General features: G+C 40.5%; 4 protein-coding genes across 19 annotated transcripts; 2 read left to right on the top strand and 2 right to left on the bottom strand.

Moving 5' to 3' along the window:
* Positions 1-2,240: 2,240 nt before the first annotated feature.
* On the bottom strand, positions 2,241-10,990 carry plcxd2 (phosphatidylinositol-specific phospholipase C, X domain containing 2). 2 transcript variants are annotated; one of them, XM_076888078.1, is made up of 8 exons: positions 10,503-10,990; positions 10,119-10,255; positions 9,816-9,935; positions 9,083-9,136; positions 8,827-8,982; positions 6,608-6,718; positions 6,308-6,486; positions 2,241-4,530 (listed from the first exon to the last, which is right to left on the bottom strand). In XM_076888078.1, exons 1-8 carry the CDS (start codon positions 10,603-10,605, stop codon positions 4,371-4,373), a joined length of 1,020 nt encoding a protein of 339 aa, XP_076744193.1. In that variant the 5' UTR covers positions 10,606-10,990; the 3' UTR covers positions 2,241-4,370. The 2 variants fall into 2 exon arrangements, with proteins under 2 accessions (XP_076744193.1, XP_004546548.1); XM_004546491.4 differs by having other exon boundaries at positions 6,356-6,486.
* Positions 10,991-11,425: 435 nt separating this feature from the next.
* mak (male germ cell-associated kinase) lies at positions 11,426-24,080 on the top strand. Of its 9 annotated transcripts, none has more exons than XM_012917914.4 (16): positions 11,426-11,751; positions 13,476-13,863; positions 14,909-14,963; positions 15,801-15,922; positions 16,963-17,045; positions 17,803-17,935; positions 18,117-18,288; positions 18,833-19,000; positions 19,742-19,984; positions 20,167-20,369; positions 20,565-20,704; positions 20,911-21,057; positions 21,874-21,957; positions 22,651-22,770; positions 23,058-23,153; positions 23,253-24,080. In XM_012917914.4, the coding sequence occupies exons 2-16, from the start codon at positions 13,760-13,762 to the stop codon at positions 23,414-23,416; spliced, it is 2,034 nt and encodes a 677-aa protein (XP_012773368.1). In that variant the 5' UTR covers positions 11,426-11,751; positions 13,476-13,759; the 3' UTR covers positions 23,417-24,080. The 9 variants fall into 9 exon arrangements, with proteins under 9 accessions (XP_012773368.1, XP_004546542.1, XP_012773367.1 ...); XM_004546485.5 differs by having other exon boundaries at positions 21,871-21,957; XM_012917913.5 differs by lacking the exon at positions 16,963-17,045 and adding an exon at positions 16,376-16,455 and having other exon boundaries at positions 21,871-21,957.
* On the bottom strand, positions 24,027-26,620 carry tmem14ca (transmembrane protein 14Ca). Of its 4 annotated transcripts, none has more exons than XM_023155489.3 (5): positions 26,497-26,620; positions 25,911-25,995; positions 25,680-25,781; positions 25,296-25,383; positions 24,027-24,247 (listed from the first exon to the last, which is right to left on the bottom strand). In XM_023155489.3, the coding sequence occupies exons 2-5, from the start codon at positions 25,984-25,986 to the stop codon at positions 24,190-24,192; spliced, it is 324 nt and encodes a 107-aa protein (XP_023011257.1). In that variant the 5' UTR covers positions 25,987-25,995; positions 26,497-26,620; the 3' UTR covers positions 24,027-24,189. The 4 variants fall into 4 exon arrangements, with proteins under 4 accessions (XP_023011257.1, XP_004546541.1, XP_076744195.1 ...); XM_004546484.4 differs by having other exon boundaries at positions 26,500-26,576; XM_076888080.1 differs by having other exon boundaries at positions 26,556-26,576.
* Positions 26,621-29,579: 2,959 nt separating this feature from the next.
* tfap2a (transcription factor AP-2 alpha) lies at positions 29,580-43,612 on the top strand. Of its 4 annotated transcripts, none has more exons than XM_004546480.4 (7): positions 29,580-29,725; positions 34,208-34,627; positions 35,824-35,875; positions 37,529-37,754; positions 38,568-38,686; positions 40,382-40,523; positions 41,875-43,612. In XM_004546480.4, the coding sequence occupies exons 1-7, from the start codon at positions 29,693-29,695 to the stop codon at positions 42,161-42,163; spliced, it is 1,281 nt and encodes a 426-aa protein (XP_004546537.1). In that variant the 5' UTR covers positions 29,580-29,692; the 3' UTR covers positions 42,164-43,612. The 4 variants fall into 4 exon arrangements, with proteins under 4 accessions (XP_004546537.1, XP_004546536.1, XP_076744191.1 ...); XM_004546479.2 differs by lacking the exon at positions 29,580-29,725 and adding an exon at positions 31,372-31,566; XM_076888076.1 differs by lacking the exon at positions 29,580-29,725 and adding an exon at positions 32,224-32,802.
* Positions 43,613-62,826: the final 19,214 nt, after the last annotated feature.

Raw genomic sequence — 62,826 nt, 5'->3', positions numbered from 1 at the left:
ATAACCATAAAAAAGCCCATGGCATACCTCATGGATGCAGGTGTAGTAAAGAAAGAAATGTGAACGCCTCTTGTGTGCGCTTAATGGCAAAGAGTCCTTCTTTCCTCTCTGACAAAATATTGCTCATAGTTCTCTGTGTAAATCCACTTCTAGATAATCTTTATTATTTGATCTACATATCTGGAACTGCAAATGTCTTATAGGCTGCTGTTTGCATAAGCTGTGTGCACCACTTGTAAACTTCAGCTACATGTCCAGTCATGCAGCTCTCTGAAGACATCACGAGGCACAAGAAGATGCCATCAGTTCTCGATCACACAAAAACAGTTTTACTTGGCAGGATTCTCTGCATTCGTTACAGTTCATAACAATGATTGCATGAAGCAACAACAGGAATGATCCAGAGCCATAATAAAACCTAAGTCATGCAGAATTTTGCTGAGGACAGAATGCACGAGGTATTCTTTTGGTTAGAAAATGATAAATATAGAAGTGAAAATGGTCCTCTGGTTTAGACTAAGGTCAAGGAAAGTTTTCTGACACACACACGCACGCACACACAAAAAGTCCATGCTGACATAGGACATTCATGGATCCTAGATTATCTTATCTCTCAGGCACTGAGTGGACCCCTTAATGGATAAACAGGAAGAGAACTTGTGCAACCAGCGTGCTCCACTTTCTCCACTGCTTCCTAGCATTCCACAACACCTGGTATGTATGACACTCTAACTGGCCAAAAGCACACTAAAGAATCTAAAATATCAGGTTTACTTTACATTAAATTAAGTTCATGGACTTTTTAAAACTTTTGTTGGTACCAGCTAATGCATCCATCAGTCCTGAATGAGAAAGAATTTAAAAAGGGAACAGCTAAGACCTTATCTGGGTAATACTGCCTAAAAATTGCTATTCCTTTTAGCTTTCTTTCTTCTCAAGTATTTCCAGAAGCTCTTAAGTGATTATGTTTGCATGGTTGCCTAGAAGCAATGAAAGCTTCTAAGCTTTCCCAGTGATATCATCCCAGAGCATGTGGGTTTCAGAAGGCCACCAAATGTTAGACGGCATTCCCGAATGGATTCCACAATTCTCATGTGACCCGAGGAGGTGTACCAGGAGCACTGGAGCTCTTTGGAAAGTGATCACACTCTCCAAATTTTGACAAAACCTGAATCTGACTTTTTTTTTAAAAGTCCGAGCTGTCAGCTGTCATTCAACCCGAACTTCTATAGGCATTAGATACAGTGTCAGATGCATTTTACGTGTGTTTTAGCACTCTAGTCCAGGGGTGTCCAGAGGCCTGAATCCACCTGGCAAAGACTCTGATCCGGCTTACTGGATGTCTTTGGAAAACGCAAAAGAGGGCCTAAACTTTTGGATTTGTAACTGTATATTTAGGAGTAACACCAAGGTAAAAGATAAGCAATTAAATGACAGAAAAGTACCAGGTTTTTCACCATTTACTATAGAAATGTCAGTTTGGGGATTTGGTTTTTAACAGTGGTTTCACAATTAAAAAAACAAAAAAAACAATCTGTGAATTAATAAGAACTTTCTTTGTTATAATTACAGGACAGGATGGGCAATGAAATACCAGAATTTCTTTGGTAATATTTCTCACAGTTAAGCCCAAAGAGTGATGCTGACAGATTTCTTTATCTTTAGCTGTCTTAATTGAAGCAATTTATGTTATATTAAGATATGTCAGAGATTAAATTTGTAGTTGAACCTCTGTGCACTGACAGAAAGGGGGTGTTTCACTGGTCTGGCCCACTGGAGATCAAAGTTGGCTGTAAGTGTCCTACGATGTGAAATTAGTTTGACATCCCTGCACTAGTCATAGCGGTTTTAAGGAGAAAATTAGCAAACAGGAGTGTATAAGGCTGGTTTTGGTTAAAACACTTCACACCACAGATGTACCAGAGATTTAATGAATGGAAACCCTGATTACTCATATGTGAAACCACTGCCTTGCACCAGTTTAACACACGTGCCTTGTAACCAGAGAAAATATTTTGGCAACTGAGGTAGATGAAGGAAGTTCTGAACCTGGTAAGAGAGAAATGACATGAGAACATGTGAAGTGGCACAAATACCACTGCTTAAAGTGGCACAGTTGTAGAACTATCTCAGCTATGGTGCCCAACCAGTTTAGGGGAGCTCTGTGTCAGTATTGTCACCTTACTGGGTAGAGAGCAGCTTCAGAACAGCAGTCTTTATAAACGGCTGGACAGAAAAAGTTAATACTGCAGGATTTTATTAACATCTGAGTGATTACGCTTAGATCGTCTTCTCCTTTGAAACCTGGGAAGCCAACAGGGATACAGTTAAGTGAGAGACTAAGGGGAGAGCAAAAGACAGAACCAATCTAAACAACAGAGGAATGCTCTCAGCTCGAGCTGCTGCTCGAACTGCTGCTCCCTGCTCTCCCACTTGCCTACAATGGTATGTGTAATTACTCCACAATTAAAGTGCCTTTGCTCGTCTGTGTGTGGACCTCGCAGTGCCTGGTGACCACACTCAACCTTGTCAACAATGTGGCCTGGACACACCAGGCTATTTGACATAAGTGAGTCGGTGAGTGACAAAATGAGGACAGGGTTAAAAAGTAAAACAACATTTCCCTTTTAGATGATGATGCCGCTGCAGGAAAAGGCAGCTGTTCTGATCGCTCTCTTGCAACAGGTCCACCTGCTACAATTTTACAACTTCAGCTCTATTTGAACTAAATTCTTCCCTTTTGTTTCAGATCTTTCATGTCATCTACCTTCATTTAAAAGTCTATTTTTGTTACTCCTTCCTTTCTCTTTATATGACATTTCCTGTGCTGTCTCATTTTCTTCGCTTACTCTAGTCTGACCACAAGAATGCAGGGTGACTGTCGTTGCTCTAGTCCACGCATGCATAATAATCACTGGCCCTGACAGGCACACACACAGACTGTAAATCACACTGATGCACATGCACACTATCAAACAAGCAAAAACATTTAAGACCTCAACAGTTGGCATTTGGTTTCATTTTAAGCATAACAGTTTTTAAATGAACCCTCATCCACATGTTTGCATATACTGTACACAACCATATACTCTTCACTTCCTTTCCAACATACATTTATTGGGAGACTAGTTCTATTTCTGCACATTTAAGCACTGTAAGAGGAAACAGACCAAGGGGGAAAAATACGATAAACATAAAGATATATATAGCTATTTGTGTGTATTTGTATGTGTTTTGTGGGAACTGCGGCGCAATTTCCACCCATACTGGGCTTTTCCTATGCAGTCCTCCTAAAGGTGCCATAGTCCGCATTGCTTGTTAAATTCAGTAAGTAATGAGAGAGCAGCTGGCTTCTCTTTCATTAAAAAAAAAAAAAAAAAAAAAAAAAAAAGGCATTGCTTAACATATAAATAAAAATACCAAGAAAAAAATTTAAGTATGTCTTTTTTTCCCTCAAGTTCATTTAATTACTGGAAAAAGACCAAGTCTACATTTAACAAGCCAACCCTAACTCACTGGTCCAGTTTCAACAATCATTAGTATGTTGGAAATACAAATGAGTTCCATTGCAATCATATCAAGAATTTCTTTTCACACAGAGTTTATCTTGTAAACAAACAAAGAAGCTATCCTAATCCCTTGCGTGCAGTTCATACAATAGTGGCTAAAATGCCTACAGACAGCATTTTAACATGCAATTCTGTCTCTTATCTTAACTTACAAAGTCAGTAATTTCATAAGACCATTTAAAAATACAAATAAACCAAATTCACATCTGTAATATTGATAAACCATCCAAATGAACTTCCACATAAGCACCTGAGAGGTTAAAAGTCATATAATCATGCAAGGGAAAATGTACAGCAGCTACCAATCTGGTGACCTGCCTGGCAGTCCCATTTAGTAGCAAATATGAGATGTATTTCTAGCTTTCCCTCAAAAGGGAAAGCAGAAAAAGGAATCTGCAGATGCAGCCAGAACTCCAGCATGACACGACTCAGTCTGCCTTATGAAGATGGTAAAAAAATGCAGCTGGGCATGCCTGGTTTTCTCTCATCTGAGCTCTCACTTCTTTCCCTCTTTTGGACTGTCTTCATAGAACTGAGGCTAAGAAAGTCATCTACAACTTAAAATCAGACTGAAAGTTAGCTGACGAGCTCCTTAAAAATGGAAAGGCTTTATTTTAAAGGACCCAAGCTCATACAGAGTCCATCCCTGCACATCTTAATGCTGAGTGTCCTTAAGCAAATACACTGAAGCTCTACCAGCAGCACCAGAGCCGTTTGTGAACAATATAAAAAGAGAGGCAGGGAAAATTTGCCACTAGACTCAAAGCCACCATGTCAGTCTTCCTGGTATGAAAACGTGTGTCATCTTGGTTTGCGGTTCTGTTCAGACAACAGCAGGTTATTTAGCTTGATTACAATGTTGGCAAAATCAGTGAGGTCCACAAAGTCCGAGGTGATGATGTTGACTCCGTCCACCCCTGGCTTCTGAGCCTCAACCCAGGACATGATGGTTGGCAGGTTTCTAGAGCCAAAAAGGAAGAAAGTCTGTATCAGCAAGCAAAGCATTACGGCAATTATTGTTGCACCGAACATCCTGCTATTTAAATTTGAATCAAAACCAAAATCATGACCTTGCAAATACACACAAAAAATATCCACTGCCAAGGTTTTGTCTTTTAGTTTTATAGTTATGTCTACATCACTGTCAAAAATCTAATCAGTAGTTCCTTACTTAACTGTTTCTCTTTCTGCCAGATTTCATTAAGAGCTGTTGACTGACTTTTGAGATATGTCACAATGTGGGAGAAAGTGGACATATTGGAGAAAGAAAATTAAAGGGACGGACATTTTTGTCCATCTGTCAGGGAGACAGTGCTTTGCCCCCATTCAGAATCAATGCTTTATATATTTTAGTTCCTGGCATAGACACATACACAGCGATGCTGTAGCCGTATCACTTCTAACACCCTCTGATTCTTCACTATGTTTCAGTCACCAGCAGAACAAAACCAGGAAGTCACATTGTTTATCCAGCAGTGATAAACAATCCCATTTCCTCGGAAGTGCAAAATTAGGCTACCTCCTGTCTCGCCGTAGTGTCTGTTCAGAAGTTTTATACCCTGATATTGGTGCCCAGTGGCAGATGTAAGGGCATAGAGAGTATAATACCCGTACATCAAGTCAAGACTTCCACTGATGATAAAAAAGCCAGATGACAGCAAACAAATAGTGAAAATCATATGCCTTTGCTTACGAAGAATACAATCTCTTAAGAGTTATGAAAAGTTTTGATTTATGCTTTGTGCACTGTTTTTTCCCCCGATTCAGTCAATATAATGATAGATGCAAAACATGTTCTTATAACTTACTGTGTTACAGGATGTGCTCTAAGATCTGCAGTGTTTCTTGCAATGTAGTTTTTCAATATTTTTAGAATTTCTTCTTTTTCTGGCCTTTTAAGGCATGTGCAAAGCCAGCGTTTGACTTTGTTCCATGCATTTCATTAGCACCATTAACTCTATGCTGTGGTGTGCTGGGGGAGCAGCACAGCAAAGAAGGACTCATGCAGGCTGGAGAAACTGATCAGGAAGGCTAGCTCTGTGGTCGGCATGAAGCTGGACACTCTGGTGACAGTGGCAGAGAAAAGGACATTAAAGAAACTGATGGACATTATGGACAATGCCAGACATCCTCTGCACACGGCCATTAACAACCAGAAGAGTCTGTTCAGTGACAGGTTGCTTCTCCCAAAGACAAGAACTAACAGACTTAAAAACTCCTTTGTCCCACACGCCATCAAACTGTTTAACTCCTCCCTGGAGGGGAGAGGGAGGGGAAACAGGAGGACAAAGGAGGGGGGAACAACTAAGCTGTAGTGCCTCTTCACCTCACTGTGCAATACCTTTTGTGCAATACTTTTGTAAATAGTCAACGGTGCAATAGACTCAATACTTGAAATGTGCAATTCACTTGTATTTTTATTTTTATTCCTATTTATTCTATTTATCCCCTTCGTATATTTTATTTATATTGTCTCTGTGTGTGTATATATATATATATATATATATATATATATATATATATATATATATAATTCTGTAACTCTGTAACTTCTGTCGGTGCTGTGCTTTTTTGGAAATCGAATTTCCCAGAGGAACCCACCCGAGGGATTAATAAAGTTCTATCTATCTACTGACCTCTACTGGCCACAAACTATAATAAATGAATGAAGATGAGCAGTAGAGGAAGCAGTTATTCTTGAGATTTTTTTCAGAGTTGTTAGGTTAAAACTGTCATACAAATATGATCCATGATTCCCTCTACACCATCCAATCGCAGTCACGGACCTCTCCACCAGGTAGCTGCGCAGGCCCCAGAGCAACCCCTTAGCCACAGTGTTGACAGTGGGAGTGAGGATGGCCTGGGATACATGGAAGGAACCCTGCTTGTCTCTTTCCTTCAGCGTAGTTTCCAGGAACTAGAAGGCAGAAATTTGAATGAATAAATCTCATGTGAAGAGAATGCATTTAAATATCTTTAGTTAGAAAAAGAACAAAATGGAGACCGCAAGAGATAAAACACGATTATTATTTTCTAACCTCTATGAGCTTGATGGGCTCAGTGGTGTTTGCCCAGGGAGCAGGGATCTTGTTGCCAGGCCACATGACAGGAACGCCTTGGGCTGAAGGATGATGGTAGAACACAATCACCTGTCAAGAGAAAAAATAAATAAAAGTTGGTGATCAGATGTCTGCAGACAAAAAGACTTCAGGCGAGTTCTGTGATCCATTTTGCAGTGCAAAACATAAAGTACCCAAAAATATACCCCCCCCCAAACCAATGACCCTAGCATGGTGAAACACCTGACCTCAAAGTTAGTGAATGATTACAGATAACTGAGCATTCATGGTGGTATCTGCATGTTTCACCCTTACTGGAGATTTAATATTCAGCAGGAAATCTATGTTGTAGCTACGTCATAACCACAAACCCCTCTGAAGCCCTATGCCATGGCCTACGAGGTAACCTCTGCACCTCCCTAGAAACATAAGTACACGTTGGGTCAACACAGTCCACAACTACGACCACAACAATGAGCTGGGAGTGAGCAGGTAAAAAAGTCCCAGCATTTTGGGGGTTTTGTTTCTATCAGCCGTATTCAAAACACTGGGACAGGACCACAAGGTAACACAATTCACCAAACACAAGCACAAACACCAGCAACGATGTGCGCCACTGATGTGTCTACAAAGAGTCCTCGCAGAAGTCTAAATCTGGGCTTATGTGTAACTGGAAAAATATCTGACCAGAACAGTCTTCATCCACAGTGACAGAAGAAAAGTCAGAAGAAGTTTGAGTTGTGGGTTTCTCATAATGCCAAAAAAGAGTGAGGAGGAAAGCTGCCCTTTTCACCTACAAACTGTGCACTTTGTGCTCTACTCTCACTGTCTGCCCTGCACTTCATCTCCTTGTTCTTTGCCAACTAAGCCAGTTACAGATTAGGGTCATGGGAACAGGAATGATAGTATCTGAACATAAACATGCACTGACTGTAGTAATGTAATGCAGACGCAGAAGTACTCACACCTTAGCTGGAGGTAAGAATATGAAAGAGTAATATTGGAGACACCAAAAGACAAAGAAAAATTGAAACGTTTTTAGCTACAAAAATCTGGAAGGATAAATGTAGGTTAGTTTATGAAACAAGTGCTAATAGGATGATACTTGCCACTAATTCTTGCCCTGGAAAATCACAGTTGGAAGGGATTACCTGTGCACAGAGGTCACGCTAACACACCGCTACACGAACACCTGTCTACTCCTTTTACTTGTAGGTGTACACCACATTTCAAAGGTTTGTGGAAGTCACTTAATATGTGCTTTTTATAAATATCAAACTGATTAGAGATAGGGGACCCTGGTGGTTAGCACTGTTGCCTCACACCAAGAAGCTCCTGTTCAAATCCAGCATCTGGTCACAAACTTTGGAGTTTTTATGCTCTCACCATGTCTGAGTGGGTTCTCTCCAGTTAGTGGGTTTAGGTTAATTGGTAACTCTAAATTACACATACCCACCTCTCTGTGATAGTTATGCAACAGTTCCAACCAGGGTGTACCCCTGTTGGAGTCAGAACAACATGTGTGCTTATTACTTGGAGCATCTCACCATGAGTCCAAGTTTTGAGGAAATGGATCAAAAAGATGAAAATCTGTGAAATGTGGTAAAAGTGAAGGTGCTGGAGGACTGCTTGGAGTCACGTGACTTAAGGAGATCATGAAAAAAGAAAAACTATCACTCCATTTTGCAATACCTTGCCATAGCCTGTGACACCACGTACTTGGAACCACTTTCCTCCTCCAAAAGGCCAATGACCCAGACATAACTCCAAATTGCAAGAACTATTTAAGGAATAAGTTAGCTGACTGTCTGCACAGTGAATGAATCTCAGCCCTGCTGAGCTGTCATGGGTGCAGCTTAACACTATAGCCAAAAGAAAAGTACATGAAACCAGTCCCACTAGTGGCAGCGCCCTAATAAGGTGTAGGCTGAAATGTTCCCAGATGACTTCTGTGAAGGCCAAAAGCCTGCAAGGCTATGATTTCTAAAGATGGGAGATTATTGGAAAAAGCAAAGCTGAGTTTTTTGTTTTTTAAATTGTTGTGACTTATTTCTGTTCACTCTGCCACTCATATAATGAATACAAGTATGATATTTCATGAAAACATTTGACAGATACATTTACCTGTTGCTACATACAACAAGCACACAAACATTTTTGCAATAAAGGCCGTCAGTACTGATGCAGTCTGATCGCACCTGGTATTTCTTCTCCCAGAGATAGTCCAGAGTGACGTTCTCCACCGCACAGTTATTGCACAGTTTGCTGCCAAATACTTCTTGGAGCATGCTGATGAGGTAAACGTGGTGCTCTGCCTCCATTGCATAGTAATGGTTAAAGTCCAGGAACACCACCTACATAAATTAAACATCAAACATAATCAGTTAGTAGTGTAAATGTAGCTCATTTATTTACATGTTTTATGTTTAGAAATTTTTAAAATGTGCTTCTCACCTCTTTCCTGTGTCTGCCCAGGAAGGAGCTGATTTCTAACAGGCCATCCCTCACCTTTGTGAGAAAACAGGGTGAAGAGCCAGAGATCAGGATACAAATTTACAAATCTTAAAGTCTCTCAGTCATGAACTGATGCAGAAAGGATACTGTTCTTTTTAAAAGTCAGCATATTAGAACGCCAAAGAGCAGCTTAAATATTTTAGTGAGTGCGGCACTGCAAAACTCCACCAAAATATTTCACAAAATAAAGGTTAATAGAGTCAAATATCAACCTGTATACAGTTACAGCTGCTAATGCCACTGACATCAGAAAATCTTGAATATGCATTTCTTTATTAAATATTCTTCAGTCACATGGTCAAGTTATGACAGAATCTTTGTAATCAAAGAGTTCCTCGTGTAGGGAAAAGAATCACCCATCTTTATAGCTAAACGTTACCCTCTGATCCTTGCTTAAGGTCATCTCTGCCCACTATTAGCAACATCAACTGCAACACAGTACTAGAAGAAAACAGTTACTGTTCATACTGGGAGAAAATGAAAGCTTGTATTCAAATGTCATTTTAGCATTCTAGGACTGGAGCTGGCACAAAAGCATTCAGCACAGAAGGAAAATATCAGATTGTGACAGATTAAAATGAAAAATGTAACACATAAAAGTAAATGAGGGAGACCAGCTCAACAGTCACAATAACAACCCAAAACGGCAGTAAAAGTTTACTCCTCCGCTCACCTTGTGTCCAAAGAGGCCATGAATGAAGTAGATTTCATTTCCAAGCTCGCCTGGTTTTGCGGACACCCTGAGGTCAAAGTAGCGAATTCCTGCATCCAGCTGCTCCTTAAAGGTCAGGTTCTGGCGACACAGACCACATCACATTATACATAATAAGAAGCTGAGAAACACAGACACTAGACTGTAAAACACAGATCTGAAAAATGTACCATTTAGGCTAATTTGTGTGTGTGTGTGTGTGTGTGTGTGTGTGTGTGTGTGTGTGTGTGTGTGTGTGTATTGCAGTGATTTTGAGTCCAGTACCTGTGTCATGGACCACCTCACCATGACTTTCTTGGCTAAGACACTGAACATGGTAGCCAGATACTTAACATAAACCTTTTGATCGGGGCCCACGGGAGCATGCACATCCACCCAAAAAGTGAAAGAGTCGTGAGAGCCTGGAAAAAAGAGGGAGAGCTGCTGCTGGTGATGGAAAATTAAAAATTGAAATCGAAATCAAACAAGAAATCAAGGTGAAAAAAGAGAGGATTCCGTCTGCATCAGTAGGTGATGAAGGAATCAGCAGTGTTTTCCCCCCTGTTATGCTGGGCGTGAGGGTGGGGTTAGGTCTATTTTTAGTCAACATTACCACAGTACATTTTCCTTCTTCCGTTGACTAAATATCTTTACGCTTTGTGGACTCACCTGGCACCGCTAGATGTTTGAGGGGCATGGCACTGAGCTTGGAGGGGAGCGAACCCATCCAGTCGGCATGGACATTGCCGATCCCCGCAGGTCTGGTCTTCATATCGGGAGCCGCCTGTCAGCAATAACTCCCTCAAGAGACTGCTCTCTGGTACTGATGCACTCCTGGTGAAGGATTTCCATGCGCTCCCACCATGTAAAATCTACCATAGGTCATCTTGGACTGTCACGATCGATTTTGCGCTGCTTCGATACGCATGATTTCAAGTCCAACCGGTTTCGTTGCCAAGTATCTGGGAGGAAAACTGTACCTCGTTGTTGTCGGTTGGACTCCAACCGGCAAACCGGCATGCCTTGACAAAGCCAGCGGGCAGCTAACGATCGCCGCAATCCTCTTAGGGTGAAATCCCTCCTCCCCTCCCGGCAGGTTGAACACACTACCGCACTCGGCAAACCATGACATTTAGGACGGGTAGAATGCCACTAAGGCACTAATTAGCTCACTGATCACGTGACTGACCAGGTGACAAATTACATAAGTAACACTTGTAGTCTACTTCAATATTAAAAACCATTTTATTAATTTTTTTGTACGGATGAACTTGTTATGTAATTTGTTTTTTATTATTAGAATATTATTTCCTACACAATAAACACTGAATAAACATTTTTAAACAACCGGTGACATTTTTGTTCCGCTAATGTGAGCTGTAGGCTATGTACATGCCATACGAAGTAGATTTGTACTATCTATGTACACTATGTATCTATGTCACTCTACAATTATACAGCGTCATCTACTGGTGCAGTCCTCGAATTGCGACCAAGTCGTGTTTTTTTCTCCTTATTCGAAAGAACATTCGTGTTTTGAAAAAGTAGAATAAAATAAAGAAATAAATAATAAAAATCTTGCGTATAGCTCTCACTTTAGTTATCTATTTGTAATTCAAAATATTTTACATTAAAAAGAGTCCACATTGAACAGGCATCCCTAAGTTACGCTAGAAATGTTAGCCTATTTGAATACAGGCTATTAACGCCATACCTCTCAAAGGACAACAAAGACCATAAAGCATTGCGGGCGCCGTCTCCACACTTGGTAGCTACAAGAAGCGTCGCGGTTGTGTGTACGTTTCCATGGGGAGAAATCACGCTCACACGCACGCGCTCACCTTGTAAGAGCTTCGTTCGTTTTATCTGAAGCTATCAGCAGGACAGCAGCCGAGGAAGGGACTAACGACCCTACATGGTGAGTTTAAAAGTGAGGGGAAAAAAGAAGAAGGGACACACAAGAAAGAGTCTGCACTAAATGGTCGAGGAACTGTACTGTTAAGTCTGATATGTCAGCAACAAATGCCAACTCACCTTCTTTTCCCGATAAAATAGCCTGCTTAATATTTTTACATTAAGCAGTCTTAGCTTATAGCTTTAGCTTTAGAGTAAAGGTAGTTGATTCGTTTCATGGAAAGACTGCTGGGGTTGAATGCGTGTGATAGCTGTTAGTTAACCAAAAGTTAAGAATTATGTGAGTAGAAGTATTGGTTTCTTTAACACTGCCTGTAGACGTGAGCTTTTAATATCGTCGACCTTGATTAGCTTTCTAATGTCACGTGGCCTGGATACATCCTAATTCCCTTTAAATCCCTTCACAACAGATCGCCATATGCGACTGAACCCTCCCCTTGTTTTGTTGCTTATTTTTACTCAGTGACAAAATGTGACATTACAGTGTCACATTTTGAAGGTCTTAGTTGTATCATATATTAATATTTTTTGTAATGATTAATATGTTACACTGGTTGCATAATGACTCCTTGAGGAAAAGTCAAATGGCCAGAGCAATTGTTTTCCAGTGTAATTAATTAGGGAGTCCCTATCGCACTAGCTATATAAAACTCTGTGTGCTTATCTCACAGCTTATTTTAAACATTCAAGCCACATTCTACAGAAAACATGTGTGATTATGATCCAGCTGCGCAAACTTGCAACCTACAAAAGAAGATAGCTGTGCGTTATTTCCGAGAAGAACACGCAGTTTGTTAGTTTCATTAAAGTACGCTGCTTAGCACACCTATTAGACCACCACCTGCTAATTTCTAAAATGGTTTTTTATGTTTCTATAATGGTTAATCCACTATTACAGAAACATCATTAAAGCACACACACTTTAATTAAAATGATCATTTTAATTCTAAATTATAATGATTGTCATTATTCATTCATTTTCAATTTACTGTTTTACAGAAAAACAGGGTGAAATAGCAAAGCACATTATTATTTTTTGAGTAAGATGCCATTTACAATTACAGTTATTTACTTGCATTCATGAAGAGAAAAATTTGTTTTTAGCTTTTGTGTTATGTATGATTAATCTCTGACTTCTCAGAGAAGTCCAGTATGCAGCTAAAATATGTTATATGTTATTTGCCTAATAAATAACAATTTTATTTTTAGGTTTTGGACAGATTTCTAAAATATTTTTGTGTTTACTTTGTTTTCTTGATGAAATGACAGGTCGTCTAATAAATTTGTTAGGCACTGTATATTAGTTGTAATTGTAAGTTTTTTGGGAGGTCTATATGGCTGAATGTACATCAGGCCAGTGATTACGATGGCCTGTGGCGTCATTCAAATCCTCTTGCCAGGCAGGGTGCTTGGGCAAGGTAGTGGATACCGATAAGCATGATGGTGATGTAACATCCTATTTACATCCCTGTTGGCCTAATCTGACTAGGGTTGGCTTTGTCATCTCCCTTGGGTGGTCATGTTGAAGCCTCTAGTGTGACACACACCTAATCCTACCACTGAGGGAAAAACAAGAAGTAGTCTTAGCATGTCTTTGTTTTCGCATTGTTTAAAAATCCTGGCCGACAAGAGTTTTTTGGCATGCTATTGGATTTATGTGATCTTTTGTGTTTGCGGTTGTATTTATTGCTGACAATTTTTCATGTTTTTCTGTCTCTTGGCTGTTAGTTCAACTGCGTGACCGAGATCCCTACCTTTTTACATGGATCAGTTACTGCAAAATGAGCTTTATTAAACTCCCAGGATTGGCTGACAAAGACAAACATTGGCCAAACTACGATCTTTTCTTTTGGGAAAAAAGAAGTGAATTCTGGCTGATGAAACAAAGACTGAACAATACTTGAAGGAAGAAGGAGGATATTTGATTGATGAATCGGCTGTGTTTTTCTACAGCCCATCTCACACAATAATAAAGTTAGCTGATAAAGAGGCTGATGAAACTGTTTTGAGTAATGATGAATCGCTACACCACCCTGAAGCAGCTGGGTGATGGCACCTATGGCAGTGTGATGATGGGAAGAAGCAATGAGTCTGGAGAGCTTGTAGCCATCAAAAGGTGAGGATGTTGCTCATTCTTTAATTTTTTGGTTGTCTCTCCCTATTCAGCCTTTATAACATATTAATATTATGAGATTTATTGTTGTGGTGTCATGCAGCCCTATATTATGTACATATTTGATCAGCAATGAGTCTTAATAATGTCAAAATAAAATCACAATCTTGTTTGCACTATAGTAGATATATAACTAATGCTAACGTAGATCCCCTATTGCTACCAAAGAGCCTTTATACTCACAAAACATAGTGAAAAATCACATTTCTATCAAGTGTTTGTGTATCTGTTAAAGTTTTTACATGTAGATGTTGATTTTTTATTACATTTTTTTTCAAATTTGTGATGCAGAAAGAAATTGTTCCCTTTGAAATCAAAATATGACTGTTTTCATTTTACATCACAGCCTTTTTCTTTGTTGTTCTCTTTAATGTTTGTTGTGACACTACGAAACAGATGTGCTGTAAAGTTAGAAACCCCTGACCTGCCATCACCAGGACAAACAAACTACATTGCTTTGTTTCAGCAACATAGCAGCAGTGTTCAATAATAGATGCGAAACTGGGGACGTGCGTCCACTGGTTGATCATTTGGTTACCATGCAAGACAATACATGTGGTGACGGTGAAAGAGAGTGAAAGTAGAGGGGTGTGTCAGGTTGCTGACATTGTGGATAGATATCGGCTCATTCTGTAACTCTTATGTAATTCCAGAAGAAAGGACAAGTAATGTTGATCAGAGAACCCAAGCGTATAACAGGAGGTGTGTTGTTTTAAACAAACACACATTGGATAACAGTGAAAAAGCAGAGTAGGTCATCAGAATCAGAATATGTTTTCATTTTAATTTAAGTACAGAAAAATCTTGATTAGAATATTTATCACATTACATTCATCACTTTTCCAAGTTACTGATGGAGATGCACAGAGGAGTCTTGTAAATGCTGTAATAAGTAATAATAATGTTTATTAATAGATATGGCCTGAAAAGATTACATATATGATGATCTGATAATAAGATGTATACATTCCTTAATGGTCTTCCATAGAATGAAGAGGAAGTTTTATTCATGGGAGGAATGTATGAACCTAAGAGAAGTAAAGGTAAGCATGGTAATATTAATACACCTGTTTGAAGCACCTTATAACAGCATTACTCGCAGACCACTGTTGCATAGATTGACCAATAGATAGATATGTTCACGCAAATGTAAATTGTCAAAATGTATAAGAGTACAATGGAAAATTAAAAGGTGGCATTCCACTACTACATTGTTAATGCATTAAGAAAATCATTGATTGAATGCACTCACTGGCCACTTGAGGTATAGCGCCTTCAAAAAAGTGCTAGAAGCATTCCTCAGAGATTTTGGTCCATATTGACATGATAGTGTCACAGATCATGCAGTCTGGCTTTTCACATATGACCAATAATTCCCAGAGAACTGCCAAATATTTCCTCTTTCTGACCTTTCTCTGTAAACTCTGTAGATGGCTATATGGGAAACCCCCCGGAGATGAACACTTTCTGAAATACTCAGATCAATCCATCTGGCACCAACAACCATGCCACGTTCAAAGTCACTTAAATCACCTTTCTTCCCCATTCTGATGCTCAGTCTGAACTTCAGCATTGAGTTCCTGCTATGGGACTGGCTGATTAGGTATTTGTGTTAACTATAGGCTGAACAAGTTTACCTTATAAAGTGAGCTGTGTTTAGTATAAATCAACAGCTAATAGAAGCCAGGGCTTACACACTTAAATGAAGCCAAGGAAGAGCAATTCTTGTTATAACCATGCACCAGTGGAAGTTGCTACACTTCATCAATTAGTACATTAACTATTTTGATATCTGTATTAAAAGTGTTCTTGTTATATACGAAAATTTTCGCATTACATGAGACAGTTTTTCTTATCTTTCCAAACATGCGTCACCCCAGTCGCTGAAGAAGCTGAACCACGCGAACGTGGTGAAACTAAAAGAGGTTATTAGAGAGAATGACCATCTCTACTTTGTCTTTGAGTACATGAAGGAGAACTTGTACCAGCTTATGAAGGACAGGTAAGAAAAGAAAAATCATGTTTCACAATACAAATGTTTGAAGAATTTGTTTAACACAGTTGTGTAGTGTCATTGCCAATTGGCCCACACACTGATTAACACCAGATTGATCTGATAGGCTCTAATGGTTGTTATTTAAGTCTGTCAATATCATCCTCTAAAAGCTTTGTAAGTCCTCTATATCAGGCTCTCTCTTGCAAACAGCTGCCACCTTCTCTGGGAGATGCCCTGATGTTTTTGCTAGTGTGAAAACCTCCTACAGTGCAAACTTGAGGTTTTTTATTTGCAAAAGCAAATAAGTCAAAAAGACATTTAATGTTTTAAAGCTGCTCAGATTTGTGGTCAAATATATTTATTTTACCGATTACTGTATAATGTAAGAAAGAATGGTGTTAATGTTATGTTGCTTTCATTAACTGGCTCATGGGAGGTATATCGATTTTATGTTTACAGAAAAAAATTGTTCCCTGAGTCAGTGATAAGAAACATAAGCTTTCAGATTTTGCAAGGCCTGTCGTTTATTCACAAACATGGTAGGTGTACTGTGTTTTCTTCATGACCTGAAAGCGTACGAGAGTGTGGGTTCATACTGCAAGATTCACTGACCATTTCAACTGTCAAAGGCATGTCAATATTTAAGAATCTCGCAAGCAAACAAGGCCATCATACATTAAATTATTTCAATCAACGATCAAAAACTCTTGTAGTATGTGAACCCTCCATAAATGCCTTGCTTCAACACTTGTTTTACTTACTGGTCTGTATCACTGCTGTGTAAAGAATGGATGTATGGATGACTTATTCTATGCATGCACACTAAAAAGCACTCTAAACATTTGACTCTGATTTTTTTTAATCAGGCATGGTGTGATCAGCTAAACAAAAGAAAAAGACCCTGGTCATACAAACCTTTGCATGTTTTAATGTGCACATGTGCTTCCATATATCCAAAATGCAGACTTTTCCACTTTTCTTTCTCTTAACACTTTGATTTCTCTTCTCTTCCATCTTTCCTTCCTTTTCTATCTGTTTGCTGTTAGAGAGAATAAAATGTTCTCAGAGAATGAAATTAGAAACATCATGTTTCAAGTGCTGTCTGGGTTGGCTTTTGTACATAAACATGGTAAGAAGCTTTCCTTGGTCATCCTTTTACTCATTCAACAGTAGATTAACCTGTAGTTTGTCAGTTTGGGTGTATGTGATATTTAAAAAGTCTTGTGGCCCTTGGGTAGACCAAAAGTATTATATTGCACATGCATGTGTGTGTGCTATGTTCTCTATTGCTAAAAGGTATGTCCTTGTATTTTCTTAGTTGTTTTCTGTAGCAGCGCAGTCCAAAATGTATTTTATTATGACATCAAACTTTATAACTCCTTAAGCTACACTCGATTAATCAAGAGTCATTTGGTTTTGTTTTACTTAAATGGGTGTCAGTGTAAATCACATTTGGATTATATGCCATTGTTGCTACTGCATTTAAAATCTTCCATCATAGGAAAATATTTTGCATCAGCAGAGTACATTTTTAGTAACATGACATGGACTGCCTTTTTTTCAACATCTGCACGAGTAATTTTAATATTTAATGTTACTCCAAATTACACTGTTATTGTGTGACAGCTGCCGTACTGAAGCACTGTAGCCCTGGTACTTGTATATTTAAAATGATGATGTTGAAATACATTGAGCTCTGAATACAAATGCCTGTTAATGTTACAGGTGAGGCAAACATTCACCCATTCACAAGTAGTTCTGTCTGAATTATGAATAACATTTTTATGTATTAGATTTAGAATACCAGGAAATAGTGCCAGTCTGTTGTCATGATTTGAGTGGAGTCTATTAATGTAGCTAAAAGTTTGATATAAACCTTTGTACAGGTTTCTTCCATCGAGACATGAAGCCAGAGAATTTGTTGTGCATGGGTCCAGAACTGGTCAAAATAGCAGATTTTGGACTGGCCAGAGAGATCCGCTCCAAACCTCCCTACACAGACTATGTATCAACGAGATGGTGAGAGGAATTTCCACACAGTGGTACACTTTTAAGATAGAAAAGAAAGCACTGGTTAGAGTGAGCTAAGCTAAAGTTAACATGATGGTTTTTATGCTTTTTTCATTGGACCATATGGCCATGTATTTTTACACTGACTTTTACAAGCTGTTTATCTAACTGCTCTTGACTGTCTGTCAAGGTACCGAGCTCCGGAGGTCCTGCTCAGGTCATCTACCTACAGCTCTCCCATTGACTTGTGGGCTGTGGGCTGCATCATGGCCGAATTGTACACACTCAGACCTCTTTTCCCTGGGAACAGTGAAGTAGACGAGATATTTAAGATCTGCCAAGTCCTGGGCACCGTCAAAAAGGTGAGACCAAGGTGAAAGGAGAGAGGTGAGAATGCTTGAGCTCAGTCGGTGAGCTTATTTCATGTGTTCAATCATTAATACTCTAAACTTATCAAGTGCTGAATTTAACTGAAACATTATTCCTAAAGATGAAATATCTATACTTAGTGTAGTTAAATCACATTAGAATAAATAATATGCAAGCCTACTTAGTTCTCTAAGGTCTAAAGAGTTTTAAGTGTGGTTCATGCTGAACAAATTGACACTTGATTAAAAAGGCTTTCCAACACCATCACTATTAACTCTGTTTGCAACCTGCTATAACCTGGCCAGGAGATTAGTCTGTGACATCAGCCACAATTCACAATACGGTTCAGTTTTATTTACGTGGTGTTGGCTCATAACAGCCGCCACCTCTAGGTATCTGACGAGGTAAAAACCTTGCCTCAGACTTTTGCTATTTTAAACTATTAACATTTAAAAAGACAAAATAAAAATGTCCAGAACAACCTTTACACAGCTGAATAATGATAATATGTAATCAACTGATTGTGTCCTCCATTAGACCGACTGGCCAGAAGGTCACCAGCTAGCAACTGCCATGAACTTTCGATTTCCTCAATGTGTGCCGACCCACCTGAAGACCCTTATTCCAAATGCCAGCAATGAGGCTATTACCCTGATGAAGGACCTGCTGCACTGGGACCCCAAAAAAAGGCCCACTGCTGCACAGGTAGGCATGTAAAGTCTTACTCCAGGCTTAATTTGTTCTCTTTAACAAAGACCCTTTTTAGCCTGTTGTTTAAAATTAATCTGTAACCTGTTCTCAAAGAAGCAGTTTCCATTGCAGTCAACACTCATCACTTCATGCAGATTATCTGTATTTTCACTGCAGGGATTTCACTGTTAATCCTAAACATTTTAAATAGTCTCTAAGCCATACTTCATTCTCAGTTCTGCTGCAAAACATTTTTCCTCTCTGCATATGTGCATACACATTATGAACATTATATGCCCATCATATTGTTGACTGTAATTTACACTCCAGAGAGAAAGTTAGGCCTAACACCGTTAGAGGGAGTGACAAAGCTTTTCCATTTCTACCTAAACAGCTCCCAGGTGGGTGGTTCTGTTCAGATGCACAGATGCACATCTAATTTTAGCTCATTCAGCTCTTGTCTGATTCAGATGGTGGAAAACTGTAATTGCTGAATAAAATACACCCTATGGTACACAGGGGTGTTTCTAAAATGCCCTGGGATTTAGGTTTGGTGTGCATGTTTTCTGTATTGTGCATGAAAACCATCCCTGCAAGTTTAAATGACTCAAGTTACACAATGATGTGCTTTATTTTGTTGTTTTTTTAAGTACAGACTGTGTATTATTCTTGTTTCTAGGGATATTCTTTCAGTGTAATTGAATATCCTCAGATTATTCAGAATAATAATCTGTGTTCCTTCCTCTCCTTTGCTAGGCCTTGCGCTATCCTTACTTCCAGGTGGGTCAGGTCTTGGGGCCACGCCCTCAGAGCCAGGAGGTCAAGAAAGTCCAGAACAGGCCGCTTGCTCAAAAACAGGCCTCTGAGTACAAAGTTGAACTGCAGCAGTCTTCCTCTGAGTCTAAAGCCTCCACAACCTCCTCCAGAAACCATCAACAGCCTCTGCAGCAGATCCCCTTACCCCAGGCTGAGAGTAAACCTGGAGGCCTCAGCCATGCAGTGAGTAGCTTTATTAAGTCAGATTAAATACTTGCAAAAAAAAGTTTTTAAAATAAAGTAGTCAGTTTGGAATAAGTGAGTACTCTGAAAGAGCAGAAGTTCTGGTGCAGATGCAGAGGTTGAAAGTAGAACTTAATTCAGCAAGACTCATTGCCCAAACGTGACATTACTATGTTGTGCAGAAGGCGCTGGGCAGTGAGAACAATGCTGGTGGCGTCGGGATGGGTGTGCTGAAGAGCGGTCGCCGTCGCTGGGGCCAGACAGTGGCCAAGACCTCAGACAGCTGGGAGGAATCTGATCGTTCAGAAACATCCGCCTCCAACTCCAAGAAACCCAGCCTGGTGAATACAGAGGAGGAGAAGAGCCCCAAGGACCAATGTCCACCGTAAGCTTAAGAAGAGTGGAAACTTTGCTTGGTGAAGCATTTGCTATGCTATGTGCTGCTATACTATGTGCTTCAGTTTATAAATTACAGTATATATGTAAATAAATATGCAATATTGAATACATTTCATATTTATCATACATTCCACAACATCCACATTTATATTCAGAACTTACTGTAATGCCTTGTTTTCAGACACCAGGAGCAGAAACCTCTATACTCCTTCAGTACCGTTACCAAGCTACCAAACAATGTAAAGACTGGCCAAATGGACTCTAATCTTCCAGGATCTGCGGCCCGCCAACACTATCTCAGCCAGTCTAGATACTTGCCTGGTAAGACTAATATGTAGTCTTATCTGTATTGTTTAAAATAGGTCATTGCTTCTCTGGTTACAAATAAATAAATAAAAGTTTTCATTTTTTTTATCATGGTTTGAATTATTATTATAAAATCCAATTGCTTGCATTTTAATCAGTTTTGTGAAAATAGCACTTTCTGAGGGCTAAATTTTTAATCTTGTAATTTTGTTGGCTTTAAGGCTTGATCAGCAAGAATCAGACCTCCTCTGGAGAAAAGGAGCTGACTGGCATGACACTGCGGGACCTGTGGGAGAACTCCTCAAACACTGTAAATAAACCACTTGGTCCTATTGGGGGAGGATTATCTGTCACCAGAGCCAATGCAGGTAAAGACTGATGATGTCTAATGCAGCAGTGTTAAGAGGTTTGGCATAGTGCACAGTGGACGGGACTCAAGTTTCCAGATTTCAGTAACACATTGAAGCAGCCCGACAGCGTGTAAATATTTTTGTAATGTACGAAGGCAGAAAAATACAAACACATACAAAAAATATAATATTCAAGCATTGGGTTTGACAACAGACAACAAACCTGCTCACTCAGTGGATTAAATAATGACTACACCATGACTTGCTCTGGAAACCTGGCGGCTGTCAAATTCACCTTGTGTTACATAATACGACGGTGTCCTCTTTCTTATACTAAGGTTCTAAGTGCTGCTGATGAAGCTAATATCACCTGGTCATTAGTTATGATAAAGAGTTAGTGAGCCTAGGCATGTGCGACTTTGGAGACCTAGGACACCATAAATCAATTGTCATGTAGGCAGGCACACAGTATGCGTCCCTCGTCTTCTCTCTCTGCTGCTGTCTCTTCCTGTTACCTCGTCTCTACCTCTCCATTGCTTATTCATGAGATTAAGACTGTAGGTATAAGATCAAGTGTTCCCTAAATGGCCTGCAGCTGTAGACCCCTCCCCCATCCATTCTCCCAGCACTGTTTGTTTTAGTGCTGCTCGCCTGTTCTGCATGAAAATGTGTTATTTAGCATGAAAGTTTTTTTTCTTTTTTTTTCTTTTGAAAAAGCAAAAATGCTTTCAGTTTCCCTTCTTCGCCTTTACTTTATTGTTTGTCTTTTCTCCTTTCTCTCTGATCCCATGCATCTCCTCCAACTCTACTTTTTTTGGGCCATGTGATTAGAAGATACTGCTGCAAAGTGTTTGGATAGCCCACCAGACAAAACTGTGGTCAAAGAAAGAATACTGCAGAAAATTGATCTCTCCAAAGGTATTTAAGTGAGACTGGGTTTTTTGTTGTTGTTTTGTTTTCATTTGATTTTTTTTTTTGCTGTATTTCGCAGCCTTATTAGTTATTTGGAGTGCAACCTTTCTGAAGGCGGTATATAGAATAGCTTGAGGATAAAATCAAATAAACCAACAACCAGGGTGGTGGCTGATGCTGTAGCAAGTTTCAGATATTCAAACAGCCACTTTGCATGTGAAAGAAACCGGCCTCTTAAAGCTCTGCGTGAAACTAGGGTGTAAACATGCAGGTTAACATGAGAACGAAGAACTCCAGTTGCTTAACAGAAGATAAATGATACTACAACCACAACATCTTAAGGGAACAATGAAGCTTTTGAGTAATTATGGAGATAAAAATCTCTGACTGGTGGTGGAGAGACTCGATGGTGTTCTTTGAAATGTTGAATGACAATCAATCGACCCTATTCCTCCGCTTGTGCCCCTCGTGGGTATGCGGTGGTTCCAGTATGTCACGGGTGTTCACACATAAAGTTAGTGGTCGTAAAGCCACCTGTGAGAAGATCTGTGTTTTCAAGATCAGTTTTTTGTGTTTTTTTAAAAATGTTGCATTTTAGCAAATAAATACTGGTTTAATAAATGCTGGTTGGACATCTGGGTTGTGCAATAATAAGAAATTTCAGACCTTTGGTTGAATTCTGTATTTATTTTCTTAAAGGGAACTTTGTGAGCACCAAGTACAACCTCTCTGGTGGTTACATCTCTTCATTTCAAAAGAAAGAGGTTGGCTCAGTGGGACAGAGAATCCAGCTTGCCCCCTTGGCTGGCCAGCATGCAAGTAAATAACTCTTTTTTTTCTATATAAACCAAACAAAATAACTTGTGAGACCTTTAGCCAGGTACTTTTAATCATTTATGTTGCTCTGAGAGAACAAAAAATCACTCTTTCCCACGTGTCTGAGAGGTTGCTCTGTTTCTCTAATCATAAACATTAATTCTGGTATTATAGTTGAACTATTCTGTTGTATGATCGTCCTGTACTCTTTTCTAATTTCCTCTGTTTAAACCTGCATCACATTTACTGGGAGTATGTTTCCTTTCTTTCTCCCTTTTCTTCACTTTTAGTAAATCTTTCTTCTTCTCCTGATAACATAAAAGACAACCCAAAATCTGCAAAACTCAAGCCCATATCCAACTCATCATTAAAAGAAACTGGTGAAGGTATTGCCATTTTCAAATAGTTGCTGTGTTTTTTTTTTTTTTTTTAAAGCATCACCTATAAAGACGCTGGTGATTAAGAGAGACATTTGTTTTCTCTAGAATATGAAGCCTGGAAGAGGAGGACAGACAGCTCTCAGATGAAGGGCAGCAGTTATTCATCAGCACTGGGAAAAAACTCCGGAAACCTCCTGACCAGAGCTCCTGCTGTGCAGCCCGTCCATGGGAGGGTCGACTGGACATCCAAATATGGCGGAAACCGGTAGTTTGGGGGAGCACATGCTACAAACTACTACCGCTTGTTAGTCTTTGGCGAGCAATTGAATCCTGAGCAGGCTGCTTAACTATGCTTAGGCTCAGATATCAAGGTCGACATCCCACGTTCTTTGTTATGTTTATACAAGTAGCACCGAACTGTATGTGCATTGAATCTCTGTGTTCTGGAGATGATGGTTGCCATGATGCTTAACCAGGACCGGTATTGTCCTCAAGACAATCCCACTGCATCCTTCAGATACAGTGGGAGCCAATTTCATTGTCATTGTTTGGATTTTTTCTTCTTTCTTTTTTTAAAGTAGGACTCCAGCACAGCAATTCAACTTTTATTTAACTTTAGATTTATTTTTCTCTAGTTTCATATTACAAAATGTCTTTAATGAATGGTTCCTGTAATGTTGTATCCTCTCTGCTTTTATTCAGCATGTAGTAGGTGACACAAAAAATCCAGAGTGTCATAAAAACACAGCAGACTCTGAAAACTGTAAGGGAACTGCAAACCTCTTTGTAATATATCAATGAGTAAGCTGAATTTTTTTTTAAACTTTTTTTTAACAAATAAACAAGTTCAAAGGTGCATTCACTGAAAAAAGACAACTATTTACTATATAAACAAGAGGGTACATTTATTGCATAAATCTACACTTTTTTTTTTTTAAACAAAAGGACATGATTCTGGGCATAAATGGCAAATGCTGAGAGGGTGCTTCTGAAAAGAGCCACAGGAGCTGATGGGAATTGATATTTCAACATATTAACTTCATCAGGACTGTACAGGTTTCTGGAGCAACGCCAAGCTAAGCTTCCCCACCATCAGAGCACTGAAACAAAAGGATTACATTAGACCTCATTCAAAGAGCCAAAGTATACAGTAAAAAAGAATACAGATTACTGGAAGGGGGGGAATAAAATCCTCTGTAAAATGTGGCTTTCTTGGCTACAATGTAATATATAAATAGAAGTGAGGACAAAATTATTAGTGCCTCGATGATATTAAACGTTTTTGTGATAATTTTTTTTGTAAATGGAGCAAGGGATTTATTAACATAGCATTTCTAAATATACTAGCCTTCTTTAGAAACCATAAATTATTTCTATTAGCACACAATAACAGAATTATTTCAGAAAAAAATAAAAGTTACCAGGTCAATATTAATGCTCCCCCTGACAACTGACATGTGCAATGACATGCTTTAACTCTGTAATGCTCAAAGACTGGAAAAATATCAAGTTAAAACTGAAGGTTGTCTTTTTATTTACACAGTATAAAAACTTCCAACGGTTTGAGCTGTCACTTGAGAGAGCATCGTACCAAAAACAAAAGAAATCAGTTTAAACTTGCAAAAAAAAAAAAAAAAAAAGAAAAAAAAAGTTGTTAATGCTCAAAAAGTAGGCGACGGATACACAAAGTTATCAAATGTCAAGAACTGGCATGAGAAATCTCATCAAGAAATTCAGAAAGAGCCACACAAGGCAGAACAAGCCTGGCAGAGGTAGGAAGCGAACGATTTCAAAGACTCTGGGAAGAAAACTAGCAAGCTGTATCTAAAGACCCCCAGAACAACTGCTGAGACACAAGTGAATGACTCAAACAAGTCTGAAATTATGGTCTTAAAGAGGACAATCGGTAGAACCCTGGTTTCGGACTAAGAAATATTTATAATAATCAAAATATTATAAATAATAATATAAAAATAGAAATAATAATCGTTTGGCCATGGTAGTTTTTGTTTTTTGTGAAATAATTTTGTTTCTGTGTGCAAAGTAAGTAAAATAATATCCCAAAATCAAACTAAGATATTTGGAATAATACTGTCCTCATCTGTGGTACTTGATAACAAGTAATGGCTGATTGGACTTGTACCAGACCTTGCTACAGCCATCAGACCAGCTGGCATGAACTTCCTCGATCCATAAAACCGCTTCCCCATGATACCAGTCAGTGCTCCTGATGCAGCTGGCAGACAGCAGGAGACGGAAAAGGTTAGTGAAGGCACTTGCAATGAAGACATTAGATATTCAGAAACCATTTACTTACATGCAGAACATACAGCTGCTGTGTGCAGTTTAGTATGTGGGTCCACATACTAAACATTTTGAGTGTATTTTTTTGGTCATAAGGCATAATAGAGTTATTCAATTAACATTCAAGACTGCGGCTTAAATGGCACAGCAGTGTTCAAACTTTACAGCTTTTTCTGACATGATGTTTTTCATAAGCTGAGGAAAGAAAAAAAAAAAAAGTTTACTAACCTAGTGACACCCAAACATTTTTAGGATCATTTGAGACCTGGTAAGCTCCAAAACCTGCAAAGCCCCCAAACAGCAGCCCAGCAGCTAGGGAGGGAACACTGCCTGACAGAACAAACATACAGGAGGTCAGAACCTAGGAAAATATAAACCAACGAGACAACAGCACCAATAGTAACACTTGCTGTTACAGAAATGTGATTATTTAACTTAAGTATTTTAGGTAACACATACCTGCTTTCACGTAACCAATGACTCCTCCAGATGCTACAAGCGTGGCGTATCCATATCCTACCCAATCCACAGTCATGTTGGACACCTGTCAGGACCACAGCGTGAAGTTATGAGAGTCAACAAACACATTATTGGCGTTGCACATCGATTATTCAATTAAAACCTCCTCCTGGTGTGAATCTAATTTGACCTACTGGTGTAAAAATACTTAAGGAGCTGTCCGAGTCCTGCAACACAGAGCTGTCACTGAGCATTAACGGAACCAACAGAAAAAGTGAAAACATTGTAGGAATGTTCCCGCTGTCACACACCGCAGCCGTAGTTTGTCAGCTTTTGATCAGAAGTCGTTAAAGAAAAAAGGGGCGTGTGTGTGTCTGGCTTAGTAGATAAGCCAGACTGCTTTACTGAGCCTTAGCACAAACTAGCATCACTGCTGCACCACACACTCAGAAGTTACACAATATCGCCGAAACCACTGTTAACAGTCACCCCGTAAACTTTGAAAGTAGATTAAATCTTAAGCAGCACTCTAAAACACTGACACTGTCGACTGTGGAAGCGGAATTAAAATAACAATCCGACTTACAACCTTAGTCGTTCAGTTTGTCCTCTGTCTGCCACTGACATAAACAGTGTGGTACCAACCAACTGCAGCTTGTTCTCCACCGAGCACAATTTATTGCTGCACTGTACGTTATGCGCTCGCGGATGCCGCATACGTAGGCTTACAGTTCTGAGCAGATCTCTTTATGTTGTGAAACACATACGGCTGCGCATAATAATAATAATAATAATAATAATAATAATAATAATAATAATAATAATAATAATAATTATTATTATTATTATTATTATTATTATTATTATTATTATTATTCTGTTTTTTTTTTATCGTTTATCGTTGCAAACAAACACGACCGATGACACTTAAAAGCTATTTAACTATTTTCTCTGCGGAATCACTACTGACGATTTATTGTCCTGTACTCTCCATAATAAACCGAGTCCTGCTTACTTAACGTCGTCGTATCATGTCAACCACTGAATGCGCTCAATTGAGTAACCCCAACGCCACTCGGAGCTATTTTATGATAATTGACGGCCACTAGATGGCGCCACAGGATTATATTAGGTTGTGTTTCAAGTTCAAACTACACCCCTCACAACAAGAGCTTTTTTTTCAAATAGGCATGTACTTTGATTTGCATGCATCCGGAAAAAAAATGGTGTCTTCTGTTGGGTGACTAAAATGATCAAGTTTAAGCTTGACAGACTGATTAAGGTTAATCGGAATCAGAATCAGAAACTTTATTGTCATTGTCACAGGTACAACGAAATTAAAAGAAGAAACACAGGTGAACACAGGCACTCAGCGTATTGCTTGTTAGAAATGCATTTGTAATATTTGCAAACGTTTGTATTCCTCACAATTCGTGCAATTTCATGTAGCCTTTCCTTTAAAGCACCTGTGTTTCTGACTGGCATCGGCTCTGCAGATTTACTTCCTGGAATGCTCCCTGCTCACACATTCTCATTTGGTTTCAATTACCTGCATATTGACTTCAATCCACCAGCCGCGCTTCCTCGCTCTTATCCAAAAGCAAGGTGGCGCTATAACACAAGTTATCTTGTTTAGAGAGCAGCCTTTCTAACGTTGGGCCCGAAACCGTCTCAATTGAAAAATATAAATAGATAAATAAATCACGAATTTTTATGAATATAACCAAGCTTGGAGATCTTCGCCAGTAGGACACATCCAGCAGGAGCTAGAGCGTGGCTGTGGGAAAAGAATATTTGTTGCAAACTCAGCATTTCTACGAAATTATTTACCAACTTCATAACTTCATAACGTTTGGGGGATAGGAAAAAGTGCTCCTGTCTTTGATCAGCCTTTTTTTAAAGAAGAAGAAGACGGAGAAGAAGAAGAAGGAGGAAGTCTTTCTGCCATTTCTAGCAATGAGAGAAGGACGCGTAAAATACGCACCAAGATCTGTCTGTGTATTTAGGTACACTTGATAATAACAATAATGATTATAGCAATACTACTACCACCACTACTACTACTACAACTAATAATAATAGTAATAACAATAATGATAATAATAAAATGTACAAGATGCCTGAGGCGCAGTCGTGGCTATCGCCTTTTAAACACAGCTGGCGGTTGGGGAACATTGCCGGAGGCCCGGTGCTGTGTGCTGCTGGTTGAAACTAAGCCCTAGACCGGCTAGATATTCAAAAGGGACCCCGCTGCAGAACAAGAGTAACCTACTCTCAGACAGCTCTGCTTTAAAACTTCACTCCTCCCTTGCGCAGAGCCCCAAACAATATTTCTGATTCCCCCTCCCCACCTTCCTCTCCTTTGTCCAGGCCTGGTAAGGTCTATATAGCTGCAGGTATTGTGTGTGCAGTTAAAATGTGTTCGCCTTTGAAGTCAAACATGAAGGCTCGTTTAAAATATTAACGCCACAAAAATCTATAGTCTCCGTGTGGAATTTTGCAATTTAGAAAAATACAAAAAACAAAAAACAAAAATGGGGTTAAAGCAAAATTAATTGTATTTTTCTTCCCCCGTTAAAAGTTTGTCCACCAGCACCAGTGTTACACTTAACGCTTATAACACGCTGTCTTTATGTGTGTGATATGATATAGTGAAAGGTAGATCAATGACGCTATCTGCCAGCGAAGTGCCCCCGCGACTACGTCCATAGCAGCCAGTTTGCCTACGTGTGTGTGTATGTGTGTGTGATGCGTATTACTTCAAAGAGGAGAAAGGGGTTTTGGACAAAAGATTTGGCCATTGTCACCCACGTCAGCGCACGTGTTGCTCTGCTTTCTGTGTGCGTGTGTGCGCGTTTCTCATGTGTGCGTGTGTACCACGGGGAGGGGGAGGGGGGGGGGGGGGGGGGGGTTGCTCATTCGCTCTTGGCCCGAGGGGTCTACATAAGTATGTATTAGAAATAAACAGTGGATAAATAAATAATGACTCTCACAATAGTATGGTAGCTTTCTGTGTAATGATGTTGGCAGTTAACCTTCAAGTTTTTTAACTTGACACAGTTTCATTTGCACTGACAATTCATGTTTTCTACCAAGCAAGACAAATCAGAGAAGAAAAGGAACGGAAAGGTTAACAGATATGTCCTTTTTAGTTTTATGCCAGGTGAAGACAAATATAACCTTTATAATTATATATATATATATATATATATTTACATTCGCTTTGTCCCAAGCAGTTTCCCATATTTTCTCATATGGAACCTTTATTACTATTATTATTTTAAAAAGCACATCTTAGTTAATCACACTGTTTGCACGCACAATAAACCAAATTATTATTTGATGAAAAATCATATAAAATCCTCTTTTTGTTGTCAAAACATGAAATGGTCTTGATCTTTAAAAATATATTATTACAGATGTATGTATTTGTTGGGGTGTGTTGTGTCTGCATCAATCACGTTAAATAGCCTAAATAATATCCATACTTTCAGCTCGTCACTTGTGAACGCTGTTGTTTTAAAAACTAATTAACTGTGACAGCTCAGACCTATTCGACACACAGACACAGACAAGCTGTTTCTTTTTTCTTCCCAGGTGCTCGCCACTCTCCGGTCCACACCCGGAGCAGTGCGCATGCGTCGCCAGGTGGCTCCACATATGGCCAGGTGAAGCGATTCCGGCCCAGGTAAAGGTTTACTTTTGCGAACGAAGGCTTAATGAAATAGACGCGCCGTCGGATCGGACCAAAACAAACCGCCAAAGGAAGCAAAGGATAAAGAATGTCAATTATGGGCAAAATGATGGAATGGCAGGTATGTATTGTTTACCTTAAGAAAAAGAAAACGGCTGCAAAAAGGGTGGGAAAATACATAAAAACAGTCAAAGTATCGACTTGTTGGATGAGGCTGCACGGACGCTATGAAATCCTGTAGTAAAGAGAGGCAGCACAGTTCTGTAGAGGCTCCTGGATTTGATCACACTGGAGATATTTTGGAGTCTTTTGCGGGGAGCTATAGCCTGAAATGTGGAATTAACCATATTTTTTTGTTGTTGTTGTTTTTATTCTGAAAGTCTGAAGGTATGGATCGTTTGTTGCAAGGACATCGTGCGCGTTTCAGACACACTGTGAAATCCACATTTGTTTCATCATAAGTTAGACATGTATGGAAACAGACTTGAGGTGCTTTGTTAGAGGTGGAGCGATTAGAAAACACAGCCCGTGCTCGATGTAGTTAGGCTTTCAAGTAGAAAAAACAAAAACAAAGAATAACAATGATAAACTTTTCATGTGCTTTGCAGCTGTTCCGATTTTGCATGGCGTGAGCATGTCACAGTGGACTTTTTGTACAGTCTCATTTTAAAAAAACGATCTGGGCTTGACTCAAAAGTATGGCCTCGACTTGTGGATGCGTTGGGGATTTAAGAGAAGACCTGAGATGTTTGGTGGAAGAGAAACACTCCAGTTTCAGGCGAGCAGGCCAGGTCTCTTTTACACGGATGCATTGCTGTCGTTGACAGCCGCTCCACGTTCATTAATAACAACTGTTTGTTACAAAAAAAAAAAGAAGTGGGGGGTGGGGTGGAGGGGTCTCCGTCCCACCAAAAATACCAAACAGGCTTTTAAAAGGGGGACAACGCCTTGAAGCGCCGTGGACCTGTCTGCTGACCCACGACCTGGTGAGGTGAAGGCTCAACCGGCGACAGGACAGAGCCAGGCTCCCCCAGCCGCTCATTCAAATGAAACAAGGCCACGTTGTTGTGTTAATTATTGACACCAACCCCACCTCCCTCCCCCTTCCTCAACTCCCTCACAAGCCCTGCCAACCTTACAGGTAGCCAGTGGACCTGTAGAGCGGCTTTGAATAACTCACCCTTTTTAACATCACACTGAAAGAATGGCCTCTCGAGGTCTCAATAGGATTAAAATAACACTTTGGGAGGGTTTTTTTTTTTGGTTTGGTTTTTTTTGCAGACAAAAAAAAAATCAGGGTTGGCCCCACGGTGTGTGTGATGGGCTGTTTTTACATCAAATTTAAAGTTATCAAGAGGTGGATAGAAGGGAGTTCAGTTTAGACAAAAAAAAAGTCACAGAAAAATATATTTGACAATTTGTTAAAAATACACAATTTCTGAAGGATTCTTTAGGATGTGCACTTTTCCATCCTCCCAAATATGAAATCAAAATGATTGTAGAAAGTGTCCCAGGTGCAAGCAGGTCCCCATGCATGACCGTACCCTCCCATCCTCGCAATAAAAAAAACACACACACACACACACATACCTCATTGAACAGTAGAAATAATAACCGTGTGTAGCATCTTGTTGCTTTTTTAGTCTTCACCTGTAATGCTGTCCATTGGTGTTGTGTGAGCAGATGGGGGGAATCAAACGGCTGTTGATATGCTAATGAGGCCCGGTGCCAGTGTTATTACAGAGCTGATCCAGCCCTTCACTTCCACCATTAGAGGGAGACCTCAGAGCGCAAGACAGACAACCAACCCACAGCTTCAATAAAAGTAGTTTTTCTGAGCGGGGAGCACAATTCACTGAGTGAAAACAAGGCTAAGGCGATACCTATACTCAATATCCACCTCAACAACCCATGAAAATGCTCTGGAAATTAACTGATAACATTAAATATGAAGACTGCGAGGTAAGAGGCTCGTTTTTAATTTACTAAATTTGTTGTTGTTATATTATTATTATTTTTAAACATTCAGTAATTATTTTATGGCTGCTTTTTAAAATTGTTTTGATCCAGCTGTGAGATTCTTTTGACAGCTGTTAGAGAACATATTTAACTGCAAGATGAATAGACTGCATCTTATGGCTTTTGTTAAGTAATGTAATAATAATAATAATAATAATAATAATAATAATAATAATAATAATAATAATAATAATAATAATAGAAAGCTGCTTTTAATATCGTCTGGCTGCATAAAAATCACAACATTTTCCAATTTAAAACTTACATTAAAAATAAAATAAATATGACAAAAAAATTATATTGCACGTGAAAACATTAAAGCATTAATATACACTTACCATGCATTAAATTAAAAAAATAGTATTTTAAAGCAGTGTGAGTGCTGGCACTGCCTGGTTCATTTTGCGCTTCAGTTACAAGCTCTTGGACTCTTCAGGTTTTTCTATCACTGCAGAAGCCGTTAAATTCTGCGTGTGCGTGTATGTGTGAAGTGCATACACTGAGTGATTGTTGTTGTTGTGGACACAGACGAAGTTTGGCAGTAATACCGGTGGCTTGTTTAAGGAGTGGAGAAGCCAGTCGGACGTGTTTTCGCCCGCGTCCTGTGAGGATAGAGAAGGACGGGAGCAAGAAAGCAAAAAAGCAGAAAGAAAGAAAGTGGCACCTCCGCGGTCGTGTTAAATGGATTCTTTTAATTTACAGACAAACGGTTCGTTTCCTCCGCTGGTATCGAGGCAAAAACAAGAAATACATAAACAGATAAATAACATTTGCAGTCGCGGTCCAGCCGAGGCCCCAGTAAGTGCTGTTTCGTAATTTTAAAGTGCATGATTAGGCAGGAAGGGGAGTGGAGCTATTTCAAGCCGCGCGCAAAAGTTACAGAGCGCAGGATCCAGCGGCCCTGTCTCACACTGTGGGAATTTTATTTTGCTCCATCTTTCCGGGTCAACGTTAAAGTTAAAGTCGGCGTGACTCTGGGTTTTTTGGAGTCGAGGACGGATCGGTGGATTAATTCGACGGAGACGGGAGAGGCAGAGAGAGAGAGAGAGAGAGTGAGAGAGAACCATGGAGGACAGCTCGCTGTCGGAGTCTGAGGTGGAAAACAAAGGGACAAGCGGTAGAAATGAGCCGGCTGGAATGCCCATAGCGTCGTCTGCTGGATTTTCACCCAGTTCAGAGGTGCACATTGTTTCCTTCCCTGGCTTCTTCATTCCTGTCTGTGGTCCACCTCCCTTCCCATTCCTGTCTTTCTTTCACTTTTGCGCTTTGGCCTGGGACTCTTTTAAAATGCCCCCCTCCTCCTCCTCCCTCTCTCTCTGATTCGTCAGACGAGGTGAATGTCCCTCTTTTTGTGTGTGCCTCTCTCCGCACACTCTCTCACTCCCTCTTTCTCTCTCACTCCCCCTCTCTCTCTCCCCATCTCTGATTAGATATACTGATTCCTCCTTTCAATGGACGTCATTTAAGCGCAGACTCCTGCCTTGAGTTGCGTCCTCCGCTTCACGCCAGATTTCCGTCTATTCTTTCCTTGTTATTAAGTATTCCTGTGGTATTAATTGTAATGAATGCGTTCTGGTAGGAGTGCGAGAGGGAGACGAAGAAGCGGCTCTTTTTTGGGGCTAATATGAGCTCGAGCGAAGGGACGGTAGCACTGTGATAGAAGCCCGGAGAACAGGGGGGAAAAGAGGGTTTACCAAGAGAAACTTTTCAACCTCGATCGGCCAGCACCGCCGAATATCTGCATTGTTAGAAGCAAATGAAGGGCAGCTGGGATCTAACCGTTTATTTCTGATGGATTATCGTCCTGCTACCGAGGCACATATCTGATCGCCGGGGCCATCGTGATCTTTGCAGGAGAGAAGAGTTTTTTCGGGGGCCTTGTTCTTTTTTTTTCTTTTTTCTTTTTTGGGTTTTGCTGGTTAATTCCTTTTGCTCTTCCCCCCGCCCCCCAAAGACTCCGTGTTTTTGTGAACTGATTACTATAATAATCATTTTTTATTATTATTGAGTCGCACCATAAATCCTTACAGATGTTAGTGCACAGTTTTTCCCCGATGGTAAGTTGCTGGAGTCTCCCACTATCAGATACTTTCTTTCTTTGCTTGTTTGCCTACGAGATTTTCTTCTTCTTTTTTTTTATACTTTAAGTTTTTTTTCCAAAGCGTGCATGCTTGAAAAATCAGCTGAGCGTCCTGCAAATAACAATTTAAAAAAAATGTCAGGACTTTCCTATTTAATGCCGTTTCATTTTCTGGATTTTTTAAAAATTATTATTTATTTTGCTCATGTGCTGTCAGGTTATTTTCAATTCCCAAAACTTTGCGGATGTGTTGTGGGTGTTGTTGTTTTTTTGTTGTTTAAAAAATCCCTTTCCCTCAATTAACTGGAATAATTCAACACAGATTCCACACTTGAGCTAATCGTGTCATCCACTCAGGGGCATATTTGATAATGCCCGCAGAGCATTCACGTGTAAAAATATAGACGGACGTTTCGCTAATTTATGACCGCGTCCTTTCTTTTTATTTTTATTTTGAACGTATTCAGGCTAAAACGCTCTTTTCCTTCTTTCCTTACCTGCCAGGATCGTCACGACGGCACCAGCAATGGGACAGCCAGGCTACCTCAGCTGGGCAGCGTGGGCCAGAGTCCCTACACGAGCGCCCCTCCGCTCTCCCACACACCGAACTCGGACTTCCAGCCTCCGTACTTTCCCCCACCCTACCAGCCCATCTACCCGCAGTCTCAGGACCCTTACTCGCACGTCAACGACCCATACTCCCTCAACTCCCTGCACGCCCAACCGCAGCCACAGCACCCGGGCTGGCCGGGCCAGAGGCAGGGTCAGGAGAGCGGCCTGCTGCATCAGCACCGCAGCCTGCCCCACCAGTTGTGCCGGGAGTATCGCAGGGAAGTGCTCCTGCCATCCGGCCACGGCATCGATACGGGATTGTCGGACTCTATCCCTATCCATGGAATACACCAATCTTTAGAAGACGTGCAGGTGAGGCAGCGTTTACCTGGCTTTCTCTTTCTGTGGAATTACTCCATTTAAGAAATGAAAATAGAAAGAAAAAAAATGAAAGAAAGAAAAGGAATAATGCTGTCATTAAGAGTTCGAGCACCACGGGTGCCAACCCGCTATTATCTGTAAGAGTGAGGGTGTGTGTGTATTTTTTATTTAAATAAATAATGAAATTTGTTCTGTCACCCCGCCTTTAAGAAATCAGGTACTAGTCATAGCAGTGCTGTGACTGTATCATGTTTATCGTATTAATATTCGCTGATACAAACACGACTGACACGCAGTAAATTAGGTTCGGGGAGCTCATTATAGCTCTTAAAATATACAAAACAAATAAATGCGTGGATTTTTTTTCAGTATCGTCAAGGTGTTTTAAGACAAAGCAGCACTGATTTGCAATTTATTTCTGTTATGAAATATATTTTAAAAACCATTCATAATGCTGCTCGTCGACACATGGCTTTTGTTCGACATCTGAAAGTAAAAAGGCATGAAATACATGAAAATAATAGATATCTCTATTTTCACGATTCATTTTCTTTCGTGTCGTTTGCTTTTTATTTAATTTCTCTGTTTAAAACAAAATAAAAAAAACGAAGCCGACGCTTATTTGAGAACAATGACATGAGAGTGTACTGCATGCACATTAAGGAGAATTTTACTTTGCTGCACGGAGCTCAGACAGACGTTTTACTGAAGGTCTGTGATGGACGAGCTTTTACATTTGTCAATAAACTCCATTTATAATAAGAACATTACACAAAAAAATCAGAAACAAACACCAATAATTCGCTAATTAGTTCATAGGCCTTTAATAGGCAGCGCCGCCGTAATTACTATCCAATCTAGATTAGAAGTTTCCTTGTGAGTACAGCCAATCTGAAGGCGAAATTAGGTCAGGATTATGGGGCGACACAGCTTCGTTATTTAAGTCTGCGTTTTTCATCTAATCAGTGTAACCGGTCGAAAACACCATGGACAATAATAACAGGTATGGGGCCTCGGGAGCCTCCATGTTGGGTGATTCTGGCTGCTAATTGTGTCAGGCTTTGTTCCTGCACCGCATCCTGAGGTGCGTTTACGTACGCAGGACCGAGGCTGACATTATTAGGTTTTTCCTTCTCTTTCCTGCCTTTGTGCTTAAACGTATACTTTTTTTTGCATTTGTGTCATAGCCTGTTGAGGATCAAGGAATTCACATCCCCGACCAGACTGTAATTAAAAAAGGTAAGCAATTTCCTCCGAGATACAGTACCATGCATGTTTCTTCAAGCTGCACACCACTAAGCAACACACACACACTCGCATACACGCACAAACGCCATTCACTATTCTGCTCGAGAGAGCTCGATGCAATGCGGTAATGCCTGACTGATCCTAATACGCAGTAGCCTATTTTTCATTACATGGTTTCCAAGTGCGTCAAACTGGCTGCACCTTTTTTTTTCCCTCGCTGATGGAATTTACTGTCAGCGTTTCAGCGCAGCGGGGAGATGAGTAGAGCTGGTGGGCTTTGTAGGCCCGCGTGCTATTGATGGTCAAAGATACAGGCCTCATAGACGATCCTGGCACTTCAGGAAGCCAATAGCTGCAATCACGTAGCGTGGTCAAATCTAAAATGGGAGTTGGTACCGCTGGATGGAGCACAGGCCTGCTGTGTGTAGGATGATAGTCTGTCATTCAGTGAGGGGAATCAAAACTAGGCTTGGGAAAAAAATAAAATCACTTGGCTGGATGTTTAATATGGTGAAATGCAATTGTTTAAATATATATTTAGGCTACTTTGGTGAAGGTTGTTGGATTGTGCTGCTGCTGCTTCAGTCCGTCGTGTTTATTTGCTGTTAAAATTCAGTGAATTGTATTACTTGACACAACACGAGGAAGTCCCATTCTTTTCGTGGCCATGTTTAAAAAGGTTTTGTCAGGTCAAATTAGAACTCGCTGGATAAGATATGGAGTGATTTTGCTTCCCCATTTCTTCCCTTCCTTTTTTCGTTTTTTACTTCTTTCTTTCTTTCTTTTTTTAAAATCTTTTTAACCATTCTTTCTTTTTTAGTCTGTCTATCTGCACATCAACATGATAATTGGCTTCTTATATTAGTAATCTCAAGAGTTCGTTTAACTCCTATTGTCTCTATTAGGCTCCCTTGAGCCATTAATGTCACAAGTGATCTATCCAAAGGCGCACAGTCCCCTTTGTCTCCGGTTACTGCACACCAAAACGGTGTAAAGCCCAGCACTGCTGAGCCCCCCCTCCACATACACACACACACCCCTACCCCACTATCCCCCCCACCCAGTGTGAAATCACACACGGGGTACGGTGTTTTGCTGGAAATAGGTAGACTTTACAGAATCTCTCGGTTGGTATGGTTGCTTTGTGCGGAGATGCTGTGTAGGGCGCACACATCCTTTTATTTCTCATTGTCTGCTGCATAGTTGTCTACATAATGTCATTGAGTGGTTTTTTTTAAGTGATAATAATAATAAAAATAATAAAAAAACAAAAGAGCACAGACGAGCGGAAGTATTCTGGCTTTCAGGCAGGTATATTTGAACGGAAATCAGGTCTCATAGTGCTGATTTTACTGATTCTGCAATATATTATTATTATTATTATTATTATTATTATTATTATTATTATTATTATTATTATTATCATTTGCCAGTCTTACCGAACATGTACACATGTTGTGCTAAACTCCAATTCCGGGGCCTAACCTCCACCCCCCTTCTCATTTAGTTAAGGCTCTGCATTGCATGAAATTCACTGAGCACGGTCTCTCTCTCTCTTTCTCTCTCACCCCGCAATCCCTCCCTCCTTCCTTCTCTCCATCCCGCCATCCCCCTCTCTCTCCCTCTCTTCCTCCCTGGCTATAGGTCCAGTGTCTTTATCCAAGAACAACAACGTCTCCGCAATCCCAGTAAATAAGGACGGTCTTTTCGGAGGGGTGGTTAACCCCAACGAGGTGTTCTGCTCAGTTCCGGGTCGCCTGTCCCTTCTCAGCTCCACATCAAAGTACAAGGTCACGGTGGCAGAGGTGCAGAGACGCCTCTCGCCGCCCGAGTGCCTCAACGCCTCTCTGCTGGGCGGGGTGCTGAGGAGGTGAGTTTGACTGGGAGGCTGAAAAAAAATCTCCTCTCTCTACTCCCTCTTTACCTGTGGGTTTGTGCGCGTGCGTATGAAACTCGCTCTACTCCAATCATTTCTTTCAGCGAGCGTGCATCTCTCCCTTTCGCTCTTGCTTTCCCATTCTCTCTCTCTCTCTCCTCTGTACCAAGAATAATTAAAATCGACCAACCATGACACCTAGCTCCTGCATTTAAAGCAGGGGGGTCTGTTAAATTCCATATCAACTTCCCAAGCGTACTGGGTATCTCTCTCTCTTTCTCTCTCTCCCAAATTAATGTAGGCCTAGTCTGTTTCAAGCTCCGCTCTATAGGCCCACTGAAGGCATTACACATGAAAACATTGGTCTCCAGTGAACTGTCTACAGAAGTGCTGCAGACACACAGCCAGTAATAGCGCTGCCTATTAAGTAGGACTTTATTTATTCAGTTTGTACAGTATTTGCTGGTAGAAAAAAAGGCGGAGGGGGCTCCTTAAGTATTATTTATTGTTTGTAGCTATCAGATATGTGGAGGAGGGGGAAGTTCACGTCCGACTTTAAATCACAACCACTGTTAAATTAGCCAAAACATATATACAGTCAATCATTAATAGTTATGCATTAATCATTACCTTTATGTATATATATATATATATATATATATATATATATATATATATATATATATATATATATATATATATATATTCAAAGAAAATATTCTTGCTCATATATTAGCCTCCCTTATACAAATTCCTTCACATGAGCAACACTACAATGAGTTTTTCTGCTTTGTGTTACTGTCACAGGGCCAAGTCTAAGAACGGAGGAAGAAGCTTAAGGGAGAAGCTGGATAAAATCGGTTTGAATCTACCTGCGGGCAGACGCAAGGCAGCCAACGTAACCTTGTTGACGTCACTAGTCGAAGGTAAGTCGGATACCGTAAATTACGTTCCCACTCTTGTTGCTCCCGCGATACCAGGTGCTTGCAAACTAGGTTTTTTCTCTCCTTTCTCTCTTTCTTTCTTTCTCTGTGTTGGAAATCAGCATATGCGCTCATCCGTGTAATGTGGACCGACTTTGCCTCGCAAGTAATAAAGCATGAAGGATGTGTGTGTGTATGTCTGCGAGTGTGTGTGAGAAGAGAAACACACACGCACACACACACACACACACACACACACATATGTATATATAGTGAGAATGGTGCTGGTAATTCTAGTGGCTTTGCAGCGTTGGCCTTCGCTTTCAGGAGCACACTTGCAGGTCCACGGCTGGCCTAGTTTATACACTGGATTAATTTGTGTTGAAGTCCAGTTAATTATTGAGTGCTGCTTGTTTATTGGGCACCGCTGAGCTGTTTCACCTCATGGATGAGAAGTCGATTGATTTATTAACCCTGCATTGTTTCAAACGTTAATATAGTCTGGATATAACAGTACAGAGCTGATTTTTAATGGTGACTTAATTCTTTCGTTAATAGCTTGCCATGCTTTGGCTTTCGGTGGGATTTTTATTGCATGCAAATGGCGTGGCGCTGACCTATTGGGAGCTATATGTTTTGGGCCTATTACAAAATAAATTAGTCAATTATTGTGCGCAGAAAAGATGCCTTTTGCGCGACTGGATAAATCCATTCTGCTAGCAGAGTTGAACCTTATTATTCAGTGCAGTGGTATTTGGTGTGCTGCTGGTTTCCAAAGGTGAAAGCCTGCGATGCTTCATTGGTCCCCGTTAATCATTATTGCAGAGGAGCACCGAATGCAATATTCATTGTGTTTCGTAGAAATTTGGTGCTGTATTGTAATGAGCCTGGAGAAATGTTTGATTGTGGGTAATAAGAGGGTGGTGGCACGTGGGGGGTTGGGGTGGTGGATGACAGAGAAGGGTGGGGGGGGCTGAGACAGCCGGTTATTTATTGAAGGGACAGTGGGTTTTCTGTGCTGTCATTGTTTACGATCCGCTCCATTTTATGGAAAATAGCTTACCGGACTTGAGCTTTGATGCTAATTGGCGCATGCGTTCTTCCGGAGCAGAGGCTTATGGGCAGGAAGCCCCGCAGTAAAAACTCAACTGCTTCAGGAAATTAAAACCAAAGACTTGGAAAAAAAAATCCACTAACAAGAGAGGCGAGCTTGGGACGGAATTAAAGCAGAAAGTCTCATAAGTGAAGTTTGCAAAGGCAAAGTGAGATTTAGGTGTAGCCTTTTAAAATTGCTGTAATGTGCTGGACTTTCAATAATGCGCAGGCATTGGTAATCAATGACATGGTGTCGAGCATGACGCTCCGTCTATACTTCACCTCCACTTAAAGGTTCTCCTCCATCTCTTAAGTGTTCCCACGGTGTGACGGAAAGACGGGGTGCACTGACTGCTCGCAGGGCCAGCTTCATTATCATTATGAATATTATTATTATTATTATTATTATTATTGTTATTATTATGTCGTCATCAGCATCATCATCATCACTGACGCTGTTGGGAACGCACAGGTGCCTTAAACCTGCCGTCTGAACGCACAGACTGGACGCTGTGTTCGGGCAGAGAGTGTGAACTTGTCTATGCTTGATGTAACCATGCTTTATGGGCAAACATATTCAACCTCATTTCTTTTCGTTCTCAGGCGAAGCGGTGCATCTTGCCAGGGATTTCGGTTATGTATGCGAGACCGAGTTTCCAGCCAAGGCAGTAGCTGAATATGTAAACCGTCAGCATTCCGACCCAAACGAACAAGTCCAAAGAAAAAACATGCTGTTGGCCACGAAGTAAGTGCTATTATCACATTTCACCATGTCACACCAAATGCATGCCGCTCTGTGCCAGCACAGAATTTGATCAAAGTGCTGCTTTTTTACGCAGTTTTCACAGGCTGAATAATTTATTTTGCATTATTTTATTTTCTATTTTTTAATTAGAGTACGCTACGTCAGACACGTGACCATGATAAAAAAATAAAATAAATAAACAACGCGTTTGCCTCATACATATCGGGCTAGTGTTACCGAGTAACAATTAATTAATAATTAATTAATTAATAAACTTCTCACGCTTCTCACCTGTTTTAATTATAGACTTAATTCACTTCCTTGTTTTCCTTTATTATTATTATTTAAGCAGGTGCCTCTATATGATATCATAAATTATAATTACAAGGCTTGCTAAATATACCGCTGTTCAATATGGGCCTTTCGCCTCATCCACTCGCGCAGCAGCATTTTGTTTACTGTGAGATTTCAGTGACACTGACACATAGCTGGTTTTCATCCAGCACACTGTTGGTGTTTATGCATTAACTAAAACATGGGAAGTCCTTACAGGGCAAAGAAAAGCAGAGGCAGCATTTAATATTGATGATAGGCTGCTATAATCAAACAGCTGTTAGCCATAACTGCTTATTATAGGCTTTTTTTTTAATGTTAATATACAAGTGGCATGATATGGTGTGTGTATCTGTGTTAATCCACCCTTAATGCTGGTGCCCCCCTAAAAGGAATATATGTATTTAATACTTTAATGTCATATATTGCTAAATCGTTGGTTTTAAATGATGAAAATAAAAGGATGAAAGCAGGAATTTCTTTTTTTTTTCATTTCTTCTTTCTTTGTCTTTCCTGTTTGATAATCAGCGACTAAAGTTCAGAGTTGACGCTGCAAAAAAAGAAAAAAGAAAAAAAGAAGAAGTTCATTATATTAGCAGATCTTTCCTTGTGTAGTTGGCTCGTGTATTATGATTTTTAAAAATGATTATTTATATTTTAAAGTAAAATATTGCAGCTAAGAGATTAACTGTCACCTGTTTGTAGCTCCAGGACATTTTCTTTCTCCAAATGTTATTTTTGGAAACGAAGCGAAGGAAACACGGGCTCACACAACAAATTTTTCCACGCAGATATGAGAATGTGATGAAATAAGTTTCTCTTTTAAGCTCCAGCCGGATACTTTTGACTCGCTTTAAGCAAGTTTAGGATTTACAACCCAGCACTCCCGCGGGGGCATTTCGTTTTGCACTGTGTCCATTTGAATTTAGCCTCTTTTTCTTGTATTATTGAAACATTAAATTTGCATGCAGGGATTTTCTGTCTCGGTCATTAACACCTCCTGTCTCTCTGATTTTAGGCAAGTCTGCAAAGAGTTCACAGACCTGCTGTCCCAGGACCGCTCGCCGTTGGGAAACTCGCGGCCACAGCCCATTCTTGAACCAGGAATTCAAAGCTGTTTGACCCACTTCAGTCTAATTTCGCACGGTTTCGGAACCCCTGCACTGTGCGCGGCCATCACGGCCCTGCAGAACTATTTGACCGAGGCTATCAAAGCCATGGACAAAATGTACCTCAACAACAACCCCAACAGTCACTCAGATAACGGCACTAAAGGCGGAGACAAAGACGAGAAGCACAGAAAGTGATCTTTTTTCTCTCTCTCTCTCCATCCCATCTTCACCGAGGGCCAAACCGGCCCCCCCACGCAGGGGCCCTTCTTCTGCACCGACCCCACACCCTTCCGCCCCGGCGCCCCTCTGCCCCCAACCATCCAATATAAATATTATAAATACCTTATAAATATTATTGATAAAGTTAAACGTGCCACTTCCTGATCTTGCGCGGTTTTACATGTTTTTTGTTTTTGTTTTGTTTTGTTTTTACATCCCACTTTGGATTCAGGAGCAGGGGGAGGGAAAAAAAAAGAAAAGTCGCAAGAATCTTCTTCCATCACCTGAACCATATGAAATGTTATTTAAAAAATAAAAAAAGAAAGAAAAGAGGAGAAAAAAGCTGCAGAGGAACAGCTCCAGGGCGAGGAAAAGCTGTATTGCCTCACCCAGAGGACTTTTTATGTACTCCCCTTATTTTTTATGAGCTGCAACGGATGGACTGAAATCCAGCGACCCCTCTATATCTCAATTTTACGATTGTGACAAAGAAAAAAAGAAGAAGAAGCTAAAAGAGGACGAATTCTTATCAGTATTGTGAATAGTAAACTTGAAAAACAACGAGAAATCCCACAGATCTCCATGCCATGACTTCAGTTGTAGACTCTGTCTCTCTCTCTCTCACTCTCTCTCTCTCTCTGTCCAAGCGACCAACTTGAACTTTTTTGAATTTCAACACGATTCACGGTTATATAAGGGAATCAGTGTTCATGTATGTATATATTTATTTATGTGTAATTTAATGGGAATTGTAAATATGGTGCGTCTGTTGAAACTTCTTTTTTTTTTTATTTATCTGGTGCCTCCTGTTTTAGTGGGTTTGAATATTCGGTTAGTTCTTCATGTGATTTTATGGTTCTTAGAAAAACAGAAGTTTGGGGTAATTTTTCATTTCTCTGGGATATTTCAACTCAGCCCTCTTGTAGCATGTTGAGGCGACATTGAAGCAAGTGAACAAATTTAATAGAAATAAACTTCCAATTTTCTCTCTATATATCATCCTTATTCAGTTTTTTTCTTTAAATTTTATTTCAGACAGAGCATAAGTGAGCCCCCACCCCCCACCCCCACCCCACCCCCCGAGGAGAAATGTTCTTGTGTGTGTGTGCGTGTGTGTTTCTATTTTTCGTTTTTATACGAGCTTTTATGTGTTGTGCCAATCAGAAATACGTTCCCACCTCTTGTTCTCTCCTTGAAGCAGCATAAAAGCAATAAATGGAATATTGTCTTTTTTTCAATGTTCGAAGACATTCAAAAACATTTTTTTTGGGGACCACCTGATATCTTGTTATGTCCGATAATGTCCGAAAATTGGAGGCGGTTTTAGCTGTATTGTATAGACCTGTGCTGGCAATAGTTCCTATGCCTGTCAATGTATTATAGTCCTTTGTTGCCCAGAAAAAAATAAATATTTGATACGCTTCATCTCGATTTTATTAATATCTTTTAATTTTTTATTCACTGCTTGATATACCCGGGTGTTTTTTTTTCTTCTTCACGATTTTTTTGTCTTGGTATTTTCCCCCCTATTCTGAACGGCTACAGTAATTGAGTTTAAGTCTCCCCTGACGATTGCTCCTTGCAATAAGCAGCTGAACTCACTGTTTCCCTCAAGTATAATAAAAAAAATTCTTACTTTAAACTCCCTAGTTCAGAGCACAGGATCTTATGCAGGCCAAATGGCTCACAACAATGGATATATTCGCGTTTGAAGTGTGCAGCGCCACCCCTCCAGCTAAAACCCTCTGAGATGTATATAGGCCTGGTGTGCAATGTTTTGTTGTTATAGGCTATATTTGGCTCTTCTTCGTTGATTCTGTGCCGGATCTTTATTCAAAGACACGCATCAAATATTTGTTATGTTGTTTCGCCTCTCAGTGTAATCAATGAACAATCAGAGAGCTCAGTGTGGTGGATTTGTATTTATTTTTTTTCACATGTGTCTATTCCGTGGCATAACCGTAACACTTTTTTCACTTTTTAACAACGAGTGTCCAGCTCTAAACTACAATTTCGCCTGATTTTGTGACTGTGGTTCTGAAAATGTGGCCATTTTTAAATTTGTATTTATTTATTTATGTATTTATTTTCGTACTTTGTGATGGCAAATCTGGCGCTAGGCTCCCCCCCCCCCCCCCCCCCCCTTTTCTTTCTTTTTTTTGTGTTGTTGTTGCATGAGCTGCGCAGAGCGGCCCATTGCATAACATTTAAGCTGCGTTTGATTGTGTGCTGATGGCCTGGCACCTATAGTTCCGAATCAATCTCGTCTGCGGCGTGAATCAGTCTGGTGATATATGCATTCTCGTATTGTTTCTTGCTTTTCCCCATTTCACTGTCTGGTAACCATGCAGTTTAAAATATTGTAACACTGGGAGATATGGCACCCCACACCCCACCGTTCTCCCGCCCACCCCACCCTTCCCCTCCTTCCCCTCTTTCTCTTCTCCCCGGTCTCCTCGGCAGTCGTATTTATTATCTGCATGATTTTCGGGCCTCAGTTTAATTCTGAGGCAGTTGTTTTGCAGGAGGGTGAATGAAGCCTAACTGTACATGTCCTTGGCATAATTGCGATGCACAGTGCTGGAGCAGGTGAAGCGAGGCATTGTCTGTCAGGCCCTGTTTTTGTTGGCTCAGTCCTCAGATTGTGTGTGGGATCCTGTCCTCAGGCACAATAGCTCACTCATAAAGGAGAGAGACTACCCGGCTGCTCCTGCTATGGTGGATGTGAGGTGGTGGTGGTGAGGGGGGTGACTAGCATAAATAGTCACTTTAAGGGGAAAACAATCGTATTAAAACGGCATTCATTGGCATTAGCGAAAAGGAAGCCCCTCGCGTGTGTCATTAATGCTAATGTTATTTAATAAATTTATCGGGGCCGGGCTGAATGAAAACAGGTTTTTTGACGGTGAGACAAACGCATTAGAAATAGTCATATCGGTGACAATGGTGGAAATTTGTGCTCGTTATTAGCAGGAGATGAGGAGGATCGAAAGGCCCGTAATTAGAGCGTGTTTTAAATAGAATCGGGGTGTTAAAGAAACTCGAAATCCCATTGTTTGCCTTTGTTTACACCGATACCGGGCCTGCAATTTGCATGGATACCTTAAAAATACAAAATTGGAATTTTAACCTAATTTGATCTTAAACAGGTAGAACTAGTTTCTCAAATGCCTCACAGCAAAAGTCATTTACAACACACACACACAAAATAAAGGGGGGGGGGGGGGGGGGGGGGGTGAAATTTGAAGAGCCAGTCAGCAGCTGAATTTGGATAATTCAATCCCTAACTGCTGGTTGTCTCAACTAAACCAATTACAGCTGATTCCCGTATAGTAATTAATAAGTGTGAGGCCTGTTGTTATCAAATATATTCTGGGAGAATATGTGAAAAAAAAAATATATTCCAGGGGTTACACTGATAAATTTGTGCGCCCCTGAGCGTGATGGCGTTCAGGGGCGAGAAACAACAACAACAAAAAATCATACAGTATGTGTCTATGTGGCTCAGTGCAGGGCTGGTATTTATAGTTTGCAGCAGAGATGTAATGAAGGACAAACACAGACAGAGCCAGTCAAACCGCCTCTGTGTGTGTGCGCGCGCACTTTAGCCACTCAAATCTAAGTTTAAAGGCAAAGCAGCAAAATTTAAGCAAATGACACTTTGGTTTCATTTAGAGGAGAAATTAATGCTTGTGCGCTGATACTCCAAACATATTTTTTTTTCCACGCTAGTCGCCTTCGATTGATCGCCGTCTTTCGGTGTTATAACTTTTCATCTCCAACCAGCTGCACATCACTGCTGCGCTCATCACTCCTGTATAAATGTGTCCCATCCACTCTGCACGCTGGGAGCATTCTTTATTATTATTATTATTGTTATTATTTTGTGGTCAGAAAGTATTTAGTTGATACTGCTGAGATCATTGCTGGATGAAGGGACTGTCTATGGCCTAATTACCCCGTAGCGGCATCACTACAGCAGTCTGCACTGTAACGCTTGGAGGCAATGCTTTGGAGCTTGCTTGCCTGCATGGGAAGATATAGGGCAACAGTCTATGAGGCCCAGATTTTCTCTCTGCACTGACAGAAATATTATATAGGTATGACTGGAATTTGATTCAAGTCCAGCTGTGTTCCTGACATTTAAACAGGGGGATCTGAGTATTGATGGAGTTGGAATACATAGTTTAATGTTTTTATTAATTCATTTATTTATTATTTCGCACTACTTTATATATATATATATATATATATATATATATATATATATATATATATATATATATATATATATATATATATATATATATATATATATATATATATATATAACACGGGTCCTCCTCACCCAGATTTCTTTTAGTACCCACACAATGCGGGAAAGTTTTTGTTGATTGATGGAGCAGAGGTGTTTTGATAAAGGCTTTTGATGGACTAAACATGTTGATGTTTTAGAAGTAGTAAGAGAGGGCAAAGTCTCAAATAATAGCAAACAGATGGTGATTTTATCCACTGGAGTCTGCTATGTAGAACGACTTGTATCTTATTTTTACTATCGGCGCATTTCAAACTGCCGACTTAATAATAAGTAGAGCGGACAAGGCGCAAAAGGTTCCCCTAAAAGACATTTGATACGGCTATTGGCGCAATTGAATTATGTGATTTTCGAAGTTTGCAATGAAGCGCAAAATGGCTAATTGTCGTCAACTCTGACATCAGCCGTCATTTGCAGCTTATCCCCCCCACCGCCTGGCTCTGACCCCCTTTGGGCCCCCTTGCCCATTCAGCAAGCCAGGGCTCAGAAGCCAAGAAAGGTCAATGACTTCACCAAATCGCCCTTGATTACTTGAGACATTAGGTAATCGATTAGAAAACATTAAGTGACTTTGAATAAACAGAGGCACTCCTGATAGGCATTAGAGCTCAATAGATCCACCTCAATATGGCTCATTCACAAAAATGAAAATGAGAGGTGTGTGAACATAAACAGCGCCCACAGTTTTTTTCTGGAATATATATATATATAGTCTTCTTCTATCAAAACATTGAGATGAAACCGAGCTTGTATATCTCCAAATATATGGAAGATGAGCGGATTAAAATTGTATTAATATTTCCCCATTCGGTTAACGCAGTTTATTTTCTAGTTTTAGTCATTCTCCTTCTCTCCCTCTGCCTCTCTCCGTGTCTCTCCCTGAATCCTCTGCAGTCAGCCGGGGGGGAGTGTCGCCCCGGGCCAAACATATGCTTCTTTCCATTGCACTAATCCAAATGCAGCGTGGAGGAATAATTGCTCGAGTGGCCGTGGCTTCGCAGGGGCTTTGTCCCTCACTGGCTCCCGTCAGCCAGGCACACGCCATTTCAATCAACTCTCTCTCGCCCTCTCTCTCTTTCCCGCTCCCTTTCTCTCTCTCTCTCTCTCTCTCTCTCTTTCTCTCTGCATCAACCTCCAGATCTTTTATCAAACCAGACCCTCACGCTTCTCAAGCACAGAGCCACATCCTTTAAAACGCCTTGTTGCCTTGCCTTCATGTTGTTGTTGCTGTCAGGTCATCATATTTGGAGCATCGTCTTCATTAATATTGACAGTGCACCCTGTTGGCAGGCTTTATTGGCAAAAACGGTCGCATGACTACAAATGACGTTTTGGTGAATTCTGTCAGCATCTCACATGATTTTAGTCATTTATTATAATTATTATTATTTTTTACAGTTTCTAAGCAACAAGCATTATCCAGTCAACTAGAGGAAATCATCTCGGCCTTTCAACCAGAAAGTTGACAAGGCTGATTATAAGTTAATGTGATTTGTGGATGACTGAAACCAATAAAAAAAAGCTTAGCGTAGAAATAATAATAATAATAATAATAATAATAATAATAATAATAATAATAATAATAATAATAATAATAATTTGATATTATTTCAAAATAAATCTAAAAATACTATCCAGGGCAGCAGCAAACCATCCCAGTGTGCCAAGTTTTTCGTTCTGACTTTATTGTGGGATTAACAGCAAAATATGATTCGATAAGGACACTGAAATTCATTATTTCCTGTGCTGAAATCACAGACATGCACTTTTTTTTTTTTTTTACCCCTGTGAGTGGAGAAAGTAAATCAAAATGCACACGGACCTCTGTTATGCCTTGTATACAAACACGCAGAGTTTAAACACCCCATGTCATCGTTTGCCTTTTCTGTTTTCCCCCCAGTGAATCGACGATGAAAAATCACTCTAGTAAAATGGAACATTTGCTAGGAAATCACATATTTCCACGGATAAGAAATGAAATAAGACAGAGGGAGAGGTGGGGTGGGATGGGTAGCGACGGAGAGCCGTGGATGTCTGACTGAATTAATAGACATGATAATTTCACACTATTTCATAGTGAGCTATCTGTTCCATCACAGCAAAATAAAAGGGTCACTGCGCAGCTGTGGCAAACCCCAAGCGTTATTATGAAGTTTGATGATAGACCCCCCCCCCCCCCCTCCCCTCTTTTTTCTTTTTTTCGCTCTCTCTCTTTTTTCCTTCTCCCTGGTACTTCGCTTCAGGCCAGCAATAGCTCGAGGCCACGCCGGTGCCTCCCCATGATAAAGGACTTATACTGTGTCTGTGCGCAAAGAAAGCTGCAGCAGCTTCTCTCTCTCCCGAACCTAATCAACTCACTGGCTTGGCCCTTTAACGATTGGTATACCCCCCGCCCCCGCCCCCACACACCCTCAATCTCTCTTTTTCCCATTTTCTCTCTGTTTCCTTCTGTGTGTTCTGCACGTATTCATGAACATATATTAACTGCATTTAGATAATAATAATAATAATAATAATAATAATAATAATAATAATAATAATAATAATACAGACAGTTATATGCTCTATAAGATAAAGCCAAAGTATATTTCTTTTATAGTTTTTATATAATTTGTTTACACCTGTTCAACAACCACACAGTTTGCTTCTGAAATTTGCCTGAACCCATTACATGAATGAGGCACAATATAGTTTCCTTTCTTTGAATGGTACTGACTTAAAAGTAGGTGATGCTAGGTAAATGGGTCTATTTTCCTCAAATGGGGTTGCAAACAAACAAATAAATTCTGATGCACTGACTACAGTGTTTCTTGATATGAGAAAGCGTGGGAGAAACTCAAATAATGCTACTATTATTATTTTGTATTTTTTGGTGTTGTTTCGTTACCTCAACCACCAACATCATCATCGTTTTAATTTTTTTGTGTGTGTGTTTTAATCACTGATACATTAACAAAAAGTATCAAGGGGAAGAAATAAAGAGATGGAGAAAAAAAAATGTCTGTGACACGTGACAAAGGTCATGAGCCAGTTCCAAGCCAAGACTCCTTCCAGCAGTGAGATGTGGGAGTTTAAATGTCTCACGAGAGTCTTGTGGGTGTTTTCTATAGCGTTATTTATTTTTATGACAAGAAGTAGCAAATATTTTTGAACCAGGCTTAAATATGCTTAAATTATTACTCTTGCCCTAACAGAATAGCCACTATCTGTAAAAAGCAGTATAAAGGAGAATAAGAAAAAAAAAAGCCACTTTGAGGTAGCCATTTTTTTCATTTTGACAATTTTTCTGCTCATTGCCCTTATTAAACATGACTTAGGTGTTTTTAATACTGCAAAGTTTCACTGTTTAGTTCAGAATACCGCACATAGCTGAGAACGACCGGGCATAATAGAACATGTTAGAGTAAAAGTGTGAAACTACTGCCTTGACAGCACCTTAAGGCATGCTGGTCCTTGTGGGTATACAGTATTTAGTCTCAGAGGACACCATTTAAATTATTTACAACAAATTAGGATTTAAAGAAAATCAAATGAATTCACACAGACGTGACGAGGGTATGCTTTATAGAGTTCTGTTACAGTGTATTCTTTGTTTGAGTATTTGCTAAAATCACAGTTGTTTTGTAGGGGAAAAGATTTTTGATGTAGCATCTAACAAAATATAATTCCTTACTAAAACACTACACTTCAAGTCATCTCAGGGAATTTGTGATCATTTATCATCACTGTGTGAGTAGCTTTTCATGCAGTTACAGTTTCATTTTGTTTTGATTTTCCTAGACGACACCGGGAAGTGAACATTAAATACTCTGAAATTTAGATGCGACTGTATTTTTAACAATCTTTAAAAACTTGTGTGCAAAAAATTGGTTTGCTGACTTACTTTACGATCTCCTCCTTTCTAATGGTTTTGAAGGACAAATGCTTTTTATTTCTCGCACCGAGTTCATCTTCGCTGATTGTCTCAATGTTAGTGATCTCATGGACACAAAAATAGATTTACATAAAAATAGCACGTGGCACGTCAGAAGCGCAATTACATTTCTCTGTCATTTTCAGTAGAGCAGCTGATAGTAATGTAATAACTTAGAGATAAACAGCCACGTTATTAGCTTAAAGGAGAGCCTTGTGTGGCTGTGAGAGTAAGAGAGCTTGGTCTGGCCTCTCAGAGCCTGTGAAGAAATGGTTTTGATCTCACCACAGGCTAAACACTGCCAACAGGACTTGACATTGCAGAACAATTTCCCAATTACCTTTTGACATGCATATTGACACAAACGCACAAAACTGTAATTTTCTCTCTGAATTTGTTAGCTTGAGGGGCTCACTTTCATGCCAGTGGATTGTCAGATGTGCTGCTCTCTCTCCCTTTCTCCCACTAAGTATCTCTCTCTCTCGCTCTCTCTCCCCTACTCTCCTCCATTATGCTTATATGTCAGTGTCCAGAAAAAGGATTTCCCCCCTGACAGCTGTTAAATGTACGAACCAAATGGAAGAAGCATATAAAGAAAATATGGTTGAAAAAATGTTTTTTTAAAAGTTATTTTTCAAGTTTTTTTTTATCTTCACAGATTTACAGATTTAAATGTGAACTGATAGTTTGCTTTCACAAACAAGTTTTATGTAATACTGTTGAACACTTGTGTGCCAAAAACCTCAACCTTTCCCAATAAACTTTGCAAAGCTCACAAACATGTTGTCTCCACACTGTCAATCTCAAGGTTCTGGCCAAACTCAACATGCCAGTTGACACTGAAATGCCATAATCACTGGGATGTCCAGGCACCAAAGGAGAGGAGAGTGGACGATGGCCGTGTCATCATGAGCTTGTCATCGTGGTCGGCTTGATTGGCACATGCTAGGCCAGATTACAGGAGCTGGTGCTGATGGAGGGTTACCCTGAGACTCCCGGTCGCCTGCTATCAGGAACCCCTGAAAACTGGGTCATTCTTGGGCTTGGCTCTGCCTCGAGCCCCTTTGCCCCAACGCCGGTCCCAATGAAAGAGTGGAAGAGAAGGATCAAGCCCCAGGCCTCGGATGAAGGCCAAAGCTCAAGCCCTCTCCCAACATAGATTTAAAATCAGAACCATTCTTTCTTCTTATTTGTAACTAAAAATACATTTATATATTTATGCTTAAATGATCACTAAAAACACTTTGTTTTTGTCATGTCCAGCACGGACCGACTTCACATCTTTCCTCGGCCTTTTCAAAGATATATATTTTTAAGTGTTTATCCTTTTTTTCTAACAAGCAGACTAAGAAGCCTTTATGTTTATTGGTTTGGCAGCCATGGCTCTAATCTGGTGACAGAACACAAATTAAATTGATTGCGAATGGTAAATATAAAAGGAAAAGAGACAGAAATAATAACAGATGTTCAACTGCTTTGAATCCAATATTCATACATAGTGCAACATATTAAGGCCTCATGGTAACTTGTTTTTGACCTGCCAGAGTATTATTAGACAGCACATGTAAAGCAGAAAGGACTAAAAACATATTTTAATGCTTTAGGATAAACAAATGCTTCAAATACAGAATACAGAGACCAGTTTGTTTGGTGAAGAAATCATATGACATGTATAAAGTTCACACTGGTCTTAGTGGCAAACCACTTTAATGACTGTGGTGACAGCTGGTGGAGTTTGACATTAGAGTGACATTCAACCACAAGTCATTTAAAACACTGGGCCTCCACTGCGGTGGCTCAACAGATTAAAATGTGCATATAGTTAAAAGTCAATTCGGAGGTACTTTTACTTCCTTTGATAAAAAAAACAGTTTAGTTAAGTGTAGATTAGTCCTAACCTCTTAGATGCAACCTGAATGAATGAATCATTTCCTAAAGAAGTGGCAAATCGGATGCAAATGAGAAAATGTTAAAGCAGACTATGTGAACTCACTGTGGGCATCCCCCTTTATCTCCCCTCCATGGCTCTGCCGCACGCTTTCAGTGAGCGTGTAACCCAAATGAGCTCTGTCTTCTTTCACCTAAATTAAAGCAGCCACAACTAAGGGGGCTGGTGCTGAGCGCCAAAGCTTTGCAGTGGCAGCACCGTGTTTAACACAAGTTCCATTAAAAAGAGCCCATTACTACTACTGAAGGAAACGGTGCCCGGGGCCTCTCTAAAGTGTTGCGAAAACCTCATTGATAATTAAATGTTGGTTACCCCTGGTATGCATCGCTCCCGCACTTTGCTTACCAATCAAATCTCCGCCCACCACTGCTGCCATTTGCTCTCTCCCTCCTCTGTTTATCAAGAAATCATACAGCCCTCTAATAGGTGCCAATTAGAACCAATGGGGGCTCTGGGGTTAATTATTCCCAACACATTATTTGATTGAGCATATTTAGAGCACAACACAGTGGTGGGAAGAACGGGGACAGTGGTGGTGGTGGATAGCACCTTAGTCTTTATTGATGAGCACTCCACAGTCACAGGAAGAGAGTGACAGACACGTGCATGCCGATGTGCACACACATACACACAAAGAGATGCAGACACAGCACTGTTTTCATGCATTGGCTTTCCTAGAGACTTACCCTAACCCATTTAACCCTGATCTTCATCTAGACCTAGACGTAGCCTTAGCTAATGAAATTTATAAGACAGCATTCTTAATTTTAATCTGTCAAGGCTTCCTTGTTTCCTAACTTTTGGCCAGCTGATTTGATTGAGGTCCAAACATCATATAGTAAAAGTCCTTGCTTTGAATACTCACTCACAACTACATTTGTTGATCTCTCAAGGTAATGTGAGAATATTGAGAGTGCCTGATAAAAGAAGCGGCCTGTTAATAATTTCTATTGTTGAATAATCCTGCTCGCACAAAATCAGAAATGCCCCCAAAGTATTAGACGGAGCTCGGTGCCGAAGCAAACAAACAACAACAAAAAACAAAACAAGAGAAAGTGAAAAATCGTTATCTCTTTCGCAGGTTCTTTCAAGCGCAACGTGGAGCGTTTCGCCGTCAATAATACAATAATATAAGAAGAGGGAGAAACAAATGTGGATTCAAGCAGCTCTCCTTGAACAGCAAACACTGGCATGAGAAGAAAGTAAAGAAACAGAGAGACAAGGAGAAAAAAGAAAAACATATACACAATGAGCAGTAGGTATCTGATTTATGCCGGGCTGATAATAATCATCACGCCCAAATAGCGCCTCTCCTCAGTCACACAGCAAAAGAAGCAAAGACATAAAAGTAAGTTGAGAATGAAGCCTTTGACAGGTTGCTAATGGATCGCTTTAGGCCCATCTGTTTCACTCCAAATAGAGAAATGGTGGGGTTTTGATTTTGCTGTTGAAACTGTTACCACTGTCACTGTAAACAATAATTGTCAAACATATTTACCCCACAATCGCTTTAGCAGATGTTCCGCTTTTTGTTTCAAGCAGCTTTTCTGTGTGTTGTATCTCCCCTTTGCAGACACACCACATGCCCCACCACCACCGCCGCCGCCGCCGCCGCCGCTGCACCCCCAACTAGAATATTGAGCAGGTATTTGCAAAAAGGTGCTCCAGGGCACAGAGTGCAAGGGATTGGGTGGGGTGGCTGGGAGAGGGGAGGTGAAGTGAGAGGGAAGGGTGGAGGGAAAGGGATAGAAGGAGGGAGGAGGAGATTATCTGGGCCCTTCATCAGTGGTTCAGCCTCCCTCCTCCTCCACCTCCCCCTCACGGTCCTGCCCATGGTGGAGCCCTGAGGGCCCGGGGAGGCGGCCCCCTTGCCTCACAGCCATGCAACCTCTTTATCACTCTAATCTGTTAATTGTAGGCGCTCAATTGGCACATGGTGGCTTTTTATTAGAGCCTCCCAACATTAACTAGACAGAGAATGTAGAAAAGCTGGTGTAACCCTTATCTTTTTTTTAACTCCTTCTATTTACAACAAGAGCACACAGGCTTCCATACTTAGAATTCCACATTTTGAAAGACTTATAGTGCACTTAAACTCTTTAAAATAACAATCTATAATCACTAAAATTAACATTTAAATTAAGTTGAAGCTGTTCATGGAAAACAGAAACTTCTGCAGTTTAGAACTGGCAACAATGTAGTAAAAAAAACAAACATAATTCATGTTTTAAATGAGTGAAACAGCGTATCCTTGTCTCATATCAGAGACTTGGCTCTTTAAAGGAGGAATGTTGAGATGACTCTTTAATGCAGTCAAGTGATCAGCAGATCTGATCTCAGGTGTTCAGCCCTCCTCCCTCTGCTCTTCCTGCTGTCTTTGTGCAGCTTGTTACAGTGAGCTGATCCCTTACTCTGAGGCGACTCTGAGGGACGGCTGGTAGAAGGCCAGAGGTCACCCTCCTGTCCCGCACAGACTTGTCTGCAGCAACTGCTCTTTTTTTTTTTTTTTGGTTCCCCTCCCCAAGAGCAATTTCTCTGCCTCCTTTTTTCTTTTTCTTTTCTTTCCTTTTTTTGTCTGGCAGCTCTATTTTAGAAAAGAGGGCTGTCCAGGTGACGTAAGCGCAGACATGAATGGAATTTTCATACAACTTCAATGTTTTCTGTGGTCCAAACAGCTTGTGTTTGTTGTCAAAAGACCGATTAGGAAAAAGACCCCTCTCAGCTGGCTCTCCCGAGCCCTCCTGAAAAGGTCAACAGCAGCTAAATTATGATAAATTAGTGTGTTTTTCTGCAAACATTAATCTTAATATCAGCATCCCACCAAAAAGCGTCTGCTAAAGGGCCGCGACTAATTTACAATGTAGTTAAATCATATGCCACAAAAGGAGACGTTCATTTTTTATTCAAATTTGTGAAATGTTTTTTACGCAGATTATTAGAAGGGAGCCGAGTGACTTGGAGAGAAGTCGAAATTCAAAGGCCAGTTTGCGCCACGGTGCATGGTTACGGCTCAGAAGTTCATTTTCCAGTTTCACAGGTTCACAAGGAGTGCCTGGCGATTGATGCTTTAAATGTTTGATGCCATAGCAGAGGAGGTGGGCGGCGGCCGGTGTTGCGCTCTCAACAAAGTTTTACCTCATGAATCCCGCTGAGAAATCCAGGCCTGCGAGTTGGTGACAGAACAATGGAGTGAGCGATTTATGGCCAGCTATTAACAACTTCTGCTTTCAGGCCCCATACTGCAAACAGGTGTTTTACGAATCCGCCCCCCACGCTGACACCGCTGTTTATTTCGACCAACTTCCAGGGTTTCCATTTCTACCCTCGGCTAAGGGTTAAAAAAATGAAACCACGCAGTAGATGACAGCATCAAATCACATCGTTTATACTTTATTTTCCTGTTTGGTTTTATATTTGCCTGTGTTCCAGAAAAAGCAAGTCCCGAGGAGAAACACTGGGCCCTTGGCAGTTAATTGGTGAACATTTTCTGTATTATGACCGATCACCAGCTAAGCCTCTTTTTAGTGGTTTCTTTCCATGGTAAGGAGAGAACCTAAGAATTAGCCTGCAAGAGCAGCAGTGGAGGTTTAACACTGACTCACTTGTAACACTGCAAACTGATTTATGTGTAAACATGTCAGTGATCAGTTCCCCAGTTTCACCAGCAACAAAGCCGCCCAATGTCCAAGAGGGCTTTTTCTGTTATCTTATCATTTGTGTTGGAGAAAGAAATAAATGCATCGCAATAACAAATTGAATCTGGACAAAATGAAATTCAATTTGTTTAACATGCTTCAATTTTTTATAGGCAGGAGAGACATGTTGCTGTTGGTTCAATGGAGTCTTTGTGCAGGGACAGCGGTCAAAGAAGAACTTTTGGGGTAATACACTTTAGCTGAGCATGAGCAAGCATTTGAACTCCTATGTCTTTTTTTTTCCTGGCTTGCATTTGCTTTGAGTCTGTGTTCATAAATGCATTAATATAGCATTTAGCAGTTGCTTTATAGATATTTAAAGTATCTATACTGAAACATCTGCCTTACAAAGTGCAAGCTTTTGTCTTTCAGTCATAAAGGTTTTTTTTTTTTTTTTTTTAAATCTTGATTCTGTGGCTTGGTCACAAGGACTGCATGAGGCAGACAACACTGGGTGTGATACAGAACTAAATACGCCGTGAATCTGTCTATTTTGGGGCAATAGCTCCACAGAGTGCAGCTGCAGAAATGTTTTCAAGATTTATATCTTATCCAGTGACCGAATGAAGCAGAGGATGAGAAGAACAAATGTAAGTTTATAGAAAATACGCTAGAGAAATCCCAGCATCCTGAACCTTGTTATGTACTATTTAGGTGTAGAAGCTTTGGTAAAGTATCTATTTTTTTAATTCTGTGGGAAAGAAGGAGGGAGGATGTGAAGCATTTCCTGAATGGATACATTTTCACATTATGGCGCAAGACAGAGAGCAACTCTGCCATCCTGCATGAAGTGAAACTAATCTAATTCACTTTGAGGAATGTACGTGGGCCAATGCATACAAGGTGTGAGGCAGCAGCCTGTAAACAAAACTCTTGAAGGCTTTAATTAGAAACTGACACGCAGACAATATAGCTTTTGAAGGCCTAAATATAACCTAAAATTGGTACTTCTGTGACTTTAGCAAATTGCTGAGGTTTTATTGTAATGTCTGTGTAGACAGGTTTTAAGAAGACAATATATCCCCAAATCCCAAACAAGTCCCCTTAAATGCACTGTGTTAAATTGCTTCAGAAATGTCTGTACTTGTATGCAGTCGTGAGGGTTTACAATGTGGAGAAGGACAAAAGCTGGCTTGAGAGTAGCACCCTGTGTTAGTAGGAAGGGAAAAATCCCCTTTGAAACTTTCAAAAGAAAAAAACTCAACCCTGATTGCAAACAGTTTAGGCATATGTGATTTTCTTTGGGGATTTCTTGTTTATCCGTGTTTGCAGCGGACAAACAGTGTTGTATGTAACGTTATGGAAGTGTAAAGTGGGACTTAACCAGTGTCTATGTGTGTGCGACTTGAGCTGTGGCTTAAACTAATTGTCTGTGTAGTGAAGCATTAGCTGTTTCCTGTTCTGCTGACAGCTTTGTCATTGGCGGTCAAACTTTGCAGTGGGCTAAACATGCCACGCTCCAGACCGCACTCCAGTTAAATAGCTTTTATTGGGTGACTTTTCGCCAGGCTAAATGGGGATACATTTTATTCGCGGTGTTTGGGGAGAGCCCGAGGTGTGTACGGCCAACATAAGTGGAAAGGCTTTGCAACTTAAAGGAGCCCTTACCTTCCGGCACTTTTTTATTACAACTACTGTTTACATCTCCCAATACATCCTAAGTATTTCCATTATTAAGTTTGGACAAATCATTTGCCTGGGGTTCAAGGTAGTATGCCATTGAAACATGATCCTACTGTTGATCTTATTACTGCCAAACCAAACAAGCAGAAATCAATTTCAGCAGGAAAGGTAAAGGAAGAAGGAAAAAAAAAAAGAGGAAATTAGATCAAAACGATTGGGGCCGGTGGTTGCAGCTGTGGATTGTAGGAGAGAGGTGGGGCCAGGAGGTATATATGCCAAGAGTGTTTGCTCATTGCCCAAACAAGTCAACAAACAGCGAGCGGTAATTTTTTTTAAAGCATTAAAATATGAGGCCTTTTTTACAAAGCTGCCCCCCTCCCAACACACACACACACACACACACACACACACACACACACGCACACACACACGCACACGCACACACACACACACACACACACACACACACACACGCACACACACGCACACACACACACGCACACACCTCTGCCCTGAAGGTGAAATCAGACACCTCGGATTACATTTTCTTTTCATACTTGTCACATACTGTGCATGGATTTACAGACTCACTTCGCGCAGTGAGAAAGTATGTTCCAGCTGCTTTGGCACTAATAAGGCTTCAAGTTTGATTGTTTGACAGTTCAAAGAATTTTGTACACCATGTTTAAAAAATCTCATAACGTGGATTAAGATTAATAGAGTGTTAGTGAAAATATAGATCCTGTTGATCATTGGACTGGGCATCCTGTATTCATTATTAACTGTTGGGAAGTTAATGAAAGCATAAATAATAATAACAATTAATAACAGACTCTAAATACATACTGCACACTGTTTTTTTTGTTGTTTGTCTTTTTGGAAATACGGTACAGAAGTGTCCCAACTAAAGCCAAAGACAATGTGCACATTTGAAGAAGAAAGAGTAAGAAATGGGTGTGACAAATTAGTAGTACAAGGAAACAAAACGCAGGGGTTCTGGCAGGAGGCCTCTTGGAGCTCCTATAAAATACTAACTCATAGTATATCTGATATCTCAAAGAGGAAAGGAAAGTGGGACAGTGGGAATACTATTAACAGCAGATGAGTGATGTCGTGGAAAAGGTACCACGTTTGGCAACTTTTATGTCTTCACATCCTACGCCTTCTTGAGACGGTGACAAATACACCTTTTAACTGTGTGTTTGTGCGCAGCTACAAGCATGCGTGTACATATGCAAATACACGCAAGGACCCATATACATGCTAACTGTTAGGTTTTTTCCCTTAAATTAAGTCTTCTAGTTTAACCAACCTCTCTTTCTGAAAGTACTCACATTGTTCATAAACTAAGAAATCTCATTGTGTGTGTTTGTGTGTGCGTGCGTGTGTGTTTGTGTGTGCGTGCGTGTGCGTGTGTTTGCACATGTGCATGCAGATTTTGGCAGGATGTTGTTCTGGATATAATTTGCCTACGGTGACAACAAAAAGATAGGTCGGGGTGAGAATTGCATTGCAAACTTATTTCTAAGGTCATTATGCCCCGTATTACAAAACAAACAGGGTCATTGTACTTTCCCATTGGTTAGACCCTCATTTGCATAGTCAGCTGAAATGAAAGATCACGCACGTTTCGAATGTGTTAATGTACCAACAGAATATATGTAGTGTTGTGTAACTGCAAAGTTGCTTAAATTATCATTTGTAAAACAGCTTGTTGCATTTAAAAAAAAAGTAAAGGAAGAAAAATGGTTCCTCTCCAGCTGCATTAGCATTGTGTTAGGCACCGCAGTGTTTCTGGTACCGGTTGCGCAGGCTGTGCAGAATTCTACAGACTTTCCCCTTTTACAGCTTGCAACAGTGACAGCAATCAGTCATCAGGTTGGCCTTTCTCTCTGTGTGTAAATCTTTGGGAATGTGCAGAGGCTCTTTGTTAACACACAGTTGATTTTCTGGCTTTGCTGCTTTATATAGCTTTGCAAGTTTGGCAAGGACCACTAGCAAGCTGCAGAACATGCACATACAGTTCGCAAGCCAGAGTGCATATGCACACAATAAGAGTTACGAGAGACCATGGAAACTGTGGTATTGGGTCGGAGTTACGTAAAGTTTTAGCAGAAGGTATTTGGACATTAGAAAACATAGATATATCAAGTAACACACTAATGACTTGAATGACATTTCAATAACTCCAGGCTGTTCTAGACTAACTTTGACTTTAATTGTGTCAATTAAATACATATACTGAGTTAAGCCAGTCTTAAATCCACCTTTGATTACATGTTATGTTGTGTTCTAGTCTAACTAATAGTACAAGGAATCACGTGCATATTTTTTTTCCATTTTTTTCCTTCTATACTTTAGCGCTTTGGCTAACATTTGCATGTAGACTTAAACACATCCAATCAGAGCAACTCAGTGTTCAGTGTCTTTCCCAATGATACTAGAGTAGCTGAGGAGTCAGTCCGCCAGTCTTCCAAATGGTACGCAGCCCTTTCTACCTTAGCCACCGCCATAATGTGTGCTCTGCTAACAAGTTTTCAATCAAGCTGTCTGCTAGGATCCATTTTTCTTGTTTAGCATTAGAGATAAAGATACCTTCATATTTATGTATGCTAAAGAAGGGAAACAACAAGAAAGTTATCTCACATTCACCTTTCATTTCCGACAGCACACAACTTTCAGGCACAAAAACAGCTTATTACAGGAAAAGCTAAATAAAACATAGCAACAACTTGTCAAGCTAATCCATCTCTCTACACTCAAGTCAAAATATATTTATCTTAAAACTTTAAAGAACAGCTGCATTTCATCAAACAGGAGCTTGGCCTTAAAGCAGTGTTCTTACCACTCCTTTTACGACTCACAAATCTAAGAGAAGACAGCGTTTTCTTTTGATGCCAGACAACCCAAGCAGCAAACATAATACTGTCTGCAAAGTGTGAATATTGTATCGTTTTTTTTTTCTTTCTCTACTCTTTTTTTCCCTGCCTGCCCTGCTGTCTGCCTGTGTTGTTTTGAAGCGGTGAATAGATTTAAAAGATGCAGGATGACAAGACAAAGAGCCGGGGAATAGCCCCCGGGCACTTGTGCTTTAAGTCATGCCATTTCCTTGCATGGCAGGCAGCCCTAAATAAGTTACTTATAAGCATTTATTGATGCACAAGTGTGGCATCTGTTCCTAGGCTGTGGTTCTGGGTGTAATTAGCTCAGAACCTTACGCACTTCAATCAAGCGACACATTTAGAGACCCCCACCCCCACTACCTCCCTCCTTCAGTGTTGTTTCCTCATTCCCTCTTTCAATCTCGCTCGCTTGGGTGTTTTACTCATTCACACTGTGTAGAATCCTCTGTGCACAGTAATTACTCCACGATAACCTCCATCATCATTATCGTTATCCTCTTCAGCATTCAGCCAACATTGCTTAACTGTAAAGCCGGCGAGGTGCTGCCGTGGTGCGGGGCCATTCTGATGACATCAGCGCCAATAAAGAAATGCTAAACAATCAAATGGACACATGAAACCAGTCGCTGGATCAGGCGCGAGCTATTTCACAGAGCCAGATTTGAAACGACCCCTGAAATTCTTTTAATAGGGTTTGTTTCCCTGTGTGCGGGTCGCATTGTTGCCTCGCGAGTGCACGCACACAGACACGCCGTGGTGCGTGTTTGTCACTGTGTGTCCATGTGCATGTACTTAGGCTCAGCGCAAAGAGGAATTAAATTTGATTAATTTCAGACGGATTTTGAAAATATAAACTATTCATTTTGTTATGTAGAACACAAGAGAAGGTTTAAATCTAGCCCAAGGGTAGAGCCTTTGTGTTGAGTCTTCTTTGATATTACTGAGGGCTTTTTTATTGAGCGCTTGACATGATAGATAAACCATACAGTGGATTGAATGGCCTTCTTCTGCAGAACCCAGTAAATGCCATTTGCCATTAACAATGCTGCACTGGGGTACATAAACCATTAATATAACCTTTATGACCATGCGGTCTAACTGAGCATGTCTACTATACACAGCTCTTCTTCTGATGGACGTGCTAGCTGAGGCCTCCTTGCAATACCACTAAAAGAAGAATTTAATTCCACCAAACAGATGAGATGACAGACATTAGCTTTTTAAAAGCTGTCGTAAAATGGAGACGGGATGAAAATCATAAGAACTGGTACACCTATCTCCTGCAATCTCCAAACCAATAAAAACTGTACTTCAACGTGGAGGGGAAAAAAAAAACAAAAAAACAATGTTAGCTGCTGTTTCAGGTTGACAAAGCCAGCAACCAGTAGCAAGGAGTCTGTGACCTGCTGTGTGGGTTTAATTGAGGAGACAAGATGAGTGCCTCTTGCAGGCCAGGGGTGTGGAGAGGGTGGAGAGTGACAGGCAATCACTCTCAAGATGAGCGGGCCCAGGACGGAGACCTGTGGGGTGCCGCAGACCCTCGGCCACTCCAGCAGGGCCCAGCCATTGATCATTACTAGCTGACTATCGAGGAAGGATTGTGACTAAAGCAGGCATGCATGGAACAATGGTCCATAGTTTAGTCAACGTGCTTAAGCAGCTGGGTGTCAGTGCCTTTAATAGAAAGGGTAGACTCCCTCTATATGGTCCACAAAGCATTGTCTGTTTCCCCCTCTGACAGAAAAGGTGGTTTTCTGTGAGGGGCCATACCCACAATCATGTGGTGGCTCAACCCCCTACCCCACCACCCACCGCCCGCCCCACCCACAGACAACCGTCTCCGTCAGCTGAATGGACTTTGTGGGTGACATGGTCTATATGTTTGTGTGTGGATGGAAGAGGTGGGGGGGGGGGGGGGGGGGGGGGATCTCCAGAGGAAGAAAGCAACCCATTGACTCACATAGCAAGGGGGAGGAGGACACACACAGCATATCACAAGGGAGCATCTGGTAGGAGGAATGTGTACATGATGTCAAATGATAGTCCAAAGATAGGCCTCCCTTCATAAAAAACAGAGCGGGTGATAAAGGGCGTCCCTGACAAGAAGAGTCAAGAGGAGAAGAATCTTGTTTGTGTTGCCTTTTAGGAGAGTTTTCTTAAAGGGGTTCGTTTGCAATGCAGAACAAGATGTTAGGAGGTCTCGCGGTCTCGTGACACATGAGTCAGAATGTTTCCAGAACCG

The sequence above is a fragment of the Maylandia zebra genome, linkage group LG9, assembly GCF_041146795.1.
Source record: "Maylandia zebra isolate NMK-2024a linkage group LG9, Mzebra_GT3a, whole genome shotgun sequence".
Taxonomy (NCBI): domain Eukaryota; kingdom Metazoa; phylum Chordata; class Actinopteri; order Cichliformes; family Cichlidae; genus Maylandia; species Maylandia zebra.
This window is presented reverse-complemented; position numbering and strand designations above follow the sequence as displayed.

Coding starts and splice junctions, on each gene's coding strand:
- mak (XM_004546485.5), top strand. CDS start 13,760: ATGATGAATCGCTACACCACCCTGAAGCAGCTGGGTGATGGCACCTAT. Junction 14,964..15,800: donor TGAACCTAAGAGAAGTAAAG/GTAAGCATGGTA, acceptor GCGTCACCCCAG/TCGCTGAAGAAGCTGAACCA. Junction 17,046..17,802: donor GGCTTTTGTACATAAACATG/GTAAGAAGCTTT, acceptor ACCTTTGTACAG/GTTTCTTCCATCGAGACATG.
- tmem14ca (XM_004546482.4), bottom strand. CDS start 26,194: ATGTTTTCACTTTTTCTGTTGGTTCCGTTAATGCTCAGTGACAGCTCT. Junction 25,782..25,910: donor CATTGGTTACGTGAAAGCAG/GTATGTGTTACC, acceptor TTGTTCTGTCAG/GCAGTGTTCCCTCCCTAGCT. Junction 25,384..25,679: donor AAATGTTTGGGTGTCACTAG/GTTAGTAAACTT, acceptor GCTGTCTGCCAG/CTGCATCAGGAGCACTGACT.
- plcxd2 (XM_076888078.1), bottom strand. CDS start 10,605: ATGAAGACCAGACCTGCGGGGATCGGCAATGTCCATGCCGACTGGATG. Junction 9,137..9,815: donor ATGGCCTCTTTGGACACAAG/GTGAGCGGAGGA, acceptor TTTCTCACAAAG/GTGAGGGATGGCCTGTTAGA. Junction 6,487..6,607: donor AGCCCATCAAGCTCATAGAG/GTTAGAAAATAA, acceptor TCTGCCTTCTAG/TTCCTGGAAACTACGCTGAA.
- tfap2a (XM_076888076.1), top strand. CDS start 32,689: ATGGAGGACAGCTCGCTGTCGGAGTCTGAGGTGGAAAACAAAGGGACA. Junction 32,803..34,207: donor GATTTTCACCCAGTTCAGAG/GTGCACATTGTT, acceptor CTTACCTGCCAG/GATCGTCACGACGGCACCAG. Junction 38,687..40,381: donor GTTGACGTCACTAGTCGAAG/GTAAGTCGGATA, acceptor TTTCGTTCTCAG/GCGAAGCGGTGCATCTTGCC.